We start from the raw sequence: 65752 nt of genomic DNA, 5'->3' as shown, positions 1-65752 counted from the left end.
TGGTATGTTATGACCGTTTCTAGAGATATTCCCTACTCGAAGTAATACGACGTGTTATGGCGCCCGGCGAAGGTACCGTTCGTTTTCATCGAGTCCCAAAGCGGGCCGCTTTGGTATATGTTTTCTCTCGTGATGCATTACTTAGGATTCGATATGCATTTTTGATTACCTCTCGTATCTCGGGTTTGTTTTTCCGCACATTCGTTCGATGTTAGTTTTATTTATTACGGTCTCGCTTTACATACTCGCAGACATTTTCCGTACCGACCCCCTTTCTTCGGGGTTCGTGCCGCGGCAGTGTACGTACGATCGATTTGTGGATCCGTTGCTTAGGTTATCTCGCTCATTCGTTGAAGTGCTCCTTTGTCCGAGCCCGTATTTTGGTATGAGATTTCTGTCGCATATGTACGTATTTACTCGGGCACGGCGGGGCCCCGTCCCGTCATATGATTATGTTTTTGTTCGTAGAGGTCCGTAGACACGTGGTGTGGGTTCGTTTATGTTCTGCGGGAGTTTGCGTACGATTAGGGCTTATTTATGTCTTGTCGGCCTTATCGCCGTGCGTCATGCCCACTCAACCTTGTTAAATTATTATTTCTGTTTATCTTTAATATTTTGCTAATTCAGGGTAAGGTGCGTATGAGTGCCCAACTAGGGCACGAGTCGCGGCCTACGGAGTTGGGTCGTGACAGTTAGATTCTCCAGTAGAGGCTTGTAGATTGTCATCATATGGCTAGCCTTGGTATGGCCCCTTCGGTCTATATTTTACTGTATTGGTTTGTCCAGCCTAGTTGTATAGTATATCATCTTGGGCTCATTCCTTTTCAAAGATATCTCTTATATGATTTAGTAGATTTTCATCTGGTGACCTCGAGGTCCACTCTTGTTTAGGATCTTGGTAGGAAAGCATGTTTAGTGGTGCTCGGCAGGTAGGCCGAGGTGCCCGTCATAGCCGTTATTGTTTGGGTCGTGACGCGCACCTGTGAGGAAGGGTCCGCAGATGCGAAAATCGCAGAGTTCAGAAAATCTTTTTATTTCCTAAACCTAACCTAGGCTCATGAGTTGAGAGCAAGACTAGAGGTTGGCTCAGTCGTTTAGGGGTTTCAAAATTCACCTTAAGGATTTAGCGCAGCGGTTAAGGGGTTGGAAAAAGTCCCTAAGGTCGCGTGTTCAAACTTGCGTTGGGACACATCTATATTTCTATATGTGTGCATACTTTGCATTTGGAATAAAACACCACTAGCAATCTGCTAGATAGATTTAATTTTTTTTTTTTTTTTAAAGGGAGTGGGTAGGGGGTGTGGCTCATGAGTTGAGAGATGTTGTTGAAATTGATCCATGAATTTCGATGTTGCCACTAAACTCATGGAACCAATATTCATTTATGGGTTCCATGAGTTGAAATGTTGCTGAAATTGATCCATGCACTTACATATTTTCCATCCACACACATGCATAGTTACTATGGCAATAATGATAATATGTGTGGCCCAAGTGGCAATGGCAATAATGATAATATGTGTGGGCCATCTGTGCGGGCCCAAGTGTCAATGGCAATAACGATAATCTGTGTGGGTGATACGCTCAAATTACACCTAAATTAGGGCGTAAGGCGATCGGTGTCAAATATAGTAACCCAACTAGGTTGGGGTCGAATCCCACAGGGAATAAAGTGTGAAATAAATACTAATTATATATGTTACTAATCTCTAAAGACTTTAATTCTATTCCGACTAGTGTAGAAAAAGGGTCTTAGATTGTATTCGCTATTTTGAAGTATTTGGAATTTGTTTGGATTAAAAGAACCAAAGTTGTGTCCCCGCTGTGATTAGATGTTATTCTATGGGTATCAATCTGATATATTTCTAATGGGTCGTGGTTTTGTACGCACTTTTATTCTAATGCACTTTCTAATATTTTTCAATAGTTAGAAAGTATTTCTTTTCATGATTTTTCCAAATATAGAAAAGTTGCAAGTACAACCGATTAAATATGCCAAGTAGAACTCATCCTATCCCTAAGTGAGTTCATTAAACGAGGGTTAGCGCCCCGAGTCCTTGTTATATTATTTCAACTCAAACCCTGGTTCATCTTTCCAAACAAAACTAGGGTTTGTGCATAATTAGGTGTTTGCAACCACTAACTAACAATGAATATGAGAAATAATAAAACACATCACAACCCATTATATATATATATATATATACACACACACAATGTTAGACACCTATTACATAACACCCATCATTTGGGTCCACAACTTTGATTAAAGAAACTACTCACACATATTGGTCATAAAAGTATTAAGCAATAATAGAGACATAAAGCTTACAAAGTGTAATAAAGATGGTGGGAATGGAATCTTTTTGTCTTCACTAAGCTCCAAAAGTGGTGTATTCAATGCTCACACACCAATGGAAAAAGTTTTAAATGTTGGAGAAAAATATGATGTGTACAAAAATCTAAAATGTTCTTTAAATAGACTCCAAAAATGCACATCAGCAATTGGTAAAACTGCCCCTGGTAGCATGCTAGACGGACCGTCGATCAATTCGACGATCCGTCGATGCCTTCGTCTTTTGCTTCTTCAGTTTTATGGTCTACTCGACGGTACTGGTTCGACCCTCTGTTGATTCTTCCGTCTTTCTCTCTTCTGGTGGACAGATCTGTTTGACGATACAAACGACGAAACGTCAATCAGTCGACGCTTCGTCGATGGCTCCTCTTCAACCTAAGGCCATCGCGGGAAAATTGAACTTATCGACGCTTCAAAGGACGGTCGGTCGATTGATCAACGGACCATAGAATCTTCATTTTTGGGCAATTTTTCCTTTTTCCTTTGTTTTTGCTTTTGGGCCGTCGTCTTCCTAAAACACAACAAAAACACATTAAAATGACTCTGATTTACTTGAAAACAACCAAAATTCATAGTAAAAAGGTGCTGAATGTGCCACAAATCCGCGGCACATCAACCACCCCAACTTAGGATCTTTGCTTGTCCTCAAGCAAGTCAGACAAAACAACTACAAAATAAAAACTACAACTAAACTAAAAATAAAGTAAAAGTAACTACAATGGTGTTTGTTCATCACTACCGGCATGTGCGTTTTCACATCAACTCCCTCTTTCCTCATTTCAAAACAAAGTTCTTTCATCATAACTTATTAGAATTGAGTATGACACTTCAATCAATGACATCACCTTATCATAAGCATTTATGCATGCGAGTATTCACCATTATGCCCTCACTTAGATCAGAGAATGTCCCATACACAATTTTAAGATAAGAACCGGACAAGGACAAGTGAGAATAGAAAGCACTCATGCTCACAAAAAAGTTCATGATATACAATTGCAGATACCATATGCTTGCCCTTAATTTCAATGCCTAACACTTTCAGATGGTTCAGTTGTGATCACTATAGGACTTGTTCTTGGGTTGTAATGTAGGCTCGGGGACGGGTAGGATACTTATTTGGGAATCAAAGGACTCATCCTCCTCGACACTACACATTCTCACTTTTTGCACGCCCACTCTATTCATGATTAATTCTTCAACTTATGACTATGATGTGATTTGATTCCTACTAGAATTTACAATCTTTCTATGAGACAATTATTAAAAGTATTTTTTTTCGCTATCACATCTAGTTCTCGACTATTTAACTCATACACCCCCAGCTTTAGGCTCTTAGCCTCTACTTCCCACATCTGCTACCCCCAACTTAGGCGATTTTCCTCTTTTCTCTCGTAGTGTCAAGGAGGGAACTAGTGCAAATATGGAATTAATACATGAAGAGGGGAAAAGGTTTGTTACTGCTAATCAAGAAAAATGGGTCAAAGGCTCAAAAGGGGGAACTAATGGTATTCATGTTGAATAGGTTTTGGGTTTTTTAAGGCTAAAGTGACTATTTACAAGGAAATCCTATGATCACTTCACAACCAAATATCCTAAGCAATATAGCACAACTTACCAGGCAAGTTCTAGATCCACATATGCCAACAATGAACACAAGAAGTTCTCACACGCACAATGGCATAAGGATTTGAACACTAAACCCATACAAACTCTAATCTCTACGATGTCACAAAAAGAACCATACATGTCAATTCATTACAACTTATGATAGGCCATAAAATTTTGGAGGGGTCGATTTCAAATCAATTCATTTCCAAGTTCAAAAACATCCTGTTCATTCCAATTTGTTCTCAAAATTCATGCCATAAGGTCAAAATGCAACAACCACTAAAGTTACAATTACTCTAAGAAAGATTTAACATATATATACGCTACAAGATACATCACGTTACCCCACCCCCAGCAAAAAGAGGATGCATTATCCCCAATGCATCAAAATCATACCATTACCCCACGGTGGAGGGGCCGACCTGAGATGCTCTAATCCCGCTGCTATTGCTGAGGTGTCTCCTCCGTATCAGTGTGGATGGAAACTCTCTCTCTGCGCTAGGCGAGGAGACCTGAAGGTGCGGCAACCGGGCCCGTGGGCTGCAGGTCTTGAGGAGATATCGTAATCGGCCTGCCTAGTGCTGGGACAGCACTGGTGCTGGAAGATGCTCCGGTGAACCTCGTGTCTAGGCGCGACCAATGAATACCCTCCTGGGACTCGGGGTCCTTATCCTCATTATCATACTCCTCATCATCATCATCAGCCAATGTCTCAGTCCTCTTTTTCTTGAGACTTTCCCTAGTCTCTTCCTCAATCACCAAGTCAATTACTTTGATCAAATCTGAAATGCTGGCGACTGGTACAGGTGGTGTCGATTCATCCACAATAACCTGCTCTCGTGCACGAAGGGCCTTGACCTCAGCTCTGAGCTGTGCAAGCTCGGTCTTCCCATCTCCAGAAGTACCACCCTCACTCTTCTTCTCAATAGTGAGTATCCGCATCTCTAAACTGTCAAGTCTCGCATTCACCCTAGCGTGATGCCTCTCCATAGCCTCCTGAAGAGGCTCCAACTCTGGTTTAATCTCTTTACGAACAAACCTACCCAACTGCTGTAATATCCGGGTCACCTGCTGATCAGCTCGCTCTACCTTGCTAGCAAACTCTCTAAAGTTCGCCCTGTTGAGGACAAAGATATCTTCAGAAATTGATGTTACGGCTGAAGGAGGAATAGGAGGCAAGATGGGACACCAGGCCGAGGTGGTGCCTCTGAAGAAGTGGTAGTGTCAGCTACAGATGGTGCAAAGGCAGCTGCTATGGAGGGCCCTCAGTGCCCAGATCAACTGTGCCCTATAGCACTGAATCTATAACATGCTTAGTCTGCTCATCCGGAATGTCTAGCAGTGAAGTACTGGTGGTCTGAGATGTACGGAGTGTCTCAACCCTACTCCGTGTGACGTCACACACCTTCGTTGCTGGGAGAGTGGCGGCGAATGTAACAATGTATCTCACCTGGGCCATCCTGCACAACTGTGTGATAAGGCACGGGAATATCAAAGTTGTCGCCTCCTGTGGTACGCGTGCCCGAATGGCTCTACTGATCAACTCACCCAAGTTCATCGGGTACCTGGATAGCATTGCAGCCACAACCACTGCTCTATCCGGTGTGACTATGTTATCCGCTCCCGTAGGCAGAATGCGATATATGACGAAATTCCACCAGAATTTAGCTTCCAAGCTAATATCAGCCTTATGTATCTTGGCAGACAAGTTACTCACCCATGGGGCCTTGTCCGCCGGACCTCGAGCCATCATTGTCGCAAACCATTCTCTCACAGATTGCTCCGCTCTTCTTTCAAACTTATCATCATATTCCACTGTGGTTGGCTCAACGAAGTCATCCCCAAAATAAAACCTGTTGATTGTGCGGGCTGAGATATCAACATGTACACCCCGAACATACACTGTATCTAACGGGGGGCGGCTTTCAAAGCTCTCTTGTTCTTGTGCCGCTGCTCTAGCAGCACTCTGTAGGTAGCATAGAATTTCCAAACCACGGTCGGGCAATAATCCCCTGGAGGCTGTGTGAATGCCTCAAGATGATAGCGTTAGATGAGATCAGCAATCCGAAGGTAACTCTCTAATCCGCTCATACTGATTTGTTCCTCTTCTTGAATATTCCTCCTCGGGTTACCCCGGGTGACTGTAGTTGCCCCCTTTATGTAGTCCTTTCTGCACCCATCATAAGGAAATCGGATGGCAGCTATCTCCCTTTTCTGCAGCCGCATCCGCTCTTGTTCCTTATCTGAATTCAATTCAAAAGCGGCTTGTTGCTCTGTTGCTGCCTCGCTAGCACTAGTGGATATGGAGGATGACTCCCCCTCTGCAGACTGGGGGAGATTAGGACAGGTGATGCTGCACTCAGAGTGGTGGTCCGTGCTCTCTTTGTAGTCGTTGGTACTACCTCTTGACGTTCAGAGTTGGAGGGTTCATCTCTAAGAGTAAGGGTCGATTGTCCCCGACCTCGGCCTTTTTTGGGACCACCACCCCACTTGGCTGGATTCTTTGGAGGAATATCTGCAAAAAGAACACCCTTCGTCATTGAGACAACTAAAAAAATATACCAAAACCAGAAAAAGATGCAAAACATGAGATAATTCCAAAGCTGCCAGTGGTTCCGTCGATTTGCTAGAAGAGACGTCGAACAGATCGACGGAGCGTCGAAGTGTTCGTCGAATCGATCGTCAAGCCGTCGATCTCATTGTCGATCCCTATTTGGTCACTGGAAATTTCAATTTAAAGACGATGGAAAGGACGCCCCGTCGAGTCCACCGTTGAGTTTGTTTTGGTTCAACCATCTATGAGGCATCATTCTACGTTAAGAAGGACAGTTTGTCAAATGAATCGATAGACCGTCGAACTTAGCTTCGAATGATCTGGATGTCTTTTTCTTATCTATTCAATACGATCCTCAGCTCATGGTGCAAACCCTCTCGTAATTGGGGTTACTCAGACTTCACCCCACGTTGGCTCGGGTTAGAATATGGAAAACAATTGGCGGGCAAAACAACTCCTTGGTCGTAATGCCCTCCAAGCCAAATTTTCAAACAACACCATACTTGGGCATTTCATCAAACAGGTGGCGGGCAAAACGACAACAATCTCATGAATGAGGTGTGTTTGTCGTAATGCCCTCCGACTCGGTGGAAGACGATGCACTCGCCCCACGAGTCTCAATTTTCAGCCATCAGTTATACCCAATGAATCAAACATCTGCACAAACCACTAGCACAAATAAACTAACAACAACAATACATGGAATTGCTCTTACCACTAATAACAACAATACATGGAAGCAAACCATAAGTACGAACATGTAAACAAACAATACATGATATAGCATACCTTAAAGTTGAAAGGAGACTTGATTTTAGCACTTAAGGAATTATGAACACACAATGAGCCACTACTAGGGTTACAACACTACAGAATGAGAGAGCAAACAAGAGAGAGAATAATGGTTAATGAGAGGAATGGTGGTTAATGGGTGAATTTAAGACCGGGGAGTGGGGTAACTGTTATGGGAGTGGAAGAGGAGGAGAGGGAGTTAGAATTTGAAAAGAATAAGTGGGAAGAGAAAGAGAGGCGTCGGGTTATATAATCTGATAACCCTACCCGAGGCGTAAAAAGAACGGAACGTCGAATGGTTCGATGTTCCGTCGAGTGCAACGTGTCACGACCCAACCCCGTAGGCCGTGACTAGTGCCCGATCTGGGCACCCAAACACACCTATCAAACGAGGCCACACACAGATGGCTTATACAGACACAATTATCAAACACTGCCTCAGATTATATCAAACACATCCAGGTATATAACAGAAGCCGACAAAGTGTGTTTCAAATTTATATAATTTCCAGAAAAATTTCGGCAGAGTTTCCTTTGTTTTACGGACTATCCAAAATAACCCTGCACGCAGAAAATACCAACAAAGGCCACACAGGGCCAACAAAACAACATATATACATATGGGGGCCGACAAGGCTTCCGCGGCGAATGGAATCGCCCAAACACAACATATACAAACACAACTGTACGGAAGTAGGCACAACCCACAAACATGTCCACAGACCTCTAAACGGACGTACGTAATCATATGACGGGACAGGGCCCCGCCGTACCCATGCACAAATATATACAATGCAACGGACGAATATATATACTAAAATATGGCCCCGGAATAAGGGGAGCACTCCAACAGCAGAAGAGGGTATCCTAAACAGGTGGATCACCAAATGCGTACGTACTGCAGCATGAAACGCGGCCCCAGAAGAAAGGGGGGTCGATGCGAAATATGTACTGAGTATGCAAAGCAGAAAATGTAGTATACAAATCTGAGTCGTAATCGAAATGGGGGTACAGAAAGTAAATGCATTTCCAAAATATCCAAATGTTACTTCAAAATGTAAATCATGCATAGGGCACAGGAAATATGGTCGCTCGCGGTCGATGGCGCCATAACACAAGATAATACCGAAAAGTTTCAAATCTCTCGAATCTCCGTCACATATCATACACAACATATCGCCATACACAGCATCACACCAAATATAAGTGGAACCCGGCCCTCGAGCGAGGAACTCGGTGAACCATAAACACAGCATAACACCGGAGTATATCATAATGCGCACGACAACAGAACCGGCTCGGGAACCGGCGAACGATATCATAATAGTAGGCACGAGCGGAGTAGTGAGTAATCATATGCATAAAAACATTGTCATAATCCAAAATATAAGTAAAATAGTCATATTTGAAATCGGAATAATAATTACAACATTCTCTTTCAAAAGTTGTCAAAATTACATAAAGGAACGTCGCGGGACCCACAGACGGGTGTAGACCCGAACTGGGCCGCCTATGAAAAACATACTCATTCTATATCATACAAGCTTCTAAGAAAATTTCAAAGCAATCCGAGCTTTCTGTGAAAGTTATGGGCGTTTGAAATTTTGGAATCGCTAAAGAATAAACTTTAAAACAAAAATCAGCTTTCATGAAATCTTTACAACTTATGAATTCCAAGAACATAAGGATCAATGTTTTGTCATGTCAACATAAGAATGCCAAGGAACAAATGCGATTCATACACATGCTCGGATTGCGAGAATAGAGTCTCTCACTCGAGGCTCGTATCATAGCCTACTTTAACTAAGGCATGCCAAAAAGAAAGGTTGCTTTACATACCTCAAACGCTCTCCAATAAGACCCAAACTCAAGATAGATCCAATCTACGATTCAGGCTGCCCACGATCTATAAACAAGCCATAAGATGCCAAACATTAGCTAAAGACCTTTTGGGCATTAAATTCCAATTTCGCCCTTAATTCTACAGAAATTTGGGCAGCATTTCCCCTGTAAATAGGCTACCCCGAGAATTTAACTCGGCCATATCAATCAACAACAACAACAACAACCAACCTAACAACATTAATAATCAATCCGAAAGGTAATTCAACATTAATAACTCTCTTTTCCATCATTCAACAATCTTTCATAAATTCAATTCGACGACTTACCTTCAAGCCAACATCGATACTTATACATTCAAATATTAACCCGAACCCATACTAACAATATTTAAAGACATTCTAAGCAATTCATACAACATTTCCAACAACCCAAATTTTTCTCCAATTCAGCCGAATTCAGCCCCAAACCCGAGAGCCTCACTTAAACCATTCCTCATTTTCAAATCATGATTTGTATCCACAATTCACATTCTAACAATGCTATTCTCATCAATATACAATTTACATTAAATGTACAACAACCTCCAAATCAGTCCGCAACAATCACAACATCAATTTGAGTTAATAAACATTCATTTCCAACATAGAATTCACAACGACGACGACTAAAACATTAAGCGATATTAATTCGTTCATTGTCATATAATGTGACCCATTTCGACCAACACTACACATATACATATATGGATGATTCTCAATCGTTCTTCACCTTACAATGATCATAATAAACTAACTAGGCATTAATTCATAATTTCAACACAACACCACAAACACCCATTTGCACGGCTCAAACACCACCCACACAACTCACTTCCAACATTCCATATTTCATGATTTTCCTCCATTTTAACATACTACAACAAGCATACAACCTTCACAATACATAAAACATAATAAATTCTTACCTTTCTTCTTCAACTTTCCAATAGCCTAGGGTTTCCAAGGATGAAAATTAATGGATTGATCGCTCCAACGACACCTCCACGCTACTTAGGGACCTCAATATAGTGGGTTAGCATCAACAAAATATTTTTGGGAAGGCTAGAAATGAGGGTTGGTTTTCTTGGTCCTTGGCCGAGAGCCTTCAATGGTGGTGTTCTCCACTTCAATTTTTTTTCTAAGTGTTGTAATGACTAAATGAACTAATGGTCATCTTTTACCACTTTATGAAGTGTACAATTCCCTTGGCCCACATTAATGTGTTGTTCCAATCAAAAGATGACACAAAAATTGTGTGGGCCAACCCCACATCACACGGCCACAACATGGAATTGGATGACTTTTCCAACTTCCAATTTTATCACTTTTGGTCCCAAATTCTCCTAATTATTCCATACCAACAAATTCATGAACGACTTATGTCTTAAAAAAAATATCAAAGGTCAAAAATCCCGACTTTGTATCCCGGAATAGTTTTGTCCTTAACTTATCATAATAAATCCGGATTGTTCCAATGTACAAAAATACGGGTTCTAACACAACGTCACCCCCCCCCCCCCTTTTTTTTAAATTTAATTGCAAGGGAGAAAAACGCCCGTCGAATTGATCGTCGTTCAATTCGACGGAGCGTCAAACCTGTCGTCGAAAGGCCATCATTTCCAGTGATGAATCTTTCAGGCGGTCCATTTCGACGGTGCATTCTACGGCTCGTCGAACTGATCGACGGTCCGTCAAATGCGCACCGTTCATCTGCTTCCTTGGCAATTTCTGCATTCGACACTTAGGTTCCTAGACACATCAATAAACATCAAAACAATACAAAAACAAAAACCAACGAAACGAAAAACATAAAGCGAAAATGAACATGGGTTGCCTCCCAAGAAGTGCACAATTTAACGTCGTGGCACGACGTAATACACCTATCGGTGTCAAGGTCCGATGCCATGTTTCAACTCGTGAGCATCGACAATCTTGTCCCCATCAACCATCCAATGGTAGTGTTTTCCCCGATGGCCATTCACCCTGAAAGTACGAGTCCCATTGTCGGACGTCAATTCCATCGAGCCATTGGGTGAAACACTCACCAAAGTAAAAGGACCGGACCACTTGGATTTCAATTTGCCCGGAAGAGCTTCAACCTTAAATTGAATAGCAACACCGAATCACCCGGTTGAAAACTCTCTTCAAGAGTTTGACATCATGATAATGCTTCATCTTTTCTTTATACAAAGCCGCACTCTCATAGGCATGATACCGAAACTCATCCATTTCATTCATTCGAAATAACCGCAACTTGGTTGCTTCGTTGTTACACCTTGCATTCTCAGAGCATGAGCATGCCACATACTTCACCATATTAATGGAGTATCGGAGACGTTCCATGAAGTTTTGGAAGGTACAAGCCATGGAAAGTTCGTAACAAGGAAGTAAAGGATGAATTACGATCTCGTAAGTCGTAACCGGGAGGACAACCTTGAAACCAAAGGATATGACCATTACCAAGTATGATTAATGATAAATATCATGTATATAAGGTATACCGGAAGGTTTTATAAGGAAATGAGTGGAAGAAGTGGAGCGACTTTGGAGAAAGGATGGGTAATATTTTGTGTGAAAATTTTGGTCCAACTTGAGGGACGAATATCTCTTAGCATATAAAGTGTTTTGAAGTGAAACAAAAGCCTAAATTGAATTTTGTCGAGTCTAGTTTCCAACACAACAAACCGCTCATCGATAGGACATCGGACTAGAGAATTATGAACGTTACGAATTCAGCTGACAGAGCAGAAACGCGTGCTACAGTACTGCTACAGTAACCGACTGATACAGTAAAATGCTAGAGTGACCCGGCCCGAATTTGACCCTTATATAAAGGGTAAAAACCCCCTTTGTAATCAGATTTTGCCAGAAAATTCTAGAAATTGAAGAGAGAGAGTGAGGGAAACAAAAAGTGAGCAATTTTCAAGTAGCGGAGTAGTAGTTTAGGTCCGGGTAACGCATGGTTGTGATTCTAGTATTGTTTTGCGGTGGATTTTAGCATGGATATTGAGGATATTGCTGTCTTAACAAGAAAAAAAGGTATGAATCTTTCTCTTTTGGTATTATTTAAGGCTTATTCTCGGAGACAAAGTCGTTAAATAATTGTGTAGTAAGTTGGTTAGTTATGGAAGTTGGAAAACAACGTGTGGGCTGTTTTATAGAGCCTATTAGGGTTGATAATATTGTTGTGATGTTGGTATTGTTGTTGTTGTTGTTGGTTGTTGGATTGTGACTTCGGGCTAGGCATGTAAACAGGGGAGGTGCTGCCCGAATTTCGGTAGATTCTAAACGGAATTAAATTGAAGGCTTAAGATGAGCGTATGACATTGAGTCTAATAATAGTATGAATGGTTTATATGTAGATTTACGAGCTTGGAAGGATAAACCTAAGAAGGACTCATAAGCTAAAAATGAGTGTAAGCCCTCCAAAGGGACGATTTAAGAAAACGTCTTCGGGTGATCTGACTTCGAGGGGCCAAAGCGGTATAATGAGTTTGGAATTTGGAAAAACTCCCAGAATGAAAGTTGTAGATAATTGAAATAGCTTTCCAACCATAGGTCGTGGGTTCACAGGCGACATCGGGATAAGGAGATATGGACGTTTTAAGGAAGAAAGGTCGAGCTAAATAGTGGATTTGGCCCAACCCGATTCCAAGTCGGGTCGGCCCAATACCCATGCCATTTAAGTGAAATTTTCAGATTTCTCCTTCATTTTTCAGACCAAAACATCCAGATTTTCAGAGATGGAGAGAGAGAGAGGAAAGGTAGAGAGAGAAACCAAATTTTGACCACAATCTAAGCCCCGAATCGCGAAGCTCATGAAGAGAAAAGTGTTGTACGTTACGTTGCCTTCAATTTGGGCTAAAAATCAGCCAAGAAGAAGAGGGTGACGTGCTGGCTGCATACTTAAGGTAAGACTAAGGTCCCTTTTTCATTGTTAACAAGTTTAATTAGAGTTTTAACGGATTAGAACGGAGAAAATAGCGTTATAAACTAGTTTGTTATTTTGTTGAGATTTATGGATTAAGGGGCTATTTTATGTGGGTTAAATGGTTGGAATTAGCTGTGTTATGGATGTTTTGAATGTGTTGTAATGTGTAAAAATGGATGGAAATCATGATATGTTGCGTGTTGAAGTTGAGCCGTGTAGTGGGCTGTTTTGTAGAATATGATGAACTAATTTTATTTAGTGTTTTGGTTGTTGTTGTTGTGGATTATATGATGATAATGAAAGCTTAATGATGCAAGTTGAAGTGGAAAACGTATATGGGCTGTTTTAGAAGCTAATGTGAATTTAATGTAGTTTCTTGAATTGACGAAAATGATGTTATTAACATGCGGATTATTGATGTAGTTTATGAATTTGGAAGAAAGAAATTTGTTGTTGTTGTCCCTATGGGAATTGGAAGGTTTCGGGTGGCTTTGCACATTGGTTGGGCCGTTTGAATATTGTGTGGATTGTTTGAAATGTTCTTGAATTTTGTTTGAATGGTTTCGGATTGGTATTTGAATGTATGAGCATTGGAGTTGGCTTAATTGTAGGTGGTGATTTAAATGTAAATGAAATGCCGTCGAAGTATATAGAAAAGAGTTACTAATGTTAGAATGAGTTTTGAATCACTTGTTGATGTTGCTAGTTTGGTTGTTGGCATTGTTGTTGATGAATTTGGCCGAGTTGAATTCTCGGGGTTGTTGAATTTATAGGGGAGATGCTGCCCAAATTTCTGTAAATGGAGTGCTAGTTTAGAATTGATTTCTAAGAGCTTACGACTAATGTTTGGCGTCTAATGATGTTATTGTAGATTTTGGAGAAGCCAAGACGTAAGTTTGGATTAATTTAGGAAGCGGACGAGGTATGTAAAGCCTAACTTTTCTTTCTTTTGGCATGTCCTAGTGTAAGTACGAGTCTCGGGGGAACTTCATTCTTAAGATCCGAGCACGTATACGTTCTTATTTACTTCTTAATGTTAACGTCCTTAATATGGTCAACTTATGGTTCTTAAGTCTTTTGTATAATTGGATTTCAAATTTTGCATAAAGAATGTGGTTTTTAAAGGATTCTACAACTACGAACAACCGTAACTTTCATAGACGAGCTCGGATCGCCTCGAAACGTTCGTAGGAGATTCTATAATGAATAAGGTCTCCAACTTTCATAGATGGACCCGCATCGGTTTGATACTCGTCGTGGGCCCCGAGACTTTCCTTTGTGTAATACCAACGACCTTTGCAAGGATTTAGTGTGACTATCGTCCTAACCCTCGAACGTCGATTACCTACTTCTTTCTCGAGCTTGTAATGACGAATATGCCCCTCATTTCTATAAGCTATTTCATATGGTTTGATACGTATCCACGAGTCCTAAAGTTCCATTTGATATGTTCGGAACGACATTCGGAAGAAACTTAGTTTGGTTGCTTTGGTTTTTAAATGATGGTTCATTCGATTATTTTATCGAGTTTTTGAAAATGTTTTAAATCGCATATAGTTGCTCACGACTCTGCTCGTGCATATGGTTGTTACCTCTTTCACCGAGTCCCGGGCCGGTTATGTTATCGTGCGCACTATGTGATATTCCGGAGTATGATGTGTCCGGTTCGCCGAGCCCCTCGCTAGAGGGCCGGGTACCGTGTATATTTGGTGTTATGCTGTGTTATTATGATGTGTTGTGATGTATGACAGGGATACGGAGATATGAAACCTTCTGGTGTGATGTCGTGTTATGGCGCCAACGACGGGCGGCGACCATAGTTCTAAGAGCCCTATGCATGATTTGTATTTTTATGAGTAAGCATTTTGATATTTTGAATATTGCATTTACTTTCTGTACTTCTGGTTTGACTATGATCCAGTTTACTATATTTCATGCTTTGAATACTCAAATTACATATTCCGTATCGACGCTTTCTTCGGGGTCGCGTTTCATGCCGCGTGTACATATACTTATTTGGATGATCCACCGGCCTTAGGATTCTTTCGGTACCGACTTGGAGCGCTCCCTTGTTCGGGAGCCTATACTCGATCCGATTCTTTATTGTGCATATGTATATGTTTATTCACGGGTACGGCGGGGCCCCGTCCCGTCATATGATTCGTTATGACTCTTAGAGGTCCGTAGACATATATGTGTGGGTTATGGGTATTCACCGTTTAGTCGTGTCCGTGTGATTTGTGATTTGGACGTCCCCCATATTATGATAGCCTTATCGGCTTATATGTGATATTATCCGCCGGATTGCGATAGCGATATGTATATTTGTACATTTGTGACTTAACTTCGGGGTGACGTTCCACTTTTCCGTATATATATGTTATTTGTAAACGCGTAAGCTATTCGTATGCTACTTCGATTAACGTGTACGGGTGCCCAACTCGGGCACTAGTCGCGGGCTACGGGGTTGGGTCGTGACATATGGTATGAGTCCATAAGTGTTTCCATAACCTCCTTGATTTCAAAAGCTAGAAGTTTATGACTCTTAAAGCTTCTTATCATGTTAAAAATGCGAATGTTTTTATGAGGATTACGTTTAGGATGATTTTATGCTTAAAGGTCTCAAATATGATTTCAACGATGATGTGAAAATGTTAAGCTATTTCATGATTTTCTCGATTAATTTCATTGCTGTTGATCTCACCTTATAAATTGTTCCTTCAAGGTAGTTGAACTCCTATGCATGCCATGAGTATAATATATGTATATAGCTATTTTGTGACATTACAGAGTTCTATATTTCATTTTGATTATGCACTGCACTCATTTTCATTCTTCATGTATATATAAGGCACAGTTGACAGGGGGTGACGCTGTGACCTTTGTTGTATATATATAAGGCACAGTTGACAGGGGGTGATGCTGTGACCTTTGTTGTATATATATAAGGCACAGTTGACAGGGGATGACGCTGTGGCCTTTGTTGTAATGTGTATATGTATGGCACAGTTGACAGGGGGTGACGCTGCGACCTTTGTTGTGATGTGTATATGTATGGCACAGTTGACAGGGGGTGATGCTGTGGCCTTTGTTGTGGTGACGCTGTGGCCTTTGTTGTGATGTGTATATGTATGGTACAGTTGACAGGGGGTGACGCTGTGGCCTTTGTTGTGGTGTGTATATATATGGCACAGTTAACAGGGGTGACGTTGTGGCCTTTGTTGTGGTATTTCTATGGATATATGTGTTTCTTTGACATAGCTGTACTGATGCATTTATTTTGCCCATTCATTGACATGTCTCAAATGTTTTCTAGGATTTTATGTACATGTTGATTTCATGCCTTACATACTCAGTACACTATTCGTACTGACTTGTTATATCCCGTATTTTGTACAACGGGACAATCCGGGTTAACTATGATAAGTTAGAGACGATACCATTCCGAGATACGAAGTCGAGACTTTTGACCTTCGATTTTATTTTAAGACATAAGTTGTTCATGAATTTGTTGGCATGGAACATTTAGGAAAATTTGGGACCAAAAGTGGAATAATTGGAAGTTGGAAATTATGCATTTTTGGCCATTTGGCCGTGTGGCTTTGGGATGGTCCACACACATTTTGTGGCCAATTTTAATTGGTCCAACACATGTGTGGGCCATGGGACACATGTATAACTCTTATATGAAAGCACAAAAGATGACTACTAAGTCATCTTTCTCATTCCACACTTAGAAAAAAAAAAAAAGAACCTTGGATGAACAAAGAAGGCCATTCGGCCAAGAGAGCAAAAATTGAAGACCAAATTGATCCATCACAAAAATATTTCCTTCAAGCAAATCCACTAATTGGAGGTCCCTAGTTAACGTGGAAGTGTTGTTGGAGCGAACAAACCATCCGTTTTGTCAATCGCAAACCCTAGCCTAGTTGTGAAGATAAGAGGAAAAGGTAAGATTTAATCTTGTTTTATGTGTTATGAATGATGTGTGCATGTTGTAGTAGATGAAAATGGATGAAATTCATGAAATATGGCATGTTGGAGTTGGGGGGCGTGTGTGTTGGTATATAGCCGTGTGGATGTGTGTGTTGTGTTGAAGTGGTGAATTAACTTTAGTTATCATGTTTGGTTGTTGTAATGTGATGAGATGAATAAAAATCATGAAGTTGGTGTGTAGTGGTGGCCGAATATGGCCACCCTTGTGTGAATAAGAATGAATTAATTCTATTTGGAATTTTGATTGTTGTCGTTATGAATTCTATGTTGACGATAAGAGTTTAATGACTCAAGATTGATGTTGTAATTGTTATGGGCTGATTTGGAGGTTAATGTGCATTTAATGTAATTTCTATATTTATGAGAATGACATTGTTAGAGTGTGGATTGTTGGTGCAAATCATGATTCGGAAGTTAGGAATGTGTTATGAATGTGGTTCTCGGGTTTGGGCTTTTTCGGGTAAGTTGGGGTATTGTTTGGGATGTTTGAAATGTTGTATGAATTGTTTAAAATGTCTTTGAATATTGTTGGTATGGGTTCGGGTTAGTATTGGAATGTATGAGCGTGATGTTGGCTTGAATGTAAGCCGTTGAATTGAATATTATGAATGTTGTTGAATGATGTAAAAGAGGGTTACTAATGTTATATTGCTTTTCGGATTGATTGTTGATGTTGTTAGAATGATTGTTGGTGTTGTTGTTGTTGAATTGGCCGAGTTGAATTCTCGGGGTTGGCCTATTTACAGGGGAAATGCTGCCCAAATTTCTGTAGAATTAAGTGCTAGTTTGGAATTAAATGCCTAAACGTCTATAGCTAATATTTGATATCCGTTGACGTTGTGTAGACATTGGGGAGCCCGAGACGTAGGTTGGGATTAGCTTGAGTTGGATTAGCTTTGAGAGCGGACGAGGTATGTAAAGCTCAACCCTTCCTTCTTTTTTGGCATGCCTTAGTTACAAATAGGCTATGACACGAGCCTCGAGGAAATTCTATTCTCGCAATCCGAGCATGTCTATGATTCTTATTTGTTTCTTGGTATTCGTATGCTTGATGTGATGAAATATTGGCCCTTATGTCTTTGGAATAATTGATTTCCAAATGTTGCGTAAAAAGTTTTGTTTTTAAAGAGTTCCGTAACTACGAACGATCGTAACTTTCACAGAAAGGCTCGGATTGCCTCGATATGTTCGTAGGAGATTTTATGGCGAATGATGAGTATGTTTTCCATAGGCGGGCCCGGCTCGGGTCAACACCCGTCCGTGGGTCCCGCGACTCTCCCTTATGTAACCCTGATGACTTTTGAAAGAATTTGGTATGGCTATTATCCCGATTTCCAAGTATGGTCATTTTACTTATCTTTTGAGTCTATGATAATGATTTTATACATATGGTTACTCATGACTCTGCTCGTGCATTCTGTTGTATCTTTCGCCGAGTCCCAGGCCGGTTATGTTGTCATGCGCACTATGTTATACTCCGGTGTTATGCTGTGTTATGGTTCGTCGAGCCCCTCGCTAGAGGGCCGGGTTCCGCTCATATTTGGTGTTATGCTGTGTTATGGCGTTATGATGTGTGACGGGGATATGGAGATTTGAAACTTTCTGGTGTTATGCTGTGTTATGGCGCCAATGACGGGCGGGCGACCATATTTTCTGAGCCCTATGCATGATTTGTATTTTGAAAATAAACATTTTGGTATTTTTGGATATGCACTTACTTTCTGTACTTCTGTTTCGATTATGACTCAGATTTGTTTACTGTATATTCTGCTTTGCATACTCAGTACATATTCCGTACTGACCCCCTTTCTTCGGGGGCTGCGTTTCATGCCCGCAGTGCACGCGACATACGCCGGTGATCCGCCGCTTAGGACACCTATTCGCCGTTTGGAGTGCTCCTTTATTCGAGCCCACATTTTGGTATATATTCGTTCGTCGCATATGTATTTGTTTGTTCGGGGGCACGGCGGGGCCCCGTCCCGTCATATGATTTTGTTGGTCCGTTTAGAGGTGTCAGAGACGTATATGTGGGTTGTGCCTATTCGCATGTGTGTGTTCATATGTTATATGTTCTAGGCGATCCCATTCGCCATGGCAGCCTTGTCGGCTTGCATTTGTATATGTTTTGGGCCGTTGCGCCATTTGATAGCCTTGTCGTCTTCTGATATATATATATATATATGTTTGTGTTTGAGACAGTTTGAGATAATCTGAGACAGTGTCTGATATTTGTATACGTATAAGCCATCTGTATGTGATTCGGATTAATGAATGTGTTTGGGTGTCCAGCTAGGGCACTAGTCACGGCCTACGGGGCTGGGTCGTGACATGACCCCCTTTCTTCGGGGGCTGCATTTCATGCCCGCAGGTACAGACACTCAGTTTGGTGATCCTTCGATTTAGGACTTCAGCTCAGCTGCTTGGAGGGTTCTAGTGTTCCGGAGCTCGAGTCGTTTTGGTATAGATCCTTTGACATAGGCTTTGTTATACTCTTAGAGGTATGTAGACATATGTGAGTTGCGTATATACGGTTTGATCAACCTATGCGTATGTAATTCATTTTGGATATTCCCGTGCATAGTGGCCGTACCTTTATCGCTTGCATATTTTGTTATGTTTGGTTAGTTGTGGCTTCTCAAGAGACAGTTCTTTTTTATGTATGATATGATGAGTTTATAGTGTGCTTTTACAGTTGCCCTATTGTTTCCGCTTTCGGTCTCGATCATATTGAAAGGTGTTAGTATACGGTGTCCAAGTCCGGCACCGGGTCATGGCTCCATCGTTGGGTCGTCGTCCCAATCCATGTTCAATTTTTTTAATGCCCACAAAGCTTTGTGTTCAAGTTCAACAGGTAGATAGCAAGCTTTGCCAAACACCAACCGATAAGGAGAAGTACCAATGGGCATCTTGAATGCCGTTCGATAAGACCAAAGAGCATCATCAAGCTTTAATGACCAATCGGTTCTATTTGCATTAACCGTCTTGGCTAAGATACTCTTTATCTCCCGATTGGAGGCTTCGACTTGACCACTGGTTTAGGGATGGTAAGGAGTTGTCACCCTATGCTTCACTCCATATTTTTCCATGAGATTAATGAATTGCTTGTTGCAAAAGTGAGTGCCACCATCACTAATGATTGCCCTAGGAGTGCCAAACCTTGCGAATATGTTCTTTTTGAGAAAGTTTGTGACACTCTTGCCGTCATTGTTGGGCAATGCTACAGCTTCAACCCACTTGGACACATAGTCAACCGCAACAAGGATGTACCGCATACTACGAGAACTCACAAATGGGCCCATAAAGTCGATGCCCCACACATCAATGAGTTCAACCTCCATGACAAAATTCATCAGCATTTCGTGCCTTCTCCCAATTGACCGTCAGCGTTTACATTGGTCACAAGATTGCACTAACAAATTTGCATCATGATAAAGGGTGGGCCAATAGTAGCCACATTCAAGAACTTTTGCCGCGGTGCGGTTCCCACTATGATGACCCCCTACGGGAGAGTCATGGCAAGCTTTTAAGATTTCCATGGCCTCGGATTCGGCCACACATCACCGAATGATGTTGTCGGCACAAGTACGGAACAAATAAGGCTCATCCCAATAGTATTGACGACTATCTCTCAAAAATTTCTTCTTTTGATAAGCTTTGATGTCGTCGAGGATAAGACCCGTCACCAAGAAGTTGGCGATATCCGCATACCAAAAAGCAACTTCACAAGACAGGGCCAAAAGTCTTTCATCAGGAAAAGCATCATTTAATTCAAGATCTCCACTCGGTCTCCCGGCTTCCTCAAGCCTAGACAGATGATCTGCAACTTGGTTTTCACAACTTTTTCAATCTTTGACTTCAAAGTCAAACTCTTGCAACAATAGAACCCAACGAATCAACCGCGGCTTTGCATTTTTCTTTGTCATCAAATATCTCAATGCCGCGTGATCCGTGTAGACAACCACTTTGGATCCCAAAAGATAGGCCCGGAACTTCTCAAAAGCATATACAATGGCTAGAAGTTCTTGCTCGGTGACGGTATAATTCATTTGAGCACCATTGAGGGTTTTGCTAGCATAATAAATTGGGTGCATGATTTTGTTGTGCCTTTGCCCAAGCACCGTACCAATAGCAAATCCGCTAGCGGCACACATGAGCTCAAATGGCAATGACCAATCCGGAGAGATAATAATTGGAATAGAAGTGGGCTTTTCCTTCAATTCATTAAATGCCTTAAGGGAATTTTCATCAAACACAAACTTAGCCTCCTTTTCAAGGAGCTTACACATAGGATTTGCAATTTTTGAAAAATCCTTGATAAAATGCCGATAGAAGCCGGCATGTCCCAAGAAGCTACGAACTCCTTTGACAGAGATAGGTGGAGGAAGCTTGGCAATAACGTCAATCTTTGCTTGGTCTACCTCAATACCCTTCTCGGAAATCTTATGGCCAAGGACAATCCCTTCCTTCACCATGAAATGACATTTCTCCCAATTAAGTACAAGGTTGGTTTCTTCACACCGCTTCAATACCTTACCGAGATTGGCAAGGCATTCGTCAAAGGAGTCACCAACAACCGAAAAGTCATCCATAAAGACTTCCAAGAAATCTTCCACTATATCCGAGAAAATAGACATCATACACCGTTGGAATGTGGCCGGGGCATTGCATAAGCCAAAAGGCATTCGGTTAAAAGCAAAGGTTCCATAAGGACAAGTGAAAGTGGTTTTCTCTTGGTCCTCTACGGTAATGTTAATTTGGTTGTACCCCGAATAGCCATTCAAAAAACAATAATAAGATGTTCTCGCTAGCCAATCAAGCATTTGATTAATAAAAGGCATAGGGAAGTGGTCTTTACAAGTTACGGTGTTGAGCTTTCGATAGTCCATACACACTCGTCATCCGATGACTGTCCTTGTAGGAATCAATTCATTCTTGGAATTAGGGACAACGGTGGTGCCCCCCTTCTCTGGCACACATTGCACCGGACCCACCCATGGACTATTTGCAATTGGGTATACAACACCCGCATCCAACCATTTGATTATCTCCTTCTTGACCAATTCTTGCATAGGTGGGTTTAGCCTTCTTTGATGCTCTACACTTGGTGAACTATCTTCCTCAAGCTCGATTCTATGTTCACAAATCCCAGAGGGAATCCCCCTAATAACCGCAATAGTCCACCCAATAGATATTCGATAAGCCTGCAACACTTCAAGCACCTTTTGAGTTTGTTCCTCATTTAACAAAGATGAGAGAATAACCGGTAGAGTATTATCCGGGCCAAGAAAAGCATACTTCAAATGAGAGGGAAGTAGCTTGAGCTCAAGTTTTGGTGGCTCCATAATCGAAGGCTTAGCCGGAGGAGTGGTTCTTTTTTCAAGATCAAGAGATAATTTCTTTGGCTCATAAGAATACGAACCCCGGCCAATAAGCGAATTCACCGTTTCAACATACCCCTCCATTTCATCCGCCTCAACATTTACCAAAATAGCCAAAAGTGTTTCGTCAAAGTGTTCCTCTTCTAATTTATGCTCCACCGCTTCGTCTACCACATCGAAAGAATCAATGACCGAAATGCTCTCATAAGCACTTGGCAATTTTAAACCCTTGCTAGCTTGGAAGGTTACCTCTTCATCATTTACCCGAAATTTTATTTCATTCTTTTTCGAGTGCATTAAAGCTCTCCCGGTGGCAAGAAATGGCCTTCCCAAGATAATTGAGATTTCTTTGTCAACCGCACAATCAAGGATGACAAAATCCGTCGGTAATAAGAATTTTCCCACTCTAACAAGGACATCATCAACAACCCCTACCGGTCTCTTGATGGTTCTATCGGCCATTTGGAGACGCCAGCTCGTTGGTTTAGGTGTCCCCAAACCGAATTATTTATATATGGCTAGTGGCATCAAATTAATACTAGCCCCATTATCACACAAGGCACGAGCAAAATCATGGTGACCGATGGTGCAAGGAATAGTGAAAGCCCCGGGATCGCCCTTCTTCTCAATCTTTGTGGACGAAATAATAGAGCTCACATGGTGGGTGATTCCCGTTGTATCATGCTTGATTGGTCTTTTCTTCGTCAACAAGTCCTTTAAGTATTTAGCAAATCCCGGCATTTCTTGAAATGCATCAAGAAATGGGATATTCATTGACAACCCTTTCAATTGGTCATAGAAGCGTTAGCACTTTGCATCCTCCGTTTTTTTCATCAATCTTTGTGGGAAAGGGGGAGGAGATTGACAGGTTTGAGTCAAGGGTCTAACTGCCCCCGTGACCTTGTTCTTTTGAGTGCCACCCTTGATAGCTTTCTCAACACTTGGCACCTTATCACCCTCAACAACAATAGGGTGTGCCACCTTCTCCTTCTCAATAATAATAGGCACTTCAATTGGTGCCTCAATTTCTTCTTCAATGTCTTCTTCAATAACCTCAACAACCGGCTCGACAATAATAGGTTCAACCACCCTCTCATCCACCGCAATAAGGATCTTCCCACTTCTAGTAGAAATAGCTTTGCATGAGGCAATGTGATCACCTCCATTACCCCTTGGGTTCGAAATTGTGTCACTAGGAAGTCCTCCTCTTTGTGAAGGATGTTGCTCACGAGAAAGATCTCGCATTTGTGACTCAAGTTTTTGGATCGAAGCAGTGTGAGAGCCTACCACTTCGGTTAAATTTTCCATCTTCTTGCCACTCTTGTTTTGGTTGTCCAAGATCTTCTCAAGCATAGATTCCATTCGAGAGGTCCCTTGATCATTGGAAGGACCCTCTCGCCAATTTTGAGAGTTGGAAGAACGACCTTTCGGTGGAACATAGGCATTAGAATTCCGATTACCATAACTTTTGTTGTTGTAATCCTTCCTATCCGAACCACCATATTCATTTCGGCCATATTGATTGCTTTGTTGTTGGGGTCTCCATTGCTTTTGATAACCACCTTGAGAGTTATTGATATAATTAGCATCCTCACGTTGTTGTTGCCCCTCTAGCTAGGTCTTCTCCGAGACGTGATACATTCCGGGGGCATGAGATGGCATTTCTTCAACAACACTTACACCCTTGGCTTTTTTCTCCGCAAGCCTCTTTGATAGCAAATCCACAGTGGTTTGCAATTGAGTAAAAGCATGATCTCGCTCATGATTCTCTTTGGCCACCACGGCAATAGAAGGACTACCATAGGACAAATCTTCACTATCATTGGAGTGCTAAGCTTGGTGATGAGTGGTGAGCCGATTCAAAGAAAGTAGTAACATTTGCAAAAGTTCGATCCATGAAATAACCACCCGCGGCTGTATTAACCGCAATTTGATTCATAGTGTCCAACCCCTTGTAAAATTTATCCATGAGAACATTCTCCATGAAACCATGATTGGGAGATTGGGTTAGATAGTACTTGAACCGATCCTAAGCACTGTGTAATTGTTCGCCCGGTAATTGCTTGAACTCAAAGATTTTGTCTCGGAGTTCTGCCTTTTTGCTCGGCGGAAACCACTTCTTCAAGAAAATGTCGGCTAATTCGGCCCATGCATGGATTGAGTTGCTTGGAAGCTTCTCATACCATTCACGAGCTTCTCTGATAAGAGAATATTTAAAAAACCTCAACCGAAGAGCATCAGAATGAACAACGCCATTTGTTTGTTGAGTACACACATGCAACAAATTTTTTAGGTGGCGAAATGGGCAATTCCGAAGAATTTTTGAAGTACCCCTCAAGTTTCAATAAATGGTAGAGATGACTTTCCACTTTGAAGTTTGCATTTCCAACTCGAGGAGGAACTACCGCAGCCGCATACTCCGCATCATTCATAAAATCCGCAAATACATTCTCATCCTCTCCCGCTACCGGTTCAGGTACATGAGGGTTTATATGGAGCCCTCCTTGATTTTGATTTCTTCGATTGTTTCGGTTGGCTCTGGCAGCCATCTGTTGCCTAATAACAAAGAGACAACAAACAGAGTGATGGAATAGAAAAAGGTTTAAAGAAGAGTATTTAACAATTAGTAAATTTCAAAACCGTATTCGCCGGCAGCGGCGCCAAAAATTGATACGCTCAAATTACACCTAAATTATGGCGTAAGGCGGTCGGTGTCAAATTGTTATAGCCCGTATTTCGTGCGCTCGGATATTTCGAAGAAGTCGTGGAATGTGGAAGGTAAGATTGTTTCCCAAAACTATTTTAATGCGCAAGTGTGTTATTAATATTATTTAGGAATATTGTTGATATGGAATATTGAGAAAGGCTAAGGGCAAGAAGAGAAATTCGCAAAATGGGCCGTGGAAATAATGTGGGAGGATAGGGACAGAATGGTAATATTTAGGAAAGTCGAGGGGCAAAATGGTCATTTCACGAGTAACCAAGGAATGTCTTGAAAAGGCCATGTGGCCGAAAAAAAGGGATGAAAATGATGACAAGGAAGTCATCTTTTACTTAAGGAAATTTCAAGAAAAGAATTGGAGGAGAATTCTAGAAAATAAAAGAAAGAAAAGAAAAATCTAGAGAGGGGGGCATGTGCCCCTCACATGCATGCAATATGCATATATATATATATATGAAAGGGGTGATCATATTTTAAGAAGGAGAGAAAGAAAGAAAGAAAGAAAAAGAAAAGAGAGAGGGAGTCACGGCCAAAGGGGCTGGCCGGACTGCCCATGGAAATTGGAGAGGAAAAATTATTTTTCCCGAGCTTCTCTACTAATTGACACGTCCTCTTTAACATGGAGTAATTGTTGGAGGAAGTAGAACCCTTGTTGCGCAAGTTGGAAGTCTAACCAAGCAAGGAAAGCTAAGTGAGAAAGGTATGTATTCAATCTTTATTTATGTGTTGTGATGTTTGGTACATGTTGTAGTATGGAGAAGTGGGTGAAAAACATGAAAACATGCATGTTGGAGTTGTGACCGTGTGCATAGTGTTGGCCGTGTGTGTGATGTGTGGTATAGAAAGAATGAATTAATTTTATGTAACGCATTGGTTGTTATTGTAATGTGTAGAAACGGATGAAAATTCATGCAAGCATGCATGTAGTGGTGGTGGCCGAATGGAGTAGTGTAGTGTAGAAGTGATGGATTAGTTTTATTTAATAGTTGAATGTTGTTATGGTAGATTCTATAATGTAAAAATAAGAATTAAATGGCTTGGAGGATCGAAAGTTGGGTTAAGGTGATTGAATTGGAAAGAGGAAAATATGTTGTTGTTGTTGTTGGAATGTAGATAAATGAATAAAAATACATGAAGACATGTAAGGAGAGATTATGGTCAAAATGGGTGTTTTGGTAAGTTAGTGTCAATTAATGTAATTCGATATTCTAGTTGTTGTCGTTATGAGTCCTGTGACGTTGAATGAGGAATGTGGTTGAAGTTAACGAACATAGATGATAATGAAATGTATGGTTGTTGTTAAATTTGAAGGTTTCGGGTGAAGTAGTATGTCGATTGATTCGACGGAATATTATGCGAATTGAATTGAATTGAATTGAATGGAATTGAATATAAATGTAATGTTGTTGGTAAGATCGTTGGTATTGTTGTTGGTTTGGCCGAGTTGAATTCTCGGATTGTTATTGATTGATGAATTAGTAGAGTTAGATTCTCGGGGTGGTATATTTACGGGGGGAGATCTTTGTAGAAATTCCGGCACATAAAGTGAATGTACTTGAAAGGTTAAGACAAGTGTATGTCGATGAATCTAACGATAGTACCGATCTTCTTGCATGTAGACTAACAAGTTGGACGAACAAGCGTAGCTAGTAAGGCGCGCGTGTGTATGTTAAGGCTCGTCCCTTTTCTTTACGTGGCATGAATCATACATTACGACTTTATGAATGCTCCCATAACGTCCTTGTTTCCAAAGTTAGAAATTATGATTTCAAAGTATGATTTTCTTCTTAAAAGTTTATAAATGTTTTAAAAAATATTCATTTTTCTCCAAAATCCAAGTTTTACGTTTTTGATAGTTTTTATGACTAAAACGACGACTATGGCTTTATGATGACAATGATGATACTACGATATGAAATGTTAAGCTATTCCTGGATAATGACTATTTTAAAGGTTCGCACTTCAAACGCTCATAACTTTCTTATCTTTGACCGATTGACCCGAAACTTGTTTTGCGTGCCCAAGTAGTGACTGGTATTATATTTCCTTGACGGTCGCACCTTATAATGCTCGTTCCTCCAAGGTGGGACACGATGATCTCGATTATTCCATAATGCAATCGGATGTTACCGACCTTATGTCGCTCCGATTGATACATGACTTTTCTTGGAATTTCATGCATATCGCTTATATGATAAATGTATATGATACATGATATTGATGAATGTATATGTATATGGGGAATGGGGAAGGGCAACTGTGTCCACCTGATTCAGCTGGCTTATCATCCGGACGCGGATATGGGAGAGCCGTAAGCGGCGTCCGTCGTTTGTGTGATATATATATATAATATGATATACTTGGGACACCGTTGGGGAGGGGGGGGAGAGCCGATGAATTCGAGCGTCGTAAATGCGAGTAAAAAGTCTTGTTTTCCGAATGTTATCTGTTTTATATGTACAAGAATAAGAAACACCGAAGGTGCTTTGTATGACTTGTTGGGATACTGTGGGGATGGGGGGAGGGAGAGCCGAGGTATTCGGCGTCCGTACGTATGATTAAAGGATACTGTTTAACTGAAATGTTCTCGTTTACGCATATGTGAATAAGGAATGCCGTTCTTTTCCGAAAAAGTCTAAGCATACCCGGCAATTGCCAAGAAGGCATCCATATGTACGGGTTACTTCTATCCCATGACTAGTCCTAAATTTCTGAGATGTTATTATTCATACGCTATATCTCTTTACTATGCTACTATTCATGCCTTACATACTCAGTACATTACTCGTACTGACCCCCTTTCTTCGGTCGCGTTTATGCCGCGCGGCACCCGGACGGATTGAAGTTAGTATAGAAGATGTTCCGGCGAAAAGTTGGCACTCCCATTTGGCCCGGAGTGTAGCCGAGTCGAGTACACGTGCTAGGATTCGGATTACGGTTAGAGACTTTGCGTACGCAGTCGTGGGTTTTGGGAGACAATGGTGTTATGATATGAGTTTGTACAGCTACATATTTTACTCGATTTAAAAGCAACGAAAGGGGCCTATTATGTATGAGTAATTTTATTAAGTATGTTTGCTATAAAGGTTCAGAGAAAAAAATTTCAGCACGTAGTAAGAGTCAGCGGGTTCGCTCGGCTCCGGTTACGGGGTCGGGTGCCCATCACACCCTGATCAAGATTGGGGTGTGACACAAATATAGTAACCCAACTAGGTTGGGGTTGAATCCCACAGGGAATAAAGTGTGAAATAAATACTAGTTATATATGTTACTAATCTCTAAAGACTTTAATTCTATTCCGACTAGTGTAGAAAAAGGGTTTTGGTTTGTATTCGCTATTTTGAAGTGTTTGGAATTTGTTTGGATTAAAAGAACCAAAGTTGTGTCCCCGCTATGATTAGATGTTATGCTATGGGTATCAATATGATATATTTCTAATGGGTCGTGGTTTTGCATGCACTTAATCTCTAATGCACTTTCTAATATTTTTCAATAGTTAGAAAGTATTTCTTTTCATGATTTTCCCAAATATAGAAAAGTTGCAAGTACAACCGTGTTACACCCCGTATCTTCGAAGAGCACTTATCAAATTTGAAAGATAAGTACGTTGAGTTAGGGTTAAGTAAGACCACTTTGGAATAAAAGGAGCAAACATTATTAAGTATATTTAATGAGTGAAGGATGTATATAAGGTATACCGGAAGGTTTTATAAGGAAATGAGTGGAAGAAATGAAGTAGTACAACTTTGGAGAAAGAATGGGTAATGTTTTGTGTGAAAATTCTGGTCCAACTTGGGGGACGAATATCTCTTAGCATATGAAGTGTTTTGAAGTGAAAAAAAAGCCTAAAATGAAGTTTGTCGAGTCTAGTTCTCAACGCAACAGACCATTCATTGATAGGACATCAGAGTAGAGAATTATGGACGTTACAAGTTCGGCTGACAAAGCAGAAACGCGTGCTACAAGATGCTCTGACGGAATCGACTTGCTACGAAGAATTGCTACGGACCCGACCCGAATTTGACCCTATATAAAGGGTAAAAAACCCCTTTTTTCACCAGATTTGCCCAGAAAATTATAGAAATTTTGAAGAGGGAGTGAGGGAATAAAAAAGTAAGCAATTTTCAAGTGACGGAGTATTAATCGAAGCTCGGATAAACGCATAGATGTGATTCTAGTATGGTTTTGCGGTGGATTCAAGGTGGATATTGAAGATATTGCTGTCTTAACAAGAAAAAAAGGTATGAATCTTTCTCTTTTGGTATTATTTAAGGCTTATTTACGGAGATAAAGTCGCTAAATAATTGTGTAGTAAGTTGGTTAGTTATGGAAGTTGGAGAACAGCATGTGGGGTATTTTATGGTACATATTGGTGTTAGAAATGATGTTATTGATGTTGGTATTGTTGTTGTTGTTGTTGTTGTTGTTATTGTTGGTTGCTGAATTGTGATTTCGAGCTAGGCATATAAATAGGGGATGTGCTGCCCGAATTTCGGCAGATTTTAAACGGAATTAATTTGAAGGCTTAAGATGAGTATATGACATTGAGCCTAATAATAGTATGAATGGTTTATATGTAGATTTACGAGCTTGGAAGGATAAACGTTGAACGACTAAGGCAACCGAAAGGTATGTTAAGGCTCGTCCCTTTCTTTCAAAGGCATGATTCCTATGTTATGATTTCATAAATGTTTCCATATCTTCCTTGTTATCAAAATTTAAAAGTCTATGATTCCAAGGCATGATTCCTTTCCTGATAAACCGTAAATGTTTTCCAAAATGTCCGTATTTTTCCAAAACAAAGGTTTATGATTTTGTAATTAAGCTTTTATGACTACAACGAAGGACATGTTTTTATCATCATGACAATGATGCCAAAGATGAGAATATTTTCTATGATAACTATGATGAGAACGATTTCATGTTTAAAGGTTCCAAGTTATGATTTCAATGACGATATGAGATTATTGAGCTATCTTTTGACTTCCTTAATTTTATTCATTGTTGTTAGTCTCACCTTATAATAATTGTTCCTTCATGGTGAGATAAAGCGATAATGACTATTCCATAATATAATCGGAGGTTACCGACCTTACGTCACTCCGATAGAGACATAACTTTCCTTAGGTTCTCATGCATGTCGCTTATATATATATATATATATATATATATATATATATATATATATATATATATATATATATATATATATATATATATGGGAAAAAAAAAAGAGGCGCTATAGACGCATGGCCACCTGATCAGTTGGTATAATATGACATGATATCATCCCGGACGCGGGACATATGTGGTTAAATGGATCGGAGCCGACGCCTTGGAAACATGATATGTTCTATTTTATGTATACATGAACAAGAAATATTTTTCAAAGAAAGCTAAGCATGCATGGCATCCGCCCTAAGAGGCACTCATTTGTACAGGTTACTCATTTATCTTACGATATGCTCTATATTTCCATTCTGTTATTATTCATACTTTACATCCCTTACTATGTTATTATTCATACCTTACATACTCGGTACATTGCTCGTACTGATGTCCCTTCTTGTGGACGCTGCGTTCATGCCCGCAGGATCAGATAGCCAGCCCGACGATTCATAACGCAGGACCTCCCTCGGCGGCGGTCGGTCGCTCCATTGATCCGGAGGTACGGCCCTTTTGGTATGCTGATTACGTTATGTACATATATGGGTACGACGGGGCCTTGTCTGTCCTTTCTACGGTTGTACTCCATAGAGGTCCGTAGACGGTGATATGTAGTCGTGATGTTATGCGGCCTCGTCGGCGTTTATTTTGTTGTACAAAGATATATGTGTCGGTCAATCGGCTCGCGCGCCGTTACTCTCAGTGCTTATGTTTATATATATGTGTTGGCCGTGAGTTCCCGGTGCGATGTCTCTTATGTTGATTGTTCGGGAAATAGTACAACTCGATTCTGATTGTGTATGGGCCCGGATAGTCGGTGAGCGATGCAAAAATGCAAGCATAGGAGTGCTTGGCCAGTAGTGGTCGGGCACTTGTTACGGCCCATCAGTTTGGGTCGTGACAAACTGATTAAATATGCCAAGTATAACTCATCCTATCCCTAAGTGAGTTCATTAAACGAGGTTTAGCGCCCCGAGTCCTTGTTATATTATTTCAACTCAAACCCTAGTTCATCTTTCCAAACAAAACTAGGGTTTGTGCATAAGTAAGTGTTTGCAACCACTAACTAACAATGAATATGAGAAATAATAAAACACATCACAACCATTATATATATATACACAATGTTCGACACCCATTACATAACACCCATCATCTGGGTCCACAACTTTGATTAAAGAAACTACTCACATGTATTGGTCACAAAAGTAGTAAGCACTAATAGAGACATAAAGCTTACAAAGTGGAATAAAGATGGTGGGAATGAAATCTTTTTGTCTTCAATAAGCTCCAAAAGTGGTGTATTCAATGCTCACCCACCAATGGAAAAAGTGTTAAATGTTGGAGAAAAATCTGATGTGTACAAAAATCTAAAATGTTCTTTAAATAGGCTCCAAAAACGCACATCAACAATTGGCAAAACTGCCCCTGGTAGCATGATAGATGGACCGTCGATCAGTTCGACGATCCGTCAATGCCTTCATCTTTTACTTCTTCAGTTTTATGGTCCATCCGACGATACCGGTTCGACCCTCCGTTGATTCTTCCGTCTTTCTCTCTTCTGGTGGACAGATCTGTTTGATGATACAAATGATGAAACGTCGATTAGGTCGGCGCTTCGTCGATGGCTCCGTCCTTTGTCCTCTTCAACTTAAGGCCATCACTGGAAAATTGAACTTATCGACGCATCAGTCCTTTGATCAACGGACCGTCGAATCTTCCTTTCTGGGCAATTTTTCCTTTTTTATTTGTTTTTGCTTTTGGGCCATCGTCTTCCTAAAACACAACAAAAACACATTAAAATGACCCAGAATTACTTGAAAACAACCAAAGTTCATAGTAAAAAGGTGCTAAATGTGCCATAAATCTGCGGCACATCAGTGGGTAAATGGACTTTGCGGGTCCCCCACGGATTATGGCTTTGAGGCATTTCCCTTAGCATGTGTGTACGTGATTGGAGAGGAGGCCTGGAGGGGCATTGCATAGCACTGCATTTAATTTCATTGCATTCCGTTTGTATTGTATTTCATACCATTGCATAGTACATTACCTCATCGAGTTCTTGGTTCGTGATTTACTTGAGTTGTGGCCAGTTTGTTAGGTGCTTTCTTAGAAACTTGATGGATTTGTGGATTAGAAACTTTCACCTAGGCTTATGTTATATCTCGCATTTTGTACGTCGGAATATTTTTAAGTTGGTTGCGAAGAGTTATGGACAAGGCTATCTTTCGACTTTGTTGAAAGGCATAAGTCGCTTATGATTTCATTGGATGGAGATATTAAGGAAAATTTGGGGTAAGAGTGAAATTATGGAAACTAATATTTCATGAAACATGGGGCCAAAAGTGAAGTTTTGGAAACTTGAAATTCAAAAAAAAAAAAAAAAAGAAAGGAGAGGGCACGTGGCCGGCCACATGGATGTGGGCCATGGCCACATGGAATTTTAATACTTGCAATTAAAAGGATGACTAAGGGATCATTTCATCATATGATCACCCTTAGAAATTTCAATAACCATGGAGAAAGAAAAGGGAGCAACCATTCGGCCATAGCTGGCCGAAAATGGTCCATGAGTGATGATCAAGAAAAAAAATATTTTCTTCTAGTTTTCATACCAATTGGAAGGTCCTCGTCAACGTGGAGTAGTCGTTGGAACAAGAAAACCGCTCGTTGTCGCAATTCACCAACCTTGGCCGTGTGAAGAACATGAATGGAGAAGGTAAGATTTAATCTTCCTTACATGTTTTATGGATGATTTGTGCATGTTGTGATATGTAGAAATGAATGAGATGCATGGAAGTATGATGTTGAAGTTGTAGCCGTGTATGTGTTGTGGCCGTGTGTGTGTGTTGTTGTGTAGGAGTGATGAACTAATTGTGTTTAGCATGTTTGGGTGTTGTTGTAATGTGTAGAAATGGATGAAAATCATGGAATGTGTGTGTTGTGGTGTTGGCCGAAAAATGGGCTGTTTTGGATGTTAGGGAATGAACTAATTTTACGTGGTATTTTAGTTGTCGTCGATGTGAATTCTATGATGTAAAATGAAGTGTTAATGATTCAAGTTAAGGTTATAATTGTGTGGCTAAATTGGAAGATAATGTGATCTTGATATGGTTTCTTGAATTTATGAGAATGAAGCTGTAAACGCATGTATTGTTGACATAATTTATGAATGTGGAAGAAAGAAAGGTGTTGGTAATGTTCTTGTTGAATTGGAATAGTTTCGGGTGGAGTAGTACATTGTTTGAAGTATTTTGAATATTTTGCAGATTGTTTAAAGTGCTCTTGAATCTTGTGTGAATGGTTTGGATTGGTATTTGAATATGCGATCGTTGATATTAGTTCGAATATATGAAGTTGAATTGAATATAAATGAATGTCGTCGAATTATATAGAGAGGAGTTATTAATGTTAAGATGCGTTTGGAATTTCTTATTGATGTTGCTAGTGTGTTGTTGGTATGGTTGTTGATGAATTTGGCGAGTCGAATTCTCGGGGTTGATGAATTTATAGGGGAAATGTTTTAAATTTCTGTAGAAAAGTAATGGCTTGGAATTGGATTCTTCGATGTTTATGACTAATATTTGATATCCATTGACGTTGTGTAGACCCTGGAGAGTCGAGACTTGAGTTGGATTAGCTTAGGAAGCGATCGAGGTATGTAAGCTTAACCCTTCTTTCTTTGGCATGTCTTAGTGAAAAAGTAAGTTATGACACGTACCCCGAGGTAATTCTACTTTTGCGATCCGAGCATGTTTATGATCCATATTTGTTTCTTGATATTCATATTCTTAATGTAGTCAAATTATGGTCTTTATGTTTTTCGCATGAATGGATTTCAAAGATTGCATAAAAGTTTGTTTTCAAAAAAAGAGTTTGCTTCCTACACGATTCCGAAACTACGAATGTCCGTAACTTTCGCCGAAAGGCTCGGATCGCTTCGATATGTTCGCATGAGGTTCCATGATAGGTAAGACCCGTAACTTTTACGAGCGGGCTCGGATTGACTTGATATGCGCTTGCGATCCCTTAAATGTATTTTAATGCAGTTTTAATGACGAAATATTTAGAACGGATTTGATACGATCTCTTTTTTTGAAAAGAACCTAACATGATTATTGTTTTAGCTCGAGCGTCGACTACTTGCTTATCCATTGAGTCTGTGTCACGACCCAACTCCGTAGGCCGCGACTCGTGCCCTAGTTGGGCACTCATACGTACCTTACCCTAAATTAGCAAAATATTAGAGACAAACAGAAATAATAATTTAACAAGGACAAGTGGGCATGCCGCACGAAGGCCGATAAGGCCGTCACAAAACATAGATAAACTCTAAACGTACGCAAATCTCACGAAACACATAGAACCCACACCACATGTCTACAGACCTCTACAGAACAAAGCAAAATCGTATGACGGGACGGGGCCCTGTCGTACCCCAGAATGAATACGTACATATGAAATAAAAGTCTATACCAAATCATGGGCTCCGAACAAAGGAGCACTTCAAACAAAACGTATAACCTAGGCGAACGGATCGACAAATCAAACGTACGTACTGCGTGGCACGAAACGCGGCCCCCGAAGAAAGGGGGCCGGTACGGAAAAATGTCGAATATGTAAAAGCGAGAGAATGTAATAAATAAAATTAAAATCGAACGGAATGTGCGGAAAGCAATCGAGATGCATAAGTAATCAAAAATGCGTATCGAAATCATAAGTAATGCATGCAAAAAACATATATGCTAAAGCCGCCCGCTATGGGACTCGGTGAACGTAACATAAGCGCCCCCGACTCGCGCGCCAAAACACATCATACTTCGTAGTAGGGAATATCTCCGAAACAAATCATAACATACCAAATGGCCATATCGAACATAATCGGCGGATGTCGGCATAAGCGTACATGGCACATCATACTCCACAACCCATGCACGTATATACCGCCCCCTCACACCGGGCGCGGCGAACAATGCGAGACATACGCTTGAGAACATATCCCGGCCGGCTCGGTGTGGGAAATATTGAGGCATCCACGAGTGGAGTAGTGAGAAACTAATGCAATAAAAATAACATATATATTTCCGGAGACTCGACGAGGCATAGCGAATGACAAATCAAAGTGATGAAATCGGACGGAAGCATAGTACGTACCTTTCGGACATCATAGTAGGTTATGTCGGGACGAACGTTCGGATTCGTGATACGAGATCGAACACATCATAGGACTTAACGGAATATTTAAAACGATTTTTAAGTAATAAATAGAGGAGTAGTTAAAACGTTTCCTTTAAAAAGTTTGCTCGAAGACAAGTCATAAACACGAAGGGTAAAATCGAAATAGTGGGCCCACCTCGGTCAATTGAGGTGGCGGACGCGAATTACATATGTTCAACTTCATAATATCATTTACGGGGGTTTTAAGGTATTCGGGTTTTATTTACCAAGGTTGGGGAAATTTAGGTCACTTCCTAGTCATTTCCAAACTAACTAATTCAATTCTACTTGCAAGAAAAGGACAAATTTTGAATGCGGATTCCGAAGAGTGGAGTTGTCCCCGAGGTCCGAATTCAAACCTAGTACATCTAGGGCGTGCCAAAGAAAGAATAGGAGTAGCTTTACATACCTTTCTCTCTTGTTAAGCTCGTCGAAACTCCGATCCCGTTTCGCCAAAAATGCGAATGGTCATATTGACCGTTACTATTCATGAGACTCACAATTTCCAATCTTAGCCAATATTGTTCTAAAAAATTGGGCAGCACCTCCCCTATACATATAGCACCCCCGAGTTTCAACTCGGCTCAAAATAGTCAACAACAACCCAACAACAACACCAAGAACATCAACAATCACTACAAACCATAACATAACATAACTAGTTTACTTTCCGACATAATGCGATAGTTTCCATTCCGATCCCACAAATTCAAATCAATATCGATATGTCCATATACACATATCAATTTGAGATCATTCAAACACAAGCCAAGAATATTTCAAACCTTACCTCCGATATTCGACAATTCCATATTCTATCCAAAATTCTTATTTATGCAACAAAATCATCTCAACACATCCTCTACTCATCAATTCATCACCAATAACCATAATCTATACTTGAACAACTTCATTATCTTAATATCATAAAATCACATTAATGCGACATAATTCTCTACATTCCATTTTCATACCAACCCAACCCATATACGCTTTGTTTACATTGTAATGATCACAACAACACAACTAACACATTAAACAAACTTAATTCATTTTCATTCCAACTTCAATATACCACACGGCCACACACCCTACCTTTCCATATTCCATCAAATTCATCCATCTTCCATTTCCAATATAAATTCCATCATAACCACAACTAAAATACAACATAAAATTCAATTCATCTCAACCATACAACATAGCTTCATACACGGCCATGCATCCATATCTAAATACCATGCAAGCTTCCATATTTCTATGCATTCAACTCATTTACATATACTACTACACAAACAAACCTTCATAACATACTTAGAAAGAATGAATTCTTACCTTCCTTCTCAAGTTTCTTCATTCCACTAACTTGTCCAAACGACGAAACCAATGGATTATCTTCCGAAATAATTGCACCACGTTGTAGAGGACCTTAAATTGGTAAGAAAACCACAAGAAACTAATTTTGGAATCAAGATTTTGAGGGGTGAAATTTCACCCATGGCGGTACCGAATGCCCTTCTTTTTTTCTCTTGTTTTTTCTTGTTTTTCTCCTTCTTTCTCATGTCTTGAAATTTCTAGAAAATTATTGAACCTTGCCCCTTATTTATCTTAGGTGGTCACATGACCATGCACATGGCTTGGATTTAATTTTGTCCAAGCCATGGCCGGCCACCCTCTTGGGTTGGGCTTGGCTCCAAATTTTTTTTTCCATTTTCCAAGTCCAAAACCTTAGCCCACATTTTGGTAATTCATGAAACCATTTTTCAAAATTCCAATTTTGCCCTTAGTCTTTTCCAATATTTCCACGTCACTAGTCTCCAAAACATCACATGCACACTAAGTAGAATCCCATTGGAACCTCAATTCCTACCATTCCGACTTATTCCCGAGTTTTCCGAATACGCTCAAAATGCGAGGTATAACAGTCTGTTATGATGATTTATGTGCATATGGTTTCTCACTACTCTGCTCGTGCGAAGCTTAATATGTCTTTCACTGAGACCCGAGCCAGGACACGCATTCGTGCAACTCCCTTGCTTTATTCACCGAGTCCCTCACTAGAGGGTCGGGACACGCTATATATATATATATATATATATATATATATATATATGATGTGATGATGTGGGGTTGGCGGCGGGATGGCATACCGAGTCCCTTGCTAGCGGGGGGACACGCTATTCACCGAGTTCCTCACTGTAGGGCGGGACACGCTATATATATATATATACATATGTACATGCACGCATACATGATGATGACATGATTTTATTTACCGAGTCCCTCGTTAGAGGGCCGGACACGCTATATGTACATCTTTATGATGATTTGATACACCGAGTCCCTCGTTGTAGGGGCGGGACACGCTATATGTATACATGATGATTACATGATTTTGATATGCATGATAAATCTTTTCGAGGGCAAGTTTTATGATTTTCGTACTCTTTACTTCGTATGATCCCGCTTACCGTATTTCATGCTTTACATACTCGGTACATATTCCGCATCCGACCCCTTTCTTCGGGGGTTGCGTTCCATGCCGCGCAGGTACACCCAGATGAGTGGAAGATATTAGCAGAAGATGTTCCAGCGGGATTGGCGAGCTCCATTTTCTCCGGAGTGCTGCCGAGTTAGAGCTTTATGATATGGTTTCATGTTCCATGTTAGAGACTTTGCAGACAGTGTCGTGGGTATAAGATGTCGATTATGGAAGCGGCTATGTACGCCGATGTGTTGTTACGCGTTGTATTATAAGTCTATATGTTTCTATATGTTACAGACTTTCTTTGATAAGAGAAAGGTAAAAAGCATATTATTCTTCGAAAAAAATTTCCGTTATGTATTTGTGTTATGATTTGAGAGCCAGCGTGATTATGAGTATTATGTGAGTCAGCGGGTTCGCTCGGCCCTAAATAAGGGTCGGGTGCCCATCACGCCCTAACGGAAATTAGGGTGTGACAGCTTATGACTTGATACTAGGGTGAGCCACTTGTCAAGATTTACAGCCCGGAAGCTCCTCTTATTATATTTGTCTACTTCTTACTCTAGAGACAGTATTTCATTTCAGTATTTGACACTTGTACTTCCTTATTTAGACCATGTATTTTCGATACTTAGAAGCTCTTGTGCGAGTTAAGACCAGGTTTTGGGATTATAATCATTAAAGTACTCCCACACTTGTTTTAAATATATAAAGTAGAACTGTTTAGTACAAATTACTGTTTTACTTCCGCATGTTGATTTTAAATGATGTGTTTTAAGGAAAGAGTTTGCCCACCAGGGAATAGTGTGAGTGCCCTCATGACTTACGAAATGGGTCGTGACAATAGCTCTATGTGAAAATAAAAAAGAATACTTTCAATCATGCTGGAATTCAGGGTTAGAAGTTTCATCACAGCGCCAAAATATTCTCCACCGTATGTTTGAAGTTTCAATAAGTTCCAATACCATGCAAGTATAGAAGCAAGACCAAACACTTATAGAAGCAAGCCTAAGAATTTTTCAGGGACATTTCAATGGCTGAACAATGAACAGGTAAAGCGCCTAAATCACTTATCCTTTTGAAGTAATCTGCAAGAGCTATTATAGACACCAAGATAAGGTAAACAGGCGAATTATAACACAACAAAAACAAAACGGAAGAGCAAATATTTAATTTTTCAGCCAAAGAAGTTCAAATCTATAGGACAAAAACCTCGCAGATAGAAGGCCGAAGATAATTTAACAGTTCAATCACATGATATATACATTTGCAATTTACAGATGATCTTTAAAGCTTTCAAGATGTGAATCAATGACATCCACATCAATGCATGAGATCCCTAAGTTCCATATTGGCTACCCTTGGAAATATGATACATCTATTGGTAGTAGTTGATCTACACCCAATGAATCCGATATCAAGAGTTTATTGTCTACCAGCAACTACAATACAGCCTGGGCTTAAACTTTATATAAAAATTCTACAATCGAGGTTCTTCACCTCCATCCTTTCTTCAAAATATTCTCAGCTCCCATCTGTAAAGGTATCACTGCCATCTCCAACTTTGGAGAGAGAGAAAGGAGCAATGGCAACATTGAATGTCCATGAGCCTACTCTGTCAATATGCTTCATCTCGAAGTCACCCTCCTGTATAGTAATAAACCATCAAAGGCACGATGCATTTTAGAAATGGCAGGAAAAAATGAATAAAGGAAGGGTACCCAAGAAGGTAAGCAATTCCAGGAACAGTACGATTGATGACTTTAATTGCAAATCAGGGTCAAAAAGAAGACACAAAGAGACCTTGCAAATTTTGTCCCCCTCAGAGCCCAACAGCACATACAGTTTTTATTTACCAGAAACTGAAGAAGGATCTAATAGTAATACCCTACAAAATATTAGGAGTATCACTCCAATAGAAGGTATCAACGGACAAAATTGACTAGATTCTGCTATTTTTTAACTACTTGGCTCCTCAGAAAACCATTCTCTTTAACATCTGTTGTTCCAAACTGAATCCTGATAACCAGAAAATTGAAATCCTTTTATCTTCCCAGTTCCAAACATTGCTCTTCAATCTAAATAAGTGTATCAATTCAAATTTAATTCAGAAAAAGAATTACGCAGAAATATGACAATTAGTGCAGGTAAGCTATGTGAAGCTAATATGACAATCAGCACTTCGGGAAGAAAGCAATTTTAAGCATGCAGCAGTTAGCAAATGTTATACAGACGTATTAGTAGGCCCTGAGTTTATAAGATAGAATTTCTAAATTCCACATTCTTGTTTTCTCTCTGTTAACTTCATCCTCTAGAATTGATGGGAAGGAGCAGAAGAATGTGTGTGTGTGTGTGTGTGTGTGTGTGCATCGGTGATGTGTGCGTGTGTGTGCGCGTCGGTGTGTAGGATAAGCAAATCATGATTTTCGTCTTCCTTGTGATGGACCTATAAGAGGGGCTACATCTCAAGTATCAGCTTTGGTCATGTCTTCACTGTTCTGGATTTACAATGCAACTACGATAGTAAATTTCCATTTCAGCTGGACTACATTCAGATGTTTGAGGCAGAGTAAGTGATCAAAGAGTAGTAACTAATATCAGGGGAGAAAACTTTGCACAGAGTTCTATTACTATTAATGGGTACTTTCAAGTGTGTGTGTGTGTGTGTGTGTGTATAGGTAAAGCGTGCATAAGTGATAACCTGAGTTCAACTGAAATGGTCCCCATTTGTTCCATTTGTATTATTACAGAGAAAACTCTGTCTATCCTTCATTACTTTATTTTCCTGGAATGTTAGGGGGGCAAATGCCCTCTAAGAAAATTGGAGCCCAGGGTCATTTACAGTCGGAGTGCAAGTTCAGTGTCGCATCACAAGGGGCTGATGGGGAAGTGAGAATTGATAACACAAGTCATCCCCAAGAGAGGAACCTTCAAGTATCTTGGGTCTATAATCCAAGGAAATGGGGAGATCGACGAGGATGTCGCACATCGTATTGGAACGGAGTGCATGAAATGGAGGCTCGCACCCATTGTCCTATGTGATAAGAATGTGTTACCAAGACTTAAAGGTAAGTTCTATAGAGTGGTTGTCAGACCAACTATATCGTACGGGGTGGAGTGTCGGGCAGTCAAGAACTTGCATGTTCAGAAGATGAAGGTAGTAGAAATGAGGATGCTTAGATGGATATGCAAGCTTACTAGAAGAGACAAGATTAGGAATGAAGATATACGGACTAGGTGGGAGTAGCCGTTGTGGTGGACAAGATGGGGGAAGTGAGGCTGAGATGGTTCGAGCATGTGAAAAGGAGGAGCACAGATGCCCCAGTGAGGAGGTGTGAGAGGTTGGCGGTGAAAGGTTTGAGGAGAGGTCGAGGTAGACCGAGGAAGAATTGGAGAGAGGTGATTAGACAGGACATGACACATCTTCAGCTCACTGAAAACATGATCCTAGATAGGAGTATGGAGATCGAGGATTAGGATAGACGGTTAGTAGGTAGTAGAGTGTTTTCTCTCTCCACAGTGGTAAAGCAGGGTTTTAGCCTAGAGCATCTATCTATTCCCTTACCAGTATTATTACTACTATGCTAGCATATCTTATGTTTCGATTTTATTACTACTGTTGATTCTTTTACCTTGGTTATCTTTAATATTTGTACTGTCAGTACTTTTCTTTCTTCAATATTTTCATCATAGCTTTTACCCTTGCATTTCTGAGGGTCTATCGGAAACAAGCTCTCTACCCCACAAAGGTAGGGGTAAGGTTTGCGTACACCCACCCTCCCCAGACCCCACTTGTGGAAATATATTGGTATGTTGTTGTTCTTATTGGTCAGATACAGTCGCCAACACAATGATCTTTGTAAGTGGGTGCAGTCACATATTGACCTCAACATTAAAATGCCTAGCAAAATGAAAATGAGGGCAGAAGTAGCATTTCATGAAGGAAGGAACAGCAAAACAAATTAGTTTCTTACCATTCTTCCACTCGGAGTTCCTAATGGGCATGCAGATGAGTATTCAAAACCAGTGTTGGGAAGTATCACCGGTTGTTCACCAATAACACCAATTCCCCTATCAGAATGAACGATAACAATGTTTAGCCCAAATAAAAAGAAACGAATCAAATGACCACCATAGGGAACGATGACAACATCAATTTACAAAAGCAAAGATATGCATAAGTTTAACATAAACAATATTGTCTCCCACAACTGTGACAACACAGCAAAGTTAGCAACTCACCAGACATTTTCTGTTTTTCCATTAGCATCAGTTATGATCCAGTGCCTTCTAAGAAGTTGAACAGGACGATCAGAGTTGTTGCTAATTCTTATTCTATAAGCAAAAAAATAAAGGCCTTTTGAAGGATGACTTCGACCTTCTATGTACACACTTCTAACCTGAACCCTGATTCCCTAGACAAAACAATGTTGAGCAGATATATCAGACTTTGCAGAACTGCTCAGCTTCAATAAACTTATGTAAAGTCCCTTTATGAGCTGTTCAGGCGTCAATAAACTTATGTAAAGTCCCTTTATGAGCTGTTCAGGCTTCAAAAACTTATAGCGATGTCTGATTATGAGCTGATCATAAATATCTAACCATCAATCAATCATATAAAAGAATTGACAGGAGTCAGGCCGGCCCTTATTTAGATCCTAATACCCTATACAGTGTTTATGCAGATAAGTTTAATGTGAAAAAGACTTAATATTTCTTAATTAAGACTCAGTAATAGGAAGGTCTTAAATGACGTCTGAATTTCTTTTGTTTTGTTCTGTAGGGGAAAAGGGGTCCAGAAACTGTTAAGATGTGTAAAAGAACAGCTCATGTGCATGAATTTGGAAAATAAACAACAGCACTTTTTTTTTTAACGAGCACATTTATGAAAAATCCAAAATTTTCATTGCTTCTTTCCCACATTTTTGTCCTTAAAGTATATAAAGCCACTTATGTCAAAACTCATTATTCAAAAGAACTTCATTAGCAGCAATTCGAAACATTTTGGTAAAGTATCAATCTTGGTAATCCAGCTAGTAAAAGAAAGTGAAATAGAAGCATGACAATTCCTGAATAAAAATTGGATGTTTCATACCAGTGTTGTTGCGTCGCTAGAACATTTCAAGAGAGAATTCGGAGCAATATCCTTTAACTCATCACGGTACCTCGCTGCATCCTGGAAAGACAGAGAAAGAGAGGGCAAGAAAGGGTGAAACTCAGGTGATGAGTGACTTCAAATAATCAATGGATAGCTGATGTAGCAAACCAGAGAGATGAGGAAGTTTATACAATTCTAAATCAGCAGATCTAATTCTTGGAGTTTCAAAAGAAAGAATTGCTAGGTTTCAGGATACTATAATGTGTTATGATGCATCTTCAATAATGGCACATACATAAATAGATGAAGAAAATAAAATATACATTTGACATATAAAGTCAAAGTTGTGCCATGATATTGGCATAACATAGCTCTAGTGTACAACAAAATCAGATTGCGCTTTTGATACCTTATAAGTCGTGTGTTTTCTGTTGTCCATTTTGAACTTGCACAAACTGTCTAACTCCTAAAAAACATGTAAAAATGGGACCTCATCTTACTGGTGTCACTTCTTATGACAGAGCTGGTACATGACCCATTATCAGCCTTTTTACGGATGAAAACAAATTTTCATTTATAATTTAATTTTGGAGGGTGTAAAAACAATCAATTGCCTTCAAATTTTACCCCTTACCTTCAGTATGCATACAAATCTAAGAATTTACTTGAAAAATTTCTTTTGTTTTTACAATCCCATTTATGCATGTTACTTTAAACTTAGGGTATTATATGCACTATTCAAAATATAAATCAGCTCTAATAATTAGATATCAAGAATGTACTTTACTCTTCACAAAATCCAAGATATATAAGAAAATTCAGTTGGTGAGTATGTGCGGAACTGCAATTTTTCAGACATGGGTCAAATTTTGTTAATTTCATAAGGTAGACTTTGACAAATTAGCTTCATATATCTCAACTCGTAATTCGATTGTTAGACGATTTTGTCTAAGCATATTGTTTGGGAGAAAGGAACAGGTACCTCAAACCTCTCTTCTGCAATAGCCTCTTTCACCAATCTCCTAAGCCGCAAAACAGGCTCTTCGTCCTCAAATATTTTCAAAGAATCACGAAGTCTCGCTGCCTCTTTGTAGTCCTACATATAACCCAACTCAGCATGTGAACAAAACAGCATTCATTTGCAACTACCAACAAAGCAGATAAAAGCTTTAAATTCCTCTTGAATTTCTAAGGCTTTCCCCAAGATACTAGAAATCCAATTTTTACAGCAATACAATCACATTTAAGGTAGCAATCACAAAACTAACACAGTAGAATTCCACATCCCCAAAAAGGCGCAAACAAAGAACATCCACCATTTAAGCCAATGATGCGGAATACCTATCGACCTACAAGTTGTCTACCCTAATTAGTGTGAATTTGCAACAATCTACATTTTGAAGATTTTTCAACTTATACATAGTAATTGTGCGAAGTCAAAGACTTACTCACCCCCGATGTTTGCACAAAATCAAGTTAATTAATCGATAAAATGAGATGATAATACATATTTCATCCTCTCCACTTTATACTAAACTAGTATTATTTGGGGAATCAAACTATTTTTCAAAATCACATTTTTTCTAACATGTTGAATAGTTCTAATAATAAGAAGTAGCAATTTATGGGACGTTTTATCTAGTTTCTAATCATGTTAAGAAGATTAAGAAATTGATGTCCAGCAGGATAGGTATCACTGACATAGGCAACTCGGAAGCCTTCATTCTTTTTATTAGAAGGAAGATAGGCATGACAAGTATATATTGGTTTTGCGCAAATGAGTAGTTATGCCCAAAACACATATTTGGCTGTATGTATGTATACAAATAAAGGTGTTATGACCTCAGATTTAGCGGCGACTTCCATTTGCTGTTTCAAAAGAGCATACGTCTGGCTGCGAGAGAGGGACGAACTCTGACTTTGACTCGATAACATAGAACTCTGGCTCTCAGAATTACCACTATTCATCTCAGGCAAAGATCCCACTATTCTAATCATCTTAGCATTTCCCCTAAACTTAATCTCTTCCCGTCGACTCCCCCATGACAATTTCGTTCCCCCTACAAAATTATAACTCACTGATTGCATTTCTTCCTTCCTTCCTTACTTCCTAAAAAAATGTTGATACAAGAACAAATATCCAGCTAAAATGTGTATTCTACTTTATGTTTATCCAGTATCTGTGTTCCCAATTAAATTACGGGATGCATGTCGTTGTCAATGTGAGGGTAGCTCGGAATTTATGGGTTGGCCTTCAATTGGACAAATAATGCCCTTTTCCCCTTTCATTCACGATAAGTGGATTAAGAGGACTTCTGCGATTTATGGTAAGTCGTTGTACACGTGTGTGTCTTCCAGTTTCTTGATTCGTTCAAATTTATACGACACTCTTTTCTTTTTAATCAATCTAAAAAAGAACACCTTTGTATGAAATAATTTGTAGCTATACATTTCTTAATGCTTTATTTTAGACCGCAAATTTCAAAAAAATTTATTTATTTCTTAAACTATATGCCCAATCAAATATTCTCATGTGAAATGAGTCGGAGGAAATAATTATTTTATTACTCTTTATGTGGATATTTGATTGATCACAAAATTTAAGAAACTTTTGACATGTAAGCACAATATATGTCACGTACCCAAATTATCTTTTTAAATAAGCGGAAAAGGGCCAAATATACCCCTGTACTATCGAAAAAGGGCCAAATATACCCCCTCGTTATACTTGGGTTCAAATATACGTCTGTCGTTATGATAACAACACGGATAGCGAAAGACTTTAGAATTAGAAATTAGAAATTAGAATTTAAAAAGAGGGAGGATTGATTCTTGATAGAGAAGAAGAACAGAAGTTTAAGATTTGATACTTCAAACCTTGTTTAATAGTAAAAGAAGCAGTGAATCAAGTAAGAAGAAAAAGAAAAGGAGGGAGGAAACTCAAACGAAGAATCTTAACAAGTTACGGTTCAAATTAAAACAAAAAGGGCGAACCCTAAAGAGAACCTCAAAGGTCTCCACAAGGCTAATAATATTAATATTCATCAAACTTAGTTATAATGAAGAAGAAAACACCCCTCTATATAGGAGTCTAGAAAGGGTGGTCATCCCCTTGAAATTAACAATGGAGTAGTCAAACTAAATTTAAATAAGATGCAATTTCCTAGGTGCATAGAAGACTACTAATTCTTTGTTTAAGGTGCGTTAAGACACTTGCACCAACTTTGTTCGATAAAGCATTAAATGATCTTAGAAACAGAGTATGTAAGGCTTGAACTTGTTTTAACTTTGGACAGATTTTGGGCCACAATCCAACTCATCTTGGTCTTCAAATTGGGCCTCCAAATAGTAGTATGACTTTCCCAAAAGAACTACTTTGGGCTGGAGCTATTCTTCCGGTACAAGACATGTTTTCATTGTGAATTGAAGCCCATTAAAGCATCTTGATATTCCTTAGTTTTCAATGGAATTAAGCTTTCTTGGGTGCTATCATTCTCCCCCTCTTAAAGAAGATTCGTCTCGATTCTTGGTGGTGACCTTATTTGCTCCTTAATGCAGTTGAGCCTCCATGGTTTCTATCATTCTTCCCTTCTTAAAGATGATTCATCCTTGAATCTTGATATTGACTTGCAACCAACATGATAATCACAATAAGTAAAAAAACACAACAACCACTTGGTAAGAATAATACAAGGTAGTGACCATGCAACCACTTAACCCACTTGGTTTTTTTATGCATAAACACTCCTTTAAAATATCCAAGTATAACATCAGCTAACAGAAAAATGTAATCACCAACACAAGCACAAAAAACACAATTCATAAGCTCTTGAAACTGTAGAGGGTCGTTACCACAAAAACATACCATATTTTCTCTTGCTAAATAACTTAACCTCACCATTAGATATACCATAATTGTTATATCCAGGACATATTGGTGATTCCTGTACATAAATCAATATGATTTTAAGGAGTCGCCACCTAATTGATTTTAAGGTGAATTAGGGCACCTAATTATTAACTTAAGGTAAAACTAACCTCCGTTAATAGATGCAGCAACCGGTGTGATTCTAGGTAAGGGTTCTATATTATCCTAAAGGGAAGGGGTTAGGCATCCTTTAGGATCCGTTAACTTACGGTTGTCAGACCAAACTTAGGTTAATTAATTAAGACTAAACGTAATGTTTAAATTTTAAAATGATTTACAAATATTGCTAAAGTTTTAAAGAAAAATAATGTTAGTTATAATAAGATTTATAGAAAGTAGAAGATCTTTAAAGTCTATTTTAGAATAAGACTTATAAAGTTTTTTTAAGGTTTTGAAGGAAGAGTGTAACAATGCTATTTAAATAAGACTTGTAGAAAATATGATAATTTGGCCGTAAATAATAACTTTGAGAAGAGATTTAGCAATTTTGAACTTTGAATAAATTATGTTATATGAATGTAGCAATATAGAAAAATCTAGACTTATAAATAGAATTCAAAAGGAAATGAGTTTTCTTTCTCCTTTTTATTATTCCTTATTAATAATGCTTAGCTAAAAATATGCATGATTGATTCAAACTTGAAAAGTTACCTATAAAATATACTTAAGTTTATACTTGCATATTAGTGACGTTTTGAAACGTTTATGATGAAAATATGATTCCTTTTATTTGAAACATATAGTCATGCCATTTTGCAAATCAATTATTCCAAATAAAATAAATATTAGAATAATTATAAATAGCTTAATATGAAAAGAGAATAAAACTTATGGAATTAATTTAATTTCCTTAAATTAATCACCATCGTTATAACTAATTCCTATGCTAATTCCACTAAGTTCATCTAAGCTAAAATAAAACAACATAAAATGTTAGTCATAAAAAATACACAAAATAAAATAAAAAGAGAGGAGAGAGAGAAATGAATGGATCGAGCCCATTTTAAAGCCCCATCTGTGATCTGTTCACATTATTGGGCTTAGGCCCAATGAATTTATATTTTTGCTTGTTGTGGGCTTGGCCCGAAACTTTGTTTTCCAATTGAGCAAGATTGTGTTGGGCTTTTAGCCCAACATCCGAATGCGGAGAAGAACGAGTCCTCGGACTCGTATGCGATAATCATGCATAAAATAAAAAGAAGAGAATTAGTATCTAATCAATGAATAAGGTTAAACATGTAAAAACATGAATTCAAACAAATCGGTAGATTATATATACATATGTGTATTTAAGTATACTTCATGAATACTTTGACCATCAAATAACACATATAAAAAAAAAATCGACTTCCCGGCTTATAAATTCATAAGCTTTGAACTAACATCGAATTCAACGTACAATTCTTAGATTCCAACGAGAAACTTAGCCAAACAAAGAGGGAACATACTTAATTTGTAAAAGCCCCATATGGCATATCTTTTCTATGCACTTTTAAGAAATCATTTAGCAACACTTGATGAAATCTCAATTCTTGGAGGATGAACTCAACAATGAAGGCAAAACGAGTCTTAAAACTAAAGCAATATCAAGTGTAAGGGTCTCCTTTCGTCCGAAATAAACTTAAAGTGTTCTTCACTAGTCTAAAAAAATAAAGAATCGAGGTTAAGCAATTTAAAAGTTATACATGCTTCGTATTAATGGCACTTTAGGTAAGATGAGAACCAAAAAATTCAACACTTGATCACCTAAATGCTTTAGAAAAGATCTTTATATTCAAGGCTAATTATTTGAAAAGAAAAGATTGAAATTTTAAGAAATGACTACTTTGAATCTAGGCCTTTTGACTCTTTGGGCAAAACTTTTTACTTCAGATCGGATCCTTTTAAGCACTCGAGGCATGTCAAGAAAGTTTAAAGTTAGCATATTTGATAGTTCTAGGGAGAAGGTATTCTCTAAACAAAAATAAGGAAGATGAATGGCCATTTCAACTATCAACTTCACAAATCACTACTACAAAGACTCACTTCACACTTCATCAACTCAAGAAGAAACACTCTCAGTTACAACACATTTTTATCTCATGCAGGTTTAAAGAGAAACATATTAAAAAGGAATGGTTTCCCAAGCTACAGTATGAGTGACTAGTTTTGTTGAAATATTAATATGAACATGCTTTTTACCCATAGCATGAATTCCTTCAATCCAAACATAATACAAACTAATCTTGTATTAAGGCAAACAATCAACAACTAAACTCCTTAACCCTTTCGGCAAGTGCATATTTTGAGTCAATGTATCAACATAACTAAAAGAGGAATAAAAAACATTGAGTTCATCAAACACTCATTCAAACCAAACATGTGATAAGTGACAACTCCATATTGAATTCTTACACAAGAAAAGCTATGAACCACGATTAAAGAGAAACCCTTATTTGATTTAAACTAACATGAACTTAACTAAACATTGAACAAACCATTCAAACGGATCATTCATCAATAATAATACAACGCATTGCCTCAATTAAACTTGACAGACATCCAACAATTAATTTCATGTTTTGGTAAAAAGGTGTCTAATATTCAAATCTAGCTTACAAAGGAGAAGTAGCAATGCTTAGTCATGGGAAACCGAATATATATAATCAGTTCAAGATAGGACAGTGTAAGAGGGAACTCTCTTGGAGACAAACAAAAAAAACGATAATTTGATATTGTTTTAATATCTTTAACAAAGGGAATAGGAACTCATGTTCTAAAACATATGGAGAACTCAAAACAGAACTTAATATTCTAGTTTTGAACAAGCATCGAATTAAAACTAATTCACACAAAGAAAATAAAACAAAAAAAAAACAAAATACCACGGTAAAAAATAAAGTCTACGGCTAATCCTAACAATAAATTGACACTAAATTAAATCTACGGAAATGAAAAATATACGTGGTAAGAAATAAAATAAACTAAGACGAGAAAAAGAGAATTACCGTCCTTTTTGACTGCGAAACGAAAACGTCGAGGCTCGATCTACTAATCGAACACGACGAACCCGACCCTCGATTAAAACAACCCTTAATTTCGAATGTAAAAATGAAAGTAAAGTAATATGTTTTTTGTATTTTAGAGTGATGCTATGGCTCTCGAAAAAAAGAACTATTTATAAGAAAACATTCGAAACAAAAAGCTATTTTTGTCCCAAAATTTTCCCCGATAAAAGATTTAGAGATGTATATATAGGTGTAAATCAACCTAGGGTTTTTGATTTGGGCGGGGTTTTGAAAGTGAGATAAACGATTTTGAATATGGAGGGTTTTTAGGGTTGAAAAACGAACCCTTTTCTATCCGATTTTCTCTGCATAGAAATCAGATTTTAAGAAAAGCTTTTGGCATCTTTCGTTGACTCGACATTGAAGACAGGAGAGAGAGAGAAAACTTGTATAGAAATGGCAAGACCAAATCTGCCATGGCTGAAAGCTAAATGGTTTCTTGTTTGGAAGAGGAAAAAGGGCGGGAGAAATGTTTGAAAAATGGCATTGTTTGAATCTGCCAAAGTTGAAAATGAAAGGATTTGTTTCTTGGTTTGGAAGAGGGAGAGGGAGAGAGCGAGAGAGACGGGGGAGAGAGAGAGAGAGCAGAGAGGGGGGGGGGGGGGAAAAGAGAAAGAGATTAGGTTTAGGGATTATGTAGTGGGCCGGATCGGGTCGGGTAAAATAATGGGCCGGTCCGGAATTAGAAATGAATTGTTTAAGGGTGTGGATTAATTGGAATTGAGATTTGGCCCAAAATTTGGGCAATGGATTAACATATGGGGGCTTTCTCAGATTTGAATAAAAGACCTTTTAAACAACGTGTGCTAAAATATTATTTAATATAGAAATACACAATTATTAGTGCTCGAGATAAAGACAAAATTATATGACGTTGTAATAGCCGTGTAATAACATTTTAAAAATCCACGTAAATAAACACTATTATTTAATTATGCGAAGATAAATGCGATGTGTGTGCATAAACTGGCAAAAATGCTGAAATGATTATGATGCGGATTACGATAATACCGGTAATAATGATAAAATAATAATAATAGTAATAATGATGATAATAATAATAATAATAATAATAATAATAATAATAATAATAATAATAATAATAATAATAAATAAGTAGTGAAATATATTAATAAAGGCTAATAATTATAGTAAAATATAATTAATTTTTAAAATGTCAAAAATACTAGAAATGTAAATAAATATTTAGGGAAGGCGGGACAAAATTGGGTGTCAACAACTTGTCCCTCTTTGCCCGGTAATGATGAAAGAATTTTCGGGCAAAGACGTTGACTCAGTAGCCTATTTTGTCCCGGCTAAAGGATTTTGGAGGACTAAGTAAGAGATGTGAAAGGCCCGAAGAAGATTATGGCCGAACTCCGGATTTTGGAGAGATCGGGCGCGTGTAGTTACGGGATAACTACGACACCTATGAAAGACGAATCCCGATTGGTGTGAATCTTCGCAAAATATTGTCCCAGTGTCGAATTATGGAGACACTGGGTATTATGGTAGAGACTTGAAAATTCTGAAAATTGAATTGCTGGAATGCAAGTAGAATATTTGGGATTGGAGACGAGTGTTCGAGGTAGATCCTTGACCCGTGTCGGGAAGTCTGCTTATCCTTCCCAACGTATTGCCCCAGTTCGCTGCCGAAGAAATAGTTCCACGAGTTGATGTGTGATGCTAACTTTAATATTTTCAAATAGCCACCAGCTAAAAACATTTGTTAGCAATAAAGAAATATATATGTATATAAGACAGGGTTGAGGAAGTTTATACTTATAACCCACGTTTCGGAGTTGAATCCACATCGTACTTTGGAGATGTATTGAATTTATGGCTTCCACTTGAAGAAGAAATTAAGTCGACATCCACATTTACATTAACGACAGCTAAATCCACATCCACGTCTATTTTTGAAGAGAGCTAAAACCATGATGACACCACATTTTAAGGGGGACTAATTTGTGTCCATATTCAAAACCTTATGTACAAAATTCACTGTGCGTAAATATAAATCCACGTCCTTATCCACGAAATTCATGCCCACGTCATAAAACTCATGATGTAGAAAAATGAATTCATGCCCTCATACACAAAAATCCACTATGCACAAATATAAATCCAACGTCCACGTCCACATTCCACGGTATAAAATGTAAATCCACATCCACTTCCACAAACTTTAAGTGCAAAGAGATAAATCTATTTCCACATCCACAAGATCTATAATGTAAAAAATAAATCCACATCCACGAAATTCACTGTACTGAAATTTAAATCCACGTCTATGCCCCAAAATCCACAATGCAAAATATAAATCCACGTCCACTTCCATGAACTTTATAATGTAGAAATATAAATCCACGTCCACATCCACATTCCATGGTATGAAAATATAAATCCACATCCATTTTAACGGCAAAATATAAATCCACATCCACATTATACGGTACAAAATATAAATCCACATCCACTTCCACGTCCACATCCATTCCACGGTACAAAAATATAAATCCACATCCATCTATTTATAAATCCACATCCACTTCCACGGTACAAAAAATTTAAATCCACATCCACTTCCACGGTACAAAAATATAAATCCACATCCACTTCCACGGTACAAAAAATATAAATCCACATCTACTTTCACGGTACGAAAAATAAATCCAATCCATATAAATCCACATCCACTTCCACGTACAAAAATATAAATCCACATCCACTTCCACAAACTTTACAAAAATATAAATCCACATCCACTTCCACTGTACAAAAATATAAATCCACATCCACTTCCACGGTACGAAAAATATAAATCCACATCCACTTCCAAAAAAATATAAATCCACATCCACTTCCACGTACATCCAAAAAAAATATAAATCCACATCCACTTCCACGGTACAAAAATATAAATCCACATCCACTTCCACAAATTTTAAGAGCGAAGAGATACATCTACATCCACGTCCACAATGTTCATAATGTAAAAAGATAAATCCACTTCCACGTCCACAATATCCACAATGCAGAAAATAAATCCACGTCCACTTCCACAAAATTTATATAATGTGAAATATAAATCCACTTCCATGTCCACATCCACGAGGTCATTCGGGCGAAAAATGATAAATCCACGTCTACTTTCACAAAATTTATAATGCAAGAAAGGTAAATCCATGTCCACGTCCACGTCCACAATGTTTATAATGTAAAAAGATAAATCCACTTCCACGTCCACAATATCCACAACGCGAAAAATAAATCCACATCCACACAATCCACGATATTGAAATATAAATCCACATCTCTCACGTAGAAATGTATATCCATGTTTATGTCTACATCCAAAATCATTCGTGAAGAGATATAATTCCACATCCTAATTGACGTCCCGTGTTGTGTCGTAAGTTAAATCTACAATTGTCCCCACGATTTGACATATGATGCAAGATTTCGATCTGTCGTCTCATTAAATACCACATTCTAAAAAGAAACTTGTTAGCGACTTGAAATAAATAAATATGTACAAAATGATGACAAATTTGAGGAATTTAAACTAATAACAGGTGACCATATTCGTATCCACTTTGAAGAGCATTGAATCCACGATCATGTGCCCTTGATCCATCGAGAAATGCCACGAGCTAAAACAACTGTTAGTGGTAAGAATATATAAATAGTTGGGTTTGAAAGAATTTATGCTCACAGCCCTTGGTTGAGAAGATAAATTCATGTCCACTGTTGTGATCAAAATTTCATGAAGAGTGGAACAACGTCCACCGTTTAGCGCAAGCTAAATTTACATCCACATTGAAGAATATTTGCCTTTGAAGAAAGCTAACTCTTTGCCCACGTCCATAATTAAAATTTGAAGGGAATTCAAATATGCCCCACATTCATGTTAATTGAAACCTGTCTCATCAAAGAAAAATTGTGAGTTTTAAAAGAAAATTGGTTGACTTGTGCATATCGGGGAACTTGGTCCTTGAATTGATTCTTGTCTCGATCGCGTCCACATTCTTCGATGCCCCACCAGATATTTTGCTTGGCCAAGGAGTTTCAGTAATAAGTAATAAAGAATATTAAGAGTAATGAGCTTTGGATGATTTCGAAAGGGGATACTTAGTGGCTCTAATAGACAAAATGATTATGAAGACTGAAATTCAAACTTATCGACATTTTAAAAAGACATGGACAAACTTTATTTAAAATTATAAGACCACTTTTGTGCTACTTCTAAAAATTGTCCCAGTTTCTAGTCTTGGAGGCGCTTGTCTAAACAATCGAAAAGTGAGAAGTTATAACGAAAAATTTTGAAAGCGATTTGATCGATTTCAAAATTTGTCCCGATTTCAAGATACTACGACACATAAATTTAAACAATGGGAAGACCAAAACTTTACACAAAATCCTCATGTATCTCATAGGGACGAAAATTGTCGGATAAAACCAAGACTTTGAAATTTTAAAATAGAAGGGCCGAACCCGCCTTGGGTTGCCTACGTATCCCAAAGGAATCGGAGCCGGACGTAGTTCGTGAGTAAAATAAGAACTTTTGAGATTTTTAATAAAAAGGAGGGCCGAACCCGATGTGGGTTGCCTACGTATCCACAAGGAAATCGGGCCACACGTAGTTCAAACCTACAAAACAAAGACACGAAAATTTTTGAAAAGAGTGACCGAACCCGATATGGGGCTGCCTACGTATCCAAAAGGAAGTCAGGTCAAACGTAGTTCATTACAACAAATGACAAAATCTTAATTTAGAAAGGCCGTTACAAAACATAGAGGCGACGCGACAAAAACAAAAAGGTTCCAAATTATGCCTCCGGCCTATTACAAAAGAAAATTTAAACTTAAACTACTGAAACTCCCGTGACCGGGGCTGAGATGCAAATCCAATTCTTGACTCGGCCTGGTTCGGCAGCCCGTAAGGTCGGTGTTTCAGCAATGTCTTCAATTACCACAGTATGATCATCTTCATCTTCCACGAACAAATTCTTGATCCCTTCCACAATATCATCATAGGCAACTTCAACAGCCGAATCTGAAGTTTTGGAGATGGCAAGTTTTGAGAAAGTTTGATCAATATCAGGAATGGGTTTCGACAAGAAAATCTCCTTTCCTTTATTCTTTCGTGCCTTCTTCACTTCTTCCTCGGTTGGTTCATATCCCAAACCAAATGTAAACTTGTTGTGCGAGGGAGGACTACGAGGCTCGGCCCGCCCATTTAATGTCTTCCCTAACCCAAATCCAGGTTGGTACCCATTTTTCAGCATTTCCTTTGCAACCATGATTGCGGCGCATGACATTTTCGATTCTTGAATTTGACTCCCGTCACCCACTCTAGTGACATTCACAACCTCCCACGCATGGTAAGTTGTTCCATCAAACCCTCTTGTTGCCTCAATGAATGGGATTGATTGCTCTCGATAGATGGACGTGTCACATTCTCCTTGTACATATATTTGCTGTTGATTCCACTCAAATTTGACAGTTTGATGCAAAGTAGATGGCACGGCTCCGGCCAAATGGATCCACGGCCTTCCTAACAACATGTTGTATGTCGTGGGGATATCAAGTACTTGAAAATCCATAATGAACTCAACTGGTCCAATCAACACGTTTAATTCTATTTCTCCAATAGGACGCCTTTGAGCCCATCAAATGCTCGAATATTCATATCACTTGTTTTAAGCTCGCTAGTATTATATCCGATCTTCTTCGGACTCGCTAGCGGGCAAATGTTAAGCCCGAGCCTCCATCAATCAACACTTTAGACACAAACATGTTACGACATTTGACGGTTATATGGAGCGCTTTGTTGTGACTACATCCCTACGGAGGCGATTCATCATTATCGAAGGCGATTCGATGAGCATCGAAGCACGTGCCCAATCATTCCGGCTAATGTCTCACTAGTTGTTTCGGTCGGAACACATGCTTCACTTAAAATCTTCAAGAGTGCATTTACGTGTACATCCGAACTCAAAAGCAAAGAAAGGATAGGAATGCGGGCATTGGTCTTTTTCAGGCGATCCTGTTGAGTATTCAACGGCCTTAATCTTCCTCAAAAATTCTTCGGCCTCGGCTTCCGTCACGACCCTTTTTGGAGGCGCATCACTTTCTTTGGTTTGCCTCGAACCTAGCTAGCTCTTCCGGGGTATAACACCTTCCGGACCTTGTCATTCACGACGTCTTAATCTTGTCGGTGATCGTTTCTTTCCCTCGACATTCCATCACGGCTTGTTGATAATTCCATGGTACGGCTTTGGTATTAAGTACGCTTAGCGATTTGGCGCTTGAGCTATCTCCACAGGTGTTGATGAAGCTCCTAATATCTCGACAGGCACACAACCTCTTACCACTATAGCCGGAGAAGCAACGGCTATAAGATCGTGATCTTCCACGCTATTCACAGGCACTATAAATTTGATCGGATTGTCATCATTTTCACCTATTCCAATCATGTTTATCGAAGCCTCATCATGTGTCGGAAGTGGGTTGTTATCCACGTTTGGTGTCGGTTGTTTGACCATGATCTGTTTTGCTTCTATAAGATCTTCAACCTTATGTTTCAATGCGTAACAACGATCGGTAGCATGGCCTTTTACCCCCGAATGATATGCACACGTTTTAGTAGGATCAAAACTTCTGGGCGGTGGATGCGGAATTCTACCTTCCACGGGATATAATAAGCACGAAGCTTGCGGTCTTTCAAAAACAACGCTTAACGGCTCTCTAGCGGTGTAAAATTACGAAAAGGTCTATTTGGGCGAGGTGCGGATGCATTGTTTGGATGATGAGATTGTGATGGTGGAGCTTGGTATGTTGGTGGTCGTGGAGGTCGGTATGTTGGTTGTGTGTGGTAGACGGGGTAGGAAATTTGTGGTGATTGAGGTTGGTAAGATGACAAAGCTTGGTTGTATGGATGCGATGAATATTGAAAATATTGTGGGTGGGGAGCGTTAGGCGGTATCGTGGAGGTTGTTGATGGTGGTATGAGGTGTTTCCCGAGCCATTACCGCTGTCGCTTCTTTTTCTTTTTTTCTTTCCATTTCGAGAGCGCCGGTTGTATGGCCTTACTAGTAGGCTATGCAATGCTGCTAGACTTGTTATTCTCCCTGTCTTAATGCCATCTTCGATCATGTCCCCAGCTTTGATCACTTCTGCAAAAGTTTTTCCACCCATTGTCACCAAACGTTCATAATACTCTGGCTCTAATGCCTGAATGAAGAAAGTAACCATTTACGCTTCCTCCATCGGAGGGTGTACCTGGATGCTTCTTCCCTCCACCGTATAGCATATTCTCGGAATGATTCAACTGACTTCTTCTTTAATTTTGTAATTGAAATTCTGTCAGGAGCGATCTCAACATGAAACTTGTAATGATCCACAAAAGCATTTGCCAAGTCATCCCAAGTACGCCATTTGGTTGTATCTTGCTTGGAATACCATTCCAAAGCTTTCCCACTTAAACTTTGATTAAATAGTTTGACTCTTATCCCTTCATTTTCCCTACGCCAATCAACTTTTCGCAATAGACTTTCAAATGGAAGAAAGGATTTCCCGACCCATCAAACTTCTCAAATTTTGGAATCTTGTAACTTTGGTGGCAATTCTACCTCGGAAATGCACACAATTCTTCATATCTCACGCTTTGGTTACTACCGAGTCCACGCAAACTTCTCATAGCCTCCTCCAAACTTTTGAGCTTTCTATTTATCATTTCATCATTAACTGCCCTTGTCTCCTTTTCGACTTCGACATAATGATCAACATCTGCGTGACATAGCCCTTGGGTTTGTGTCAATGGCGGGGCTGTGGCATAAGTATATACCGGCGGAACTTGATGAGGTGCCGGCGGTATGTACTGAGTCTTTGAAGAAGTAGCTGTAAACAAGAGAGGAGCATTTTGAGTGACTAGGTGGGTGAGAGGTTCAGAAGTAGCCGGTTGAGAAGTGGTAAAATAGTTCACTTGGTTAAGTTCGTCTAAGTTTGGGAATGGAGGTGGCATGGGCAAAGTACGACGAACCCCCCACGAGATGGAGTCATATGTGGCGGAGTTTGAGAAAATGACCGATTTTGCGGTACCATGTGACTTAGTTCGGCAACTCGTTGCTCCGGACGAGCAATGACCTCCAAATGTGTTTACGGTTCATTAGAGGATGTGGGATCACTTGTGATAGGTAAACTAAGAGATGGCTCGGATGAAGTGGTTGCATTGATCAAACTTTGCTCCATTTTAGAACGAGTCTTTTGGTTAACCGGGTGATTAATGATGAGTCGGAGTCGATTTCTTGGCTTTAGGCCGTGTGAAATATGGATGCTCCGCCAGTTCCCCTTTAGCACAAGTCAACCTTTTTGTTTTGAAAATAAGTTTAAAAGAAAAAGATAAAAATAAGAAAAAAAAGAAAACGAGTCAGTATACGGTAAGGACATATTATCGCACATAAACACATTATTGCACATAATACATCGCGTTCTATAATGCAAGGGACCTCTTTATGCCAGAGGTAGGCCTAACGAACATTTGAAGGACAAACATGTCTTTTATGTATCATTCCATAACTCTTCCTAAAACTAATTTACAAGAATAATAAAAATTTATTACATGCCAGTTAATAATAATACAATTCAAAGTTAATCTAAGATATCTACTACTTGATCTCCACTAATTTCCTTTGGTTGTCTTCAAACCTCCATTAATTGGATGCTCCACGACAATCCCGCAACAAAATGTCGATTTTTCCTAAATATTTATCTATAGAGTACTAGGTCCACATATTCCACACATTTGTCCTTCAAATAATGCACATAAATAGTGAATAGTGTCACTTAGAGTCATGGACTCAATTGGACATTTGGTAAGGTTGACTAATGAACTTAATACACCAAGGGTATTAAGCCTCCTAGGTTTAAAATGATGCGTGTCCTTACAAGGTTTTGGTTTTCGCTCTACCCTAGGTAGACTAAGAGTTGGTTCACTAGACACAAGGTTCCCCCAAGTGGACAACTCGGGAGTGGAAAGCTACGCGGTCACCGTTATTCGGACACCCCGCGCAAATCCCAATCTCCAACTAAAGGGGAATTTTGAAGAAATTTGCGGGTGCGCAAAACACACCTCGCGTGTACGTGTGAATTGTGTGAATTTTCCGGGAGTGGAGGAGATATGAACGGAATGCCGGTTTAAGGAAAGCGATAAATTTACATAGAAAAATCACATAAGGAATAAAACAACAAAAACACTTAAAGTATATAAGGAAAACAATAATAAAGGCAAAATAAAAAACAAAACTTCCTACAAATTATTTATTAACCTAAGTCCGTTATGGTTAGAACCTAATATTCCCCAGCAGAGTCGCCAAGCTGTTATACCCCATTTTAACCGGGATCAAAATTAGGAGTATAACATATTGGTGATTCCTATTAATTGATTTTAAGGAGTCGCCACCTAATTGATTTTAAGGTGAATTAGGGCACCTAATTATTAACTTAAGGTAAAACTAACCTCCGTTAATAGTCTGCTTAACCAGTGTGATTCTAGGTAAGGGTTCTATATTATCCTAAAGGGAAGGGGTTAGGCATCCTCTAGGATCCGTTAACTTACGGTTATCCGGCCAAACTTAGGTTAATTAATTAAGGCTAAATATAATGTTTAAATTTTAAAATGATTTACAAATATTGCTAAAGTTTTAAAGAAAAATAATGTTAGTTATAATAAATTTATAATTTGAAAAATAGATCTTTAAATCTATTTTAGAATAAGACTTATAAAGGTTTTTAAGGTTTTGAAGGAAGAGTGTAAAAAAATGCTATTTAAATAAGACTTGTAGAAAATATGATAATTTGGCCGTAAATAATAACTTTGAGAAGAGATTTAGCAATTTTGAACTTTGAATAAATTATGTTATATGAATGTAGCAATATAGAAAAATCTAGACTTATAAATAGAATTCAAAAGGAAATGAGTTTTCTTTCTCCTTTTTATTATTTCTTATTAATTATGCTTAGCTAAAAATATGCATGATTGATTCAAACTTGAAGAGTTACCTATAAAATATACTTAATTTTATACTTGCATATTAGTGACGTTTTGAAACGTTTATGATGAAAATATGATTCTCTTTACTTAGAATATATAGTCATGCTCTTTTGAAAATCAATTATTCCAGATAAAATAAATGTTAGACGTTATAAATAGCTTAATATGAAAAGAAAAGAATAAAACTTATGGAATTAATTTAATTTCCCTTAAATTAATCACTCATCGTTATAACTAATTCCTACTAATCCCCTTATAGTTCATCTAAGCTAAAATAAAACAACATAAAATGTTAGTCATAAAAATACACAACAATAAAATAAGGAAGAGAGGGAGAGAGAGAAATGAATGGATCGAGCCCATTTTAAAGCCCCATCTGCCGGAGCTCTGTTGTGTTATTGGGCTTTGGCCCAATGAATTTATATGTTTTGTATCTTTTTGCGGACGGATAGAAATGAATTGAGCAAGACTGTGTTGGGCTTTCAGCCCAACTCCGAACGCGGGAGAAGAACGAGTCCTTCGGACTCGTATGCGATGGTCATGCATAAAATAAAAAGAAGAGAATTAGTATCTAATCAATGAATAAGGTTAAACATGTAAAAACATGAATTCAAACGGTCGGTAGATTATATATACACCATGTGTATTTAAGTATACTTCATGAATACTTTGACCATCAACTTGTACACATATAAAAAAAAAATCGACTTCCCAGCTTATATTTGTAGCTTTGAACTAACATCTGAATTCAACGTACAATTCTTAGATTCCAACAGGAGAAACTTAGCCAAACAAAGAGGGAACTGTACTTAATTTGTAAAAGCCCCATATGGCATATCTTTTCTATGCTACTATTAAGAAATCATTTAGCAACACTTGATGAAATCTCAATTCTTGGAGGATGAACTCAACAATGAAGGCAAAAGCTTCAGTCCTTAAAACTAAAGCAATATCAAGTGTAAGTGGTCTCACTGTCCAGGAAATAAACTTAAAGTGTTCTTCACTAGTCTAAAAAATAAAGAATCAGGTTAAGCAATTTAAAAGTTATACATGCTTCGTATTAATGGCACTTTAGGTAAGATGAGAACCAAAAGCTGAACACTTGATCACCTAAATGCTTTAGAAAAGATCTTTATATTCAAGGCTAATTATTTGAAAAGAAAAGATTGAAATTTTAAGAAATGACTACTGAATCTAGGCCTTTTGACTCTTTGGGCAAAACTTTTTACTTCAGGAAAATCAGTCATCCTTTTTAAGCACTCAGGCATGTCAAGAAAGTTTAAAGTTAGCATATTTGATAGTTCTAGGGAGAAGGTATTCTCTAAACAAAAATAAGGAAGATGAATGGCCATTTCAACTATCAACTTCACAAATCACTACTACAAAGACTCACTTCACACTTCATCAACTCAAGAAGAAACACTCTCAGTTACAACACATTTTTATCTCATGCAGGTTTAAAGAGAAACATATTAAAAAGGAATGGTTTCCCAAGCTACGATTATGAGTGACTAGTTTTGTTGAAATATTAATATGAACATGCTTTTTACCCATAGCATGAATTCCCAATCCAAACATAATACAAACTAATCTTGTATTAAGGCAGCAATCAACAACTAAACTCAGGGGCGGATCTACTCAGTGGCGTGGGGATGCCACGCCACCCGCAAGCTTCGGACGAAACAGTACATATATATAGGTATATATACATAATGTATAGATAAATATTAAAGTGGCACCACGACGACAAAGGCATGCCGTAGTGCCGATGGTGAACGGGCCGTACGTACGCCCTTCAATACGCGGGATCGAACCCCCGTAACTACACAATTTTTTTTTTTTAGAAAAAATTAAATATAGACAAAGACGTCGAGCAACCACGTGAGGTACAAATCCTCTTATTCTAATCGCTTAAGGGCCACGTTCTATTCTAATCTCTTTCTTTTTCTTTTAATAATTTGTGTTGACTTAGTTTCAATTATTAGTAATTTAGTTACTACTTTTTAGTTACTACTTTTTAGCTTTTTTATTTTAGTTAGTACTACTTTTTTTGTTTAGGTATATAAACTTTACAAGATAACTTCTTCTCTCTCAAATCAAGAAACATAAACCTAGTTCTTGGTTCCCCCTTTTCCAAATCAAAATCAATGCCGCAACCTTCCAATTCCATTGCCAAGAACCTTCATCTCCGAAAAATCGATGCAAAGTACCTTCTCCAAATTCCATTCTTTGTATGTCTGTTTGTCTCTCTTTCTTTGTTTCTTTTAGTTATTTACTTGTTTTTTGTCTATTGGAAATTTGAAAGAATAAACATTAAAAGAAGATTTATGGTGCGTAATGTGAAAATGGTATTTGTGTGCAAACGGACTTGAAGGAAACTAATATGCATTTATTTGAATGTGACATTGAATCGTTGATATCAACCATCAAGCTTGCTTTGAGTTTTAGGTTCATAAAGTACTTTTTATCCATTTTGGATTCATTTTTTGCGCGGACTTAAACACGACTAAAAAGTACGCCCTCCGGCGTAATTTTACTTAAACACAACTAAAAGTATGCCCTCAATGGAACTTTTGTAACACAAAAGTGCGCCCCCCTCCCGGCGGACTTTTTTAGTCGAACATAACTAAAAGTACGCCGGGAGGGCGGACTTTCGCCTTTAAGCATATATATATATTTTTTTTAACTTTTTCGGGAAACTTTTAGTAATGCCTTAGCTAAAAGTGTGTCCACATAAAACATAACTAAAAGTATGCGGTTGGGTTCCCCTTTCCAAATCAAAATCAATCGCAACCTTCCAATTCCATTGCCAAGAACCTTCATCTCCAAAATCAAGACTGAGCATTCTTCTCCAAATTCTATCTTTGGCATGTGTCTCTGTTTGTCTCTCTTTCTTTGTTTTCTTTTAGTTATTTACTTGTTTTTTGTCTATTGGAAATTTGAAAGAAATAAACATTAAAAGAAGATTTATGGTGCAGTAATGTGAAAATGGTATTTGTGTGCAAATGGACTTGAAGGAAACTAATATGCATTTATTTGAATGTGACATTGAATCGATATCAACCATCAAGCTTGCTTTGAGTTTTAGGTTCATAAAATTACTTTTTATCCATTTTGGATTCATTTTTTTATGCGCGGACTTAACACAACTAAAAGTCCGCTACCTCCGGCGTACTTTTACTTAAACACAACTAAAAGTATGCCCTCCCGGCGTAGAAGCTTTTACTTAACACAATAACTAAAGTACGCCTCGCGGGGCTTTAGTCAACATAACTAAAAGTCACGAGGGGGCAAACTTTCCTCACATATATATATATATATTTTTTAACTTTTCAAGGGGAAACTTTTAGTAATGCCTTAGCTAAAAGTGTGTCCCATAAAACATAACTAAGTATGCCCCGCATAAGGCGTAAGTTTTCCTTAGTGCGTGCAAATAAATACAAAATTAGCACTTAAGTGATTACCTTCATGTTTACAGAGAAAATTTACTTCCAAACGACGTGCTTCATAACTGTGAGTTGAATATAAATTTTATTTTGTAGGAAGTGCTGCGATTTTGTGGTCGATGGATAAGTTTCTCACAAAATTCAATTGTTCTCAACCAAGTTTAGTACGGATGCCAAATACGCTCTCAACTTATAAATGAGCTCGATTTAGGATCGCTTGAAGCCGATCCGGAGAAAGGGTACCATTGCCGAATATAACCCTCGAATTCGAGATGAAGTGAGGAGACATTATATTCAAACGGGGCCTTGTCAACCTTTGCTTAAAAAATTTCCCTTGAACTCGAATAGGAAATAGAGGTCGTCAATTTGTTTCAAATTGGTACAAAGGTCCACATTCTAAATGGTTGGAGTATAGCATGAAGACAGATGCCGCATATTGCCTATGTTGTTATTTGTTCAAAAATGAATTTGTACATGGAAGTGCGGCTGAGTTTTATACGAAAAATGGTTTGTAGGAGTTGGAATAGAGGCTGCTTGAAAGATTTCGTTTGCATGTTGGTGAGGTTAATAGCGTCCATGATAAATGTTTCAAGAAGATGCTAGATTTGTCGAATCATGATCAATCAATTCAAGTTGTTCTTGAAAAGCATTCCGAGAAAGGAAAAAAGATTATAGAATGCGTTTGGAAGCCTCAATTGATGTGGCAAGACTTCTTTGCATCATGGGTTGCCTTTTCGAGGTCATGACGAAAGTGAATCTTGAACAAATCAAGGCTTCTTTAGGATTTTACGATGGCACGGGACATACATCGGATGTGGGAAAAGTGATACTAGAAAATGCTCCACAAAATGATACTTTGACTTGTCCTATGATCCAAAAGACATTGTCAATGCTTGTGCAAAGAGAACGGTGAAAGCTATAATTGAGACTTGAATGGAGATTACTTTGGTATATTAGTGGATGAGTCCAGTGATATCTCACACAAAGAACAAATGGCTCTCGTGTTGCGGTATGTTGATAAGAATGGTGAGGTGGTAGAACCATTTATCGGTCTAGTCCATGTTAGTGATACATCGGCATGCTCATTAAAGAAAGAAATCTACTCTTTGCTTTCCAATCACTCGCTAAGTCCATCTAAAATACGTGGACAAGGTTATGACGGAGCTAGTAATATGAGAGGAGAGATAAATGGTCTCAAAACTTTGATTATGAAAGATAGTCCATCAGCATATTACATTCATTGTTTTGCTCATCAATTGCAATTAACACTTGTAGCTATTGCTAAAAAACATGGGGATGTTGAAGACTTCTTTGATCATGTTACTAATGTGTTGAATGTTGTTGGAGGATCTTTTAAGCGTAGAGATTTAATTCGTCATCATCAAGCCGAAAAGTTGGAGCGATTATCAATCGGTGAAGTTCATGCCGGACGAGGGACTAAATCAAACGCGCGGACTTCAAAGACCAGGTGATACTCGTTGGGGATCGCATTTCAAAACATTAGATAACTTTATTGTTATTTTCTCAACTATTGTTCATGTGCTTGAAGTGATTAAACATGAAGGTTGTAACACCCCGTACCATTAACTCGGACCTTGAGCATGATCCTAGACCAAAAGAAACCAAAAGAAAACATGAGCCTAGACTAAGGCATCACCCTGCGAATCGCATGTGCTACATGCGAGTCGCGGGTGTCGCATCTCACGACGCAGAGAGGTGCCAAGGAAGATGTAGCGCGCGCCACACGCGACACCACGTGCGGTCGCATGTTACACACGCGAGTCGCATATGTCATCGCAATACGGTGACGAGAGGTACCAAAGAATGACGTGAAGGTATGCGGCACACCTTACGATTACGGTGCAACATGCGACTCGCATGTTGCGCGTGCGACACCATGCGAATCGCGCATGGTGCGCGGGGTATTTGTGTCCGAAAGTTTTCCTCGTTTTTGGACACCCTATAAATAGGTTTTCTAGGGTACCGGGACTACATTATTCGGCAGCTAAATCATTGGTATTCCTTGTGGAGCACATGCAAGTGTTGATTAAACATCTCCAAGGGATTTCTTTCTTTTTTGGGATT

At 38.9% G+C, this 65752-nt stretch overlaps 1 protein-coding gene and 1 non-coding gene across 2 annotated transcripts; one reads left to right on the top strand and one right to left on the bottom strand.

The window, feature by feature from the left end:
• The first annotated feature begins 24486 nt into the window (after window positions 1-24486).
• LOC132041296 (small nucleolar RNA R71) lies at window positions 24487-24593 on the top strand. Its single transcript, XR_009410992.1, has one exon. It is a non-coding gene; the product is annotated as a small nucleolar RNA R71 (small nucleolar RNA).
• A 14714-nt stretch (window positions 24594-39307) lies between these two features.
• On the bottom strand, window positions 39308-45490 carry LOC132040114 (uncharacterized). Its single transcript, XM_059430731.1, has 6 exons — window positions 45032-45490; window positions 44172-44285; window positions 43187-43267; window positions 42334-42506; window positions 42066-42162; window positions 39308-39738 (listed from the first exon to the last, which is right to left on the bottom strand). The coding sequence occupies exons 1-6, from the start codon at window positions 45275-45277 to the stop codon at window positions 39616-39618; spliced, it is 834 nt and encodes a 277-aa protein (XP_059286714.1). The 5' UTR covers window positions 45278-45490; the 3' UTR covers window positions 39308-39615.
• Window positions 45491-65752: the final 20262 nt, after the last annotated feature.

The sequence above is a fragment of the Lycium ferocissimum genome, chromosome 12 (assembly GCF_029784015.1).
Source record: "Lycium ferocissimum isolate CSIRO_LF1 chromosome 12, AGI_CSIRO_Lferr_CH_V1, whole genome shotgun sequence".
NCBI classification, from domain to species: Eukaryota; Viridiplantae; Streptophyta; class Magnoliopsida; order Solanales; family Solanaceae; genus Lycium; species Lycium ferocissimum.
Note: the sequence above shows the minus strand (reverse complement) of the source record. Positions and strands in the feature narration are given on the sequence as shown.

Excerpts from the sequence above, each read along its gene's own strand:
- LOC132040114 (XM_059430731.1), bottom strand. The coding sequence starts at position 45,277 with ATGCAATCAGTGAGTTATAATTTTGTAGGGGGAACGAAATTGTCATGG. Across the intron at positions 43,268-44,171 it reads TTGCAGAAGAGAGGTTTGAG|GATGCAGCGAGGTACCGTGA; the intron begins GTACCTGTTCCT and ends CTGTCTTTCCAG. Across the intron at positions 42,163-42,333 it reads GGAAAAACAGAAAATGTCTG|GGGAATTGGTGTTATTGGTG; the intron begins GTGAGTTGCTAA and ends TCATTCTGATAG.